The following is a 71,894-nucleotide window of genomic DNA, read 5'->3' as shown; positions in this document are numbered from 1 at the left end:
GCCATTTTTATAAACATTTATATTGGGGTAAATTCTGGCCAATGCAATAACAGAAGGAAACTGAAATGAGAGGTGTAACTCCTGTAAACAAGAACATTATCATTAATTGATGTGTGTACAATTACATCTCCCTGAATAAATGGAAAATTCATTATGGTTTAGGGGATTTCTGTAAGGTAGCTGAATGAAGGATAAATATACCCCAGTAAATAACTTCCCTATAAATATAAGGAGCCAGTTAAAAAAAACTGGGATAGGCACAGAGGTGTGTCACCGAGACCTTCCTCCATGGAAGGACTGGTGCTCCATCTGCTGGAAGTGCAGTCAGCAGACAGCTTCAGATGACAGCCCCTCAGGGATGGCATCAGAGGCAAAGAGCCATCCGATGAAGAACACACCCTTCCCAGGGCTAAACACATCCAATGACGGAGGAAGGCAGGGGTCATAGCCACAGAGACAGCGCTGATGGGCTTCCCATGGGGCCAGCATCACAGCCTGCTCTCTCTCCGCCCAGTCCTGCTTCTTTCCCCTCTCTTCTCTGGCACCGGTCCCAAGAGTCAGCTTCCTGGAGAATCCAACATGTAACAATGATGCCATGGGAAAATGTCCCATTCACAGTAGCAACAGAAAGCAGAAAATGGCAAAGGAGAAAACCTTCGATGGCTTTCATAGAGAAAGAGGCTAGACTGGCCTCTTCTGGTGCTATAGCCATACCAATAATGAAAACATTCAACAATTTAGAAGAGAAAGCACCTTTCCCCTTGCACACAAGCAGGGGGCCTTGGGGTAGACCTGAGACCACGAGAAATCTCCAAAACGGAGAGAACTGCCGAGTAAGAGATTTCTGCCGGAACAGAGGAATGCAAGCAGAGGTCGGCAGCCGTCTGAGGGATGTGGACGCCATCCTCAACCCTTACTTGAGGAAGGGCTAACACACTAGTCTTCAGGAATTTCTAAAAGCTATCATTAAACAAACACTATCAGCCATACCACTAGAGAAATAGGGACTACTACTGTATCTAGAAAACAAAGGCAGAGAGTTATAAAAAACAGAGATTATGGAAATCAAGTATAGAATATTTCATCTGAAAGGCTAATGGACTGAGCCCATTGCAAAACAATGCAACACAAAGGAATAAAATAGATGGAAAGTTTGAGGGACATGGAATCTAGAAGTCTGAATATCTATCTAGTAGGGACTTCTGCATGGAAGGCAAGGACTAGATAGGAAGCGATATTTTCAAGAAATGAGATGGAGAGCCTGTTGCATCAAAGAAATAAGTTAATCTTCAAATTGAAAACACACCAGTGTAGAGAAGAGCAGACCACCGTAAAACAAAGAAGTAAAATTTCGTTACACCACGGATACTAGCTCAGCCCTGATAGTTACCAGCAAAATACAGACGATCTACAAAGAATGAGTTTCACATGAAATCAGCAGAAGTGGAGGGAATGAGTTGAAGAACAATGTCTATTAAGGGCCGAAACACAGTTAACTCTGCACCTGACTTTCTATACCTAGCCACACCGCCAGCAAAGACTGACGATGAGGTGAATTTAAATATATTTTGAATATAAATGTATTCTAAGAAGCTTACTGCCTTCACAGATCTCACTGAAACAATGAATAAAGCAAGGACTTGAGTAATGAAAAAAATCCAGGAGGAAGTTGCGAAAGACAAGGAGCAACGGTGAGCAGAGACATACGTTAAAGGTATTTGGTTTATAGAAATATTGATTGAAAATAGTCTGGGATATGTGAGAAGAGCAGAGAGGGGTAAGGTGGTGCCAAAACATAGTCTCCGGTGAGGAGCAATGATGGTATTGATTCACTCAATTAAGGGCAGCAAGTGTGAATGGACTAAACACGTCTATTAAAAGATAAAGACTGACAGGTAAATATTATCACACACAAAGGAGGGTCTATAGGGCAAAATAAAATCCAAGGCAAAACCCATTTTAAAGGATCAAAGATCATGGATCAGTCATGTTCCGGAAAGAAACACTTGAAGGGTTAATGGAAGAGTGATCAGTAAAACAAAAGTTGATTTACAGAAGTATCGGCAGGCTAAAAGAACAAATAAGAGTTGGTGAGGTGCCCAAGGACTAGCCTAGGTCTCCAGAGGATGGAGAGAGGATGATGCTCCCAGGACCCAGGGAAGTTGCAGCTGCAGGAGAGGGGCAGTGGCTGTAGTCTTTGATAAGAAATGTGTCTGTGGCCAGCCCACAGCCCTGGACTGGATGGTGGGTGAAACTGGAACCTGAGCTCACTTCTCCTCCCACCCTCTAGTCTCCCGGAAGCCAGAGAGGTCAGGGTCTAAAATCTACAGTCCATGACAGCCTCTGGGCTACCACGAAGGGCAGAAAAGGGATCTTGTGGGGCAAATAGAAACGCATCACCAAGATGTACATTTCATACTAATGAAAGGAACAGAACAGAAGAAATATACGCAAGAACAAACTTGAAAATCTATAAAGCAGAACTATAGCACTATGAGGGGAAGTGGTATAATCCACACGGCTCTCTCACAAAGGATCACACTGAGATGGTGAGAACATCAGAAATCTTCATGATATGATTGAAAAGTATCAATTAAAACAATAAAGCAAGACATTACTAAGTGGAAGTTTCCAGTGATAACACTGGAGCCAGTGAGAAGGGATGGGGCAGGTGGCAGGACAGGAGTCACTCTGAATGAAAAGATTTTGAGAGACAAGTATATTTTGGGAGAAAGATGTTAGTTAACACTAGAATTTCAATAATATATGTGTATGTGTTAATTTAAAGATAATGACTGGAAAAACAGAAATAAAAGGTATAACTTTCAAGGAAGTAGAGAGGAAAAATGAAACAAAAGGAATTAAATGAGGAATGTCAGGTTGGGGAAAATAGCAAAAGTAATAAATAGAAAAAAACCAGGAGGAATAAATGCAAAGGGATTATATTAATCAATTAAAAGACAGAGACCCTCCAATTGGATTAAAATGCAAAATCCAGCTGCACTTTATTCACAAAAGATGTACCTAAAATGGAATAGAGAGAAATGGGAAAAATACAATAATACAAAAGATACAACAGACAGATGTAGACAAAAAAGTGGAACCAAATTATGTGGGAAAATATAATTGAGGGCAAAAATGTTAAAAAGTACAAAGAAGCATACTTACTTTTGATCAAAGGCACATTCCACTGAGAATAAATCGCCTCTATTGGCTTAAAAAAAAGAAGCCTCAACATATATAAATAAAGCCACGAATGTGGGGGATTTAACAACACACCCTTCTCAGAAAGTGACAGATCAAGCAGAAAAACAAGAGAGGAAGGACAAAAGCATTCATTTGCCAAGACTGAGTCTCCGCATCGGTCAGCATCAGCACACTCCCTATGGACCAGTGGTGTGCCCAGGGGGGTCTGAGCCAAAGGCTGTAGTCTCCTCTCTGAAATGGGGACAGTAACCCCAGAGTCAACTCAAGTCGACTTTGGGGCTAGGAAATGGGAAATGAACTCTGCCTCTGAGAGCCTCCTCGGTCTCCCCAACATGCAGGCTACCAGATGGACCTCTGGGGGTGAGGTTGGGGCAGGAAGTTACGGCCCCTGCCCTTTGTGCTTTTCAACTTCCTCACAGTGCAACCAGCTCTTAACTTTCCCTACTTTTGGGCCTTTGGGACATGAGAGAGCTCTGAAAATATATGTTTTAGGAATTAGCCTCGCAATAGTGGCAACCCACATGCGTCACAATGTTATTTCCTGGATCCCACTGCTTTGGTCATGGTGGGAGTGCTGGGGGGTGGTGTCACAGCAGCACCTACCTCCCAGGGGGAGTGGGCATGAGATGGGGTCATAGGTCAATAAAGCCCCTTTCCAGGCCCAGGGTGGGGGGAGGAGGTGTGGCTAGCCATTTTACATTTTTAAATTTGCATTATTTTTCGGGGAGCTGCCCCAAATTGTACAAACTTCAGGACTGGCAGATGCCCACTGAGCACATCATGACCTTATTAAAACTCTGCAGTGGTTGCTCCTTGCTGAGGTGGGATGTAGGACAGAGACGGGCCAGGGGGTCTGGGAGGTCAGCATCCTGCTGGCCCAGCTCCACACCTGCCCTTAATTTCCTGCTCCAGCCACACTGACCCACAGGGATCCTGGCTCCTGAAAGGGATATGCTTCTCCCCTGGATCCCTGGTAGATGGGCTTCTCTCTGCCCCAAAGGCCCCCGCTCCCCAACATCTTCCCCCTTCAGACCCAGCTCAAAGGCCTCTGGTTGGCGATCTTTCCCTGATCTGTGATAACTAGATCAGTTGCATACCCTGGACCCTCTCCGTGCCAGCATCCAACACAATCCTGTCTGTACCTGTTGCTGGGATAAAGAGATTACTGGATCAGTCCAATCGGGTTCTTGGTTATGATTAAGTTAGGGGAGGAGCACCATTTGAGAGTGGACTCTGAAACTATACTCTCCTTCAAGTCATACCTGGTCATAGCCCCTTCTTCTTGACCACCACCTGTCTCACTCCCCTTCATCCCTAGGTGACAGGAACAATGTAGGGCAGAGGCCATCATTGCTTGGAGCTCACAGTGCCCCAGTGGTGGCCATCTCCCTGTCTTGGAATGTTCGAGGCCAATCCCTCCAGGCACAGAGACAAAGAAGGATATCAAAGCGTGGGATAGTTGATGAGCAGATTTTGTCTGATGGGGTCAGGTATGAGATCCTGTTTGGATCAGGAGGCAAGGGGATAATCTACTCTGGACAGAGGGCCATCGGTTCTTCCCTCCCATGTCCCCGATCCCCCGCCTGATCCTCAGACATTCACGGTCATGCTCTCTCTTCTCTCTCTTTTTCACATTTTTACTATGGAAAAACTTAAAACACCAGAATAAGCAGAAAGAACATCCGGGCTTCATAGTCTGAATTCAGCAAGTATTCACATTTTGCCATATTTCCTCTCCTTTTCTCTCTCACTCTCTGTCCCTCTGTCCACATACACACTGCTAAACTACTGAAAAATACATTAGAAACAGGATGTACCAGGAGGAACCTCCAAAAAATCAGGATGTTCTCTCCATTCGCATATACCATCCTCCTACCTACGACAATGGTCAATCAGTTCCACTACAGCATCCCATACTTATTTTACTCCATATTCAAGTTTGCATAAATGTCCTCAGAATATATTTTGTAAATTAAAAAAAAAACACCCTAGGATCAATCAATAACGATGCATTGCAGTTGATTATTATAGCGATGCACATTTTTATTCTCTTTTAATTTAGATTAATCTAAATATATCCCCCTTTTTACTTTCTACTGCAAAATGGCATATATACAGTAAAGTGAATTAATGTGAAGTGTACAGCTCAATGAATATTTTTATTGAGATATAATTCATATTCCATATAATCCACCCTTTCAGACTATGCTATTCAGTGGTTTTTATTATATTCAAAGCTTGTGTTTGTGAATCACCACTATCTAATTGAATAACATTTTCATCACCTCAAAAAGAAACTCTATACTCATTAGCAGTTACTCTCTACTCTCACCTCCCCCCAGCCCCTGGAAACCACTAATTTAATTTCTGTCTCTATGGATTTGTCGGCTCTGGACATTTCATATAAATACATGGCTTCTTTTACTTAGGATAATATTTTCAAGGTTTGTCCTGTTGTAGCATGTATTAGATTTCATTCCTATTTGTGGTCGCACAATATCTTATTGTTCGGATACATTTTGTTTATCTACTCATGACTGGCAGACAGTTGGGTTGTTTGACTTTTTGACTACTTTGAATAACGCTGCTATGAACATTCGTGTACAAGCTCTTCTGTGGCCAGATGTCTTTGTTTCTCTTGGGGATAAACCTAGGAGAGGAACTGGTGGGTCATATGGCAACTCTATAAATAACTCATTGAAGAAGTGAGGAACGGTCTTCCACAGTAGCTGCACCATTTTCCATTCCCACCAGCAATGTGTGGGGGTCCCACTTCCTCTACCTCCTTAGCAGCACTGGTTAAGGTCTTTTTATTATAACCATCCTGAGTGGGTATGACATGCTTGTGGTTGATTTGCATTACCCTAAGGACCACTGATGTTGAGCAACTTTTTTATAAGGTAATTGGCCACTTTTATATCGTTATTTTTGGAGAAATGTCTATTCAAGTCCTTTGCCCGTTATTAAATTGTTTTTGCCTTTTACTGTTGAGCTGTATGAGTTTTTAACAAATCTATTCTAGATAAATGTCTCTCATTAGATATATGATTTATAAATATGTTTTCTCATTCTATGCATCTTTTCATGATGGTGCTCTTTGAAGCACACAAAAATATTAATTCTGATGAAGTCCAATGTATTCATTTTTCAGTGGTTGCTTGTGTGTTAGGTGTCATATCCCAGGAATCATTGCCTAATTCCAAAGTCATCCAGATTTATACTTATATGATCTTCTAATAGTTTTATAACCTTAGCTCCTACATACAGGTAAAAATTTTCTTCTGAGCACTTTCACTGCAACCCATAACTCTTGGTATGTTGTGTTTTTGCTTTCATTCATCTAATTTCCTTTGCAATTTCTTCTTTGACCCATTGGTTATTTAGAAGTGTGTTGCTTAATTTCCACATACTTGTGAATTTTCCAAATTCTGTTATTGATTTCCAATTTTAGTCTAATGTGGTTGAAGACCACGTTTTGTAAGATTTAAATCCTTTTACATTTATTGAGATTCGTTTTATGGTGTAACAACTGGTCAATCTTGGAGAATGTTTAATGTGCATTTGAGAAGAATGTGTTCTGCTATTGTTGTGTAGATTTCTGTTAAATCTAGTTGATTTATAGTTTTGTTCACATCTTCTGTTTTCTTATTGATATTCAGTCTCAGTTGTTCTATTATTAAAGTGAGGTATCAAAACCTCATATCATTGTTGAATTGTTTATTTCTCCCTTCAATTCTGTTAGTTTTAAAAAAAAATTTTTTTTTACATTTATTCAGTTTTGAAAGACAGGGAGACACAGAGTGTGAGCAGGGGAGGGACACAGAGAGAGGGAGACACAGAATCTGAAGCAGGCTCCAGGCTCTGAGCTGTCAGCACAGAGCCCAGTGCAGGACTCCAACTCAGGAGCCATGAGATCATGACCTGAGCCAAAGTTAGATGCTTAACCAACTGAGCCACCCAAGCGCCCATGTTTTAAAATTTTTTAAATCTATTCTGCTAACCTTTCCCTTTTAATTGAAATGATTAATCCATTTATATTTATTGTAATTAGTGTTAAGGTAGGATTTATGTCTGCTATTTTGCTCTATATCTTTTGTTTTGTTTGTTCCTCTAGTCATCCCTTACTGTAGTAAATATATGTTCTCCAGTGTACCATTTTAATTTCCTTGTGATTTCCTTTACTATTTTTTGGAGTTATTTTCTTAGTGATTATCCTGGGGATTAAAATGAACACCTTTAATTATAATAATCTAGTTTGACTAAATATGAACTTCATTTCAATAATACATAAAACTTTGCTCCTATAAAGCTCTATTCCCTCCCCCTCCTTTGTGCTATTATTGCCACATAAATTATATACTTATGTTGTGCTTCTCAACAGAGATAAGTATTGTTTTCTATAGTTGTTTTTTTTAAAGTTTATTTATTTATTTTGGAAGAGTGTGTGTGCACATGCCTGTGTGTGCTCGAGTGGGGGAGGAGCAGAGAGAGAGGGAGTGAGAACCCCAAGAAGGCTCCACGCTGTCAGTGCAGAGCCTGATTTGGGCCTCGATCTCATGAACCATGAGATCATGACCCGAGCCAAAGTTAAGAGTTGTATGCTTAACCGACTGAGCCACCCAGACACCCCTATAGTTATCTTTTAAATTGGATAGGAGAAAAAAAGAGCTATATACAAAACATACATTTGTAACATCTTTTGTATTTACCTATGTAGTTACATTTACTGGTGCTGTTTATTTCTTCATGTGTATTTGAGTTACTGTCTATTATCCTTTCATCCCAACCTGAAGAACTCTCCTTAGTATTTCTTATAGGGCAGGACACCGGGCAATGAAGTATTTGTTTTGTTTATTTGGGCATTTGTTAACTTATTATTAGTTTTTTGAAGGATATTTTTGCTGGACATAGAATTCTTGATTGATAGTCTCCCTCACCCCCAGAACTTTGATTATTTCATCTCATTTTTTTTTCATAATTTCTGTTAATCTAATCGAGGGTCCCTTATACATGATGAGCTACTTCTCTTTTGTCACTCAAGACTTTCTCTTTGATTTTGGCTTTCAATGTTTGATTATTATCTAAGTGTGGATCTCTGAATTTATTCTACTTGAGCTTCATTGAGCTTCTTGGATGTGAAGATTTTTTTTTCATCTGATGTGTTAAGTTTCAACTATTATTCAGATATTTTTTCTGCTCCTTTTTGCTCTCCTCTCTCTTGGGAACTCCCATTATGTCAATGAATTTTTATATATTTAGACATACATGCAACCAAAGCTCAGGTCAATATATAAATTATCCCCAACCCTCAGAAGGTTCCCATGAGCCCTTTCCTCTCAAATTACACATCCCCATCCCAAGAGTAACTTCTGTTCTAACTTCTATCACTATAAATTATTTTTTTGCCTGTTCTCAAATTTTTATAACTGAAATCATACAGAATGAACTCCTTTATGTCTGGCTTCTCTAGCTCAATATAATGTGTAAGATTCATCCCTTTTGTTACATGTAGCAATAATATATTTGTTTATAGATATATAAATACCTATATGTACAAACCTATATATAGATATATATAGACCTATATATAGATATGTAAATACCGTTCTGGCTTATTTGCTATAGCTTTATAGTATGTTTTAAAATCTGTGGTGTATGGGGGCACCTGGGTGGCTCAGTAAGTTAAGCGTCCAACTTTGGCTCAGGTCATAACCTCGAGGTTTGTGAGTTTGAGCCCCGCATCGGGCTCTGTGCTGACAGCTCAGAACCTGAGCTGCTTTGGATTCTGTGTCTCCCTCTCTCTCTTCCCCTCCCCTGCTCGCGCTCACCTCTTTCACTCTTAAAAATAAACATTACAAAAAATCTGGTAGTCTATGTCCTCCAACTTTATTCTTATGTTCATTTGTCATGGTCATTTCTGGCTTAATCTCTCTAGAAGTTATAGATTTTCTTTGGTTATATTGGTGTCTCATTAATCAACATAATGAATGTTAAAAATGTTTAAAACTGAAGAAAGAAATTAAACTTCAAATAGAACACACCACGTCTGTAGTGAAGCAAATCATCATGGAACAAAAATGAATCATAATTACATTCCATAGATGTGCCAAAATATGAAGAGATGGAGAAACAATAATATTAATTACCAGGGGGGAAATTCACTGTTTATTTATAAGGAAAGAGATTCTGATAAAAATCAGAGATGTCAGAAGTAAAAGTGGAGGTAAAGGGTTAATGAAACAATATTTTTGCATTGCTAAGACCAAGTAACCCTGGACCTAGAATTCTATACCCAGACAAACTATCAATAAAAACTGAGAATAAAATAAGTTGTCACATATAAAAACTTCCCAAATTTTATCATGTGTAGGTCTTTATAGAATGCATTACAGAATAGAAATCATAGAATTACATGAATTATAGAAATTATATTATAGATTAATTATATAATTGTATATATAATTATATAATTATATTAATTATATTACCTATAATTGTATTATAGAAATTACAGAATAAAAATGTAAAAGGAAATGAGTCCAGAAAGAAATTGTAAGTCAAAAAGCAGGAGTGAACAGAGTCACTATTGTTAAATGTAAATAAGTGTTGATTTAAAAAATTAAATATCAAGGTCAGAACTAAGGTTCCTAACATCAATACAGAATGTTAGGATACATAAGAGGATAATACAAAAATGGTACAAATAATCTAATGTCCTTGGAGGGAGAATACAGCTACTGATTTGCTAATTTAAGCAAATTAATTAAGCAAATTAATCATGAATGGATAAAAAGAGTTATTGAAAGATACGTACTGGCAGGTACCACTGGTGACTCAACAAAGGCATGTGTGGTAATGGAGGTATTGGACAAAATACCACTGGAGGTAAAAGCCATTCTGAAGAATCAAGGGAGGTGTATCACTCAAGGTTCTGCTGTGAAACACTCAAGTGGTTCATTAAGGAATATTTAATGTTTAATGAACAAACTATTTTCAGAGGCCTGGGAGGAGGTAAGGAAACCAAGAAGGGAGAGTAAGGCGCCCAGGGACTCTGGACAGTAGGGAGTCCTTGCCATTTCTGGGTCTGAAAGGGCAGGGAAGAGGCAATGACATGAGTACCCACGGGGAATCAGGGCTCTGAGAGATCACTGCCCGACATGAGCTGTGGCATTTTGTGCAGTCTGAATGTGACATGTCAAAGCTTCCCTTATATAAATGTTAGTATGCATGCTAGTCCTGTGATACTGAGACCAGAGGCATGGAAACCACAGCAATTCTGTCCCCTTCACGAGGGAAGCAGTTTCCTCCGCAAAGTGGGGAAGGCACTAGAGCCAGAACCCCAGTGTCAGCACCAGTCTTAAGGGAGGAAGTTCGGGCCCTGCCCTGCCCTCCTCCTCAGTCAGGGTTGTGGTGAGTATAAGAAGTGAGTACTCCTGGTCGCTTGGGATGATCAGTTGTGTCCTATATACATTTCGCCATTTTTACCTTGGGGCTTCTCGTGCCCTGGAATTTGTATTGGCCTCATAAAAAAACAAACAAACAAAAACACAGCCTCACATTTTAAATGACTGGATTTTCGGTGCGCCTGAGTGGCTCTGTCTGTTGAGCATCTGACTCTGGCTGAGGTCACGATCTCAGGGTTTGTGAGCTCGAGCCCTGCCTGGGGCTCTGTGCTGACAGCTCAGAGCCTGGAGCCTGCTTGGGATTCTGTGTCTCCCTCTCGCCCTCCCCCTCTCCGGCTTGTGCTCTCTGTCTCTGTCTCTCTCTTTCAAAAATAAATAAATAAACTAACATTACAAAAAATAGGGGCGCTTGGGTGGCTCGGTGAGTTGAGCGTCCTACTTCGGCTCAGGTCATGATCTCACAGTTCGTGACTTCGAGCCCCACGTCAGGCTCTGTGCTGAAGGCTCAGAGCCTGGAGCCTGCTTTGGATTCTGTGTGTGTCTCTCTCTGCTCGTACCCTGCTTGTGCTCTATCAAAAATAAATAAAAATATTTAAAAAAAAATTTTTTATATAAAAAATAAATGGTTGGATTTTCTGGGTCCTGATGGTTGTGCTATGGCGGGTCTTGAAGGGCGATGTGAACATTAAAAGAGTGTTTTAAAGCAACAAAATTCAACTGAGTAAATCTGAAAACCTAATTGGCTTTATTAGATGATTCATGATTTGGGCACCATCCCACTTCCCCAGTAGAGGAGAGCTCCAAGGAGTTACAGAAAAGGAAAGGTTTTTAAAGGTCGAACAAGGACATCGTAAACGTAAAAAGGATTCTTTCAGGGGAGGGCAACTTCAGTGTGGACAAAAGGGTTTTTACTAGCTGGGTTACCTCATCTTCCTTTGAGGGATGAAAGGGGGCCCGAGTGACAGATTCCCTTATTGGTCTTGACCAGAAAATTCCTGACTGACCGGTTAAAGGTTACATTCCCGGGAGGTTGAAACTGCAGTTGGGGTAGATTTTAAGTCTTAGTTTGCTGACTTGGCCTTGTGATGCCATTTTGGGCCCGTGGGTTTTTTTTGTTTTTGTTTTTGTTTTTTTTTTTAGAAATAGTTGATACCCTTAGAGCGTTTGGAACAAAGTCTGGTACAGAGTAAGCTTTCATTAAACTTTGGAAATTCTGGGGATTATTGTGCAAGTACCTAAATGATTGTACCCAACCAAGTATGTGCATTCAGAACATTTGAATTCAGATTGGTCCAAGGCAGGATTGGCCCCTGGTGAATACTGGTGGCTTCTTCTTCTTCTTTTTTTTTTTTTTTTTAAGTTTATGTATCTATTTTTGAGACAGAGAGAGAGAGGAGAGAGAGAGAGAGAGAGAGAGCGAGCATGCATTAGCAGGGGAGGGGTAAAGAGAGAGGGAGACAGAAAATCCCAAGCAGGCTCTGTGTTGTCAGCGCTGAGGCTGATTTGGGTCTTGAACCCTGGAACCGTGAGATCCTGACCTGAGCCGAAGTCGAGAGTCGAACATGTAACCGACTGAGCCACCCAGGCGCCCCCACACCACGGCTTCCGATGAAAAGTCTGCAATGGCTCCCACTGCTGCTGCATGGAGAGACCCACATCTCCGGCGGCATGCACAAGGCCCTGGAACCTGCTGTCTGGCTCCCTCTTCCCCTAAAAGGTTGGCTCCTGCCAGGCCCTCTGGACCGTTACATCAGCTGGTCCCTGTCCCTGCAGCTCCCCGTCCCCCAACATGGCTGGAGCTCCTCAGGCTCAGCTAAAGGCCAATCAATCAAGCGACGCTTGATTGGGTCCACACTCTTAGTATGTGACTCATGGGAGACCGTCCATTTGACTGGATCTCTTGAACCCAGTCCCACCCCCAAGAGTCGCCTATTTCTATAAAAGCGCATTCAGGAGCCAGAGTGCCCAGAAAGGGCTGCCTGCCCACAGTTGGGACAGGACACCCCTGCATCTGCGGGGCACAGGGAGCCTGACCTGGGGCTGCAGTGCTGCCTCGAGAACACAAAACCTCTTTAGAACCCATTTTAGCCGCTGTTGCCAAAGCCTCAAGGGTTCCCGGGACTTTGCTGGGAGGGAATATTCTAGGAAAATCAAGTGAGTATGTTGGTATAAAGAACAAATTTAGCCTGATGGGATGGGGGTCAGGGGGTCTTATTTGGTGTGGGGTACAGGAGGGCCGATCTTTGCTGGGGTCTGGGCTTCGGAGAGGGGGGTACGGTCCCAGATTGAGTGCTTCCCTGAAGATACTTCCGTGGAGACCTGAGTCCTAAGACTTTTGCCCCCACGCCCACCTGGAGGCCCAGATCAGGTCAATCTGAAATCCACTCCCAGGCGCTCCCAGTATGTCTGGGTCATAGAAGGAGAATTGGCGGGTCAGGGAATCAGATTGTAGGCTCTATTATCATCAGATTGAACCCCAGAGTAGTCTGTGCTCCTTTTAACAACAAAACAGCTTGAGTTTTTTCTCCATATCCTTTGAAATACCAATACAAGGCTTTATTCTTTATCAAATTGGTTGTAAAAGTCAAAGTTCCATTCTTTTCAAAATTTAATTTGTGTAACCATCTAAACATCCAGGGAAGCTGGACATTTTTACATGATAAATGACGAGCGTTAACTTATTCTGTGACTTGCCGGTAGCTGCCCTTTGCTCGTTTTTATCGATGGGTTCTTTATTTTCTGACTATTGACCAGTAGGCACTTTATTAGACAGAGTATTAGCTCTTGTCTGCTGTGTGTGTGTGGCAGTGTCTCCTCATTTTGTATTTTTATTTATTTATTTAAATTTTTTATTATTTTTTTATGTTTATTAATTTTGAGAGACAGAGACAAACAGAGAGAGACAGAGCTTAAGCAGGGGAGGGGCAGAGAGGGAGGGAGACACAGAATCCGAAGTCTGAAATTGATTGTCTGAAATTGATCTGGCTGTACTTTCTTTTGATGAGTGTATGGTATCTTTTTCTATTGTTTTACTTTTTCCTATCTAAATCTTTATACATTAAAAAAACTTTTTTTCATGTTTATTTTTGAGAGAGAGAGACAGAGACAGTGTGAGTGTGGGAGGGGCAGAGAGAGAGGGAGAGACAGAATCCGAAGCAGGCTCCAGGCTCCAGGCTCCGAGCCCCACGCAGGGCTCAGACTCATGAACCAAGATATCATGACCTGAGCCAAAGTCTAACGCTTAACTGACTGAGCCACATAGGCGTCCCTGTATTTTTATTTTTTTAACTAGATATTTAGTTTTTCAATAGCCAGTTTTATTTATATTTTCTGGTGCACAAATGGCCCCCTCCCTCATATTACTTAAGTTTTTGAGAAAACTCCTTGGAAATTTTGAGCATCAATTCTACAGAGGACGTTAGGAACCTGCATGGGGTACCAGTGTCACAGCCCACAAGTTCATACATGCAAACTGGTGTTTCCTGGAATCCAACTTGTTTTCCATCTAGAGCCCCTCCCCAAACCTTTGGGAAGTTGTGGAAAAGGGGTTCCTGCTGGGTGTTGGGTGGCCAGTCACTTCAGCCTTTCCCGCCACATTCCGGGCTCCCTCTGGCCCCTGTCCAAGAGGTACTCCTGCATCCTGGGCCCCCAGTGAGGGCGGCTTCACATCAAGGCCCTGGGAGCATGGGTCTGCTGGTCCCTATCCGGTGCATTGGCTGGGCCCCTCTCCCTGTGGTTCCTGCTGGCGTCAAGGACGTACCAACCTCCCCTCTCGTCTCTGGCTGTCACTCTGTGTCCTTTACATCCCTAAAGAAGACTCTCTGTGGGGTTGCTGCCCTCTGTCAGCCCCGGGCCCCCCACCCCACTCTTGGTCAGGAATGGATGAGTTGCTTCTTCAGCCACACGTCTTGGGGATGGTGAGATCAGCTCACCCTCTGCCCTCCCCAGCAATTCCAGCTCATAACATCGCAGCCGCACCTGCTCTCCAGGCCCCACCAGGAAGGAGCACCAGTCCACCCACTCTTCCCTCCAATCTGTACCTCAGCCTGGGCACCAGGATGGGGAGGAGGAAGCCAGCTCTCAGACCTCAGGCTTCCCCAGTGACTCCTCCTGCAGGGTGGAGGAGAGAAGGGGTAGCCATGATCACACAGTGCCCACCCAGACCGAACTCGGCCTCTCTCCCCAACCTTCCCAGTGAGCAGGGTCCACCCCTGTTCCTCAGCCTGGAATCCTCCCACTCGCCCCCCTTAGCCCCCATCCAGCCACCTGCTCTGTCACCTTGACCTCCCAAACAGGTCTTGGAGGGGTCCTCTGCCTTCTCTGCCCTGGCTCCAGGACCACCACCCCTCAATCCGTGTCCTAGCCTGTCTTCCTTCCCGGGGCCTGTAACTCCCATCTGGTTTAGAGAGGCTCCCGGAATGTGCAGCTGGTCATACCTCCTCCCTGGTTTCCGAGTCTCCAAGGTTTCCTGCTGTCCTGGGCATGTGAGGGTCCTGGCAGGCATTCACGGGGACCCTCATGATTTGGCTGCCCCAGCCACGTGCCTGAAGCCCTCTTTTCCAGAGTCCCCATCTGCTCTGGGCTCTGTTCAGCTGCTGGCTCCCACCCGGCTGCTCAGAGGACGCCGGGACACCTGCCTGGTTTCTTTCTCATGCGGGATCGTGTTCAGCCGGCTGGATTCTGGGGGCTGCTGCCAGTCAGCGGTGTTTCAACCCACCTTTTGCTGCTGTGGCCCCTGGGGACCCCAGGAGCCCCAACCACAGCAGCCTCTGCTCCTTGAGGTGCTGGGGCCTGGGGGGGTTTTCTCCCAGCCACCCGCCTCTCGACCATCTGTACATTTCACGCCACATCCTCAGCAGGTTATGTCACTCTGGACTCTGCCAAAGTGATTTGTGGCATGAGTTCTCATTTCAGAATGGAAATTTCCTTCAAATTGCAAGGAAATTCCCCCGGGGGACCCTTGTTATGTGGAGAAGGGCCCTCTCCTGGCCGCTGGGCCCCTCGGCCATCTCTTTATTTCCTTTCTACCACTTCCTCGTTGTGCTGGAGGTGGCTGCCAGTTATGCCATTCAGAACATTCCAGAACCTTCCAGGAGAAAACCGGGAGTGTGCTCTCATGTTCTGCACTGTTCAGAGGAAATTATTTGGGGAAGACCCTGCTTTGTGGAGAGGAGGTACAGGGACAGGGGACAAGGACAGAATTCTTTGGGAACTTTCTAGAGACCCCACTTGCTGCTGGTTTCCTGGGTATTTCAGACTTTGCTGTTCTGTTTATGAATCCATTTGGGGACTATGCTTAATCCTTTGATTCTCACGCCTTGCCAGGTATTCAATGAGCTTGGCCATTGGTATTCTTCGAGCTTTGTTCTGTGTGACCTGTACAGAAGGAGGTCATGAGACACTGAATTCAGAGCTTCTGATCTGATGTGACAAGTGATAGTCATGCAGAGGCCGCCCACAAGCCTCGTCCTGCACAGGGTCACTTAATGCTTTTAGAACATTCCGTTCCTCCTCATCCGTCCCCAAGAAGAACATGGCTCGGTGACCACGTCACCTGTAACTTTTCCTCTCCTCCGATCCCCTTCAAGCCCTTCTCCCTGCCCGGTGTCTAACCCTGTCTGTTCATCTCGCAGACACCAAGGAGCCGCCTGGAGGTGCTGTGTGGAATCAGCCCAGGAGGGGAACGCCTTACCCTGCAGGTCGTGTCTGGCTTTGGAGAGCAGTTCTCATCTAAGATGGGAGTGAGTGCATCTCCGGAACCAACCACGTGGAACACTCATCCTGCATTCCACATCCCTGAGGAAGCTCACGTGACTCTAGCTGTCCCCACCCTACGGGCACCTGTGCACCCTGCCTATGGCTTCTGTGCCTGTCTGGGAGACCAGCCTGTAACTGATCCAACTGTTTGGTTAGTCATGGGGGCCCCCTGTGCTGTCCACCCATGCATGGGGTACCCAGCCCCTTGGAGTTACATGTGGGCACCCTTTGGCGGTCCTCTCTGGATGGGACGTCCCCCTCCAGCTGCCCTAGTGCCTTCCGTCTGGCCTCGGAGCATCTCCAGCTTTGATCCCCCAGTGGGAAGTCAACGCCTGGCCACCGTGGCCTCCAGTGTATTTCCTTACCCCATGGGACCCCCCACCCCCATACTCCTCATTCCCTCCAGCTCTGAGCAGGGACTCCTGTGGCCACTATACCCAGGTGGGATGGCTGACTCCTACCAGCTCAGGCTTCCCGGCTGCAGTCCCGACGGCGTCAGGGGGACCGTCCAGAGAAGCTTCTCACTTGAAGAGATGCCAAGCCCCTCCATCAGAATGGGCCTCCACTCCACGGTCAGACTCTGGGCACCTGCACTGTCCCCCGGCCCAGAACTGTGCCCTCTGCCCCCTTCCCCCAGCGCAGACCCTCAGCCTGATCCCGGCTGTCCTCGCTCCCCTCGGCCACCCTGCAGAGCCTGCCACCATCTCTTCCAGCTCTGAGTGTGCTAGAAAAGATAAAGATAAAATTAAAAGATAGTGCGCTATCAATTTTATTTATTTTTCACGCATTAGTATATTTTAAGACCGAGGCTTACTTGCATATATGTGCAGGAGAGCTTATTTACTTTTTCCAGTTTATTAGCATAAAGTTTTCAATACTATTATTTGCTATCAATTTTATTATCTGCTGTATCCCACCTTTCTTTCCTAATATTACATCTTTTATTTTATTTTTTTATGTTTATTTTATTTTATTTTTTTTTTTTTGAGAGAGAGAGAGAGACAGAGTGGGAGCCGGGGAGGGACAGAAAGGGAGGGAGACACAGAATCTGAAGCAGGCTCCGGGCTCTGAGCTGACAGCACGGGGCCCGATGTGGGGCGTGAACCCATGAACCACGAGATCATGACCTGAGCTGAAGTCGAGCGCTCAACCGACTGAGCCACCCAAGCGCCTCCCTAATACTACATCTTTTAAAGGAAGGAAGGATGAAAAAAAAATCTTGCCATAGGTTCGTCTGTTTTCTTTGAATGTACTTTTGACACATCGATTCTCTTCTTGTGCCTTCTGGAGTGTGTCTCTTCACGTCTTTGTTTATTGTGAACGTACTGTTCACTTTGTAACTTCTTAAAGATGACACTCAGTCAATTCATTTTTCCCCTTTATTCCTTTGTGAATTTTTAATGCTATAAATTCCCCTTTACATATACCACTTTAAATGCATCCTGCGGTAGTGATATGTGATATGTTTATTTTCGTGCCTTTTTTAAGCAATCACCATTAAGTTGTCCTCTTGTTGTTCCAGGCAAACCAGAATCATCTCTGTGGTTTTAAATGCCTCTTGAAGATCTCCATAGTATCCCAGTCGCTATTCCGTTTGCTATTGCTGTTACGGCAGACTACTGATTAAAATGAGAGCAAAGTTTAAATTAAAAAAGATTTTTTTAATGTTTATTTATTTTTGACAGAGAGAGAGGCAGAGCATGAGCGAGGGAGGGGCAGAGAGAAAGAGGGAGACCTAGAATCCAAAGCAGGCTCCAGGCTCCGAGCTGTCAGCACAGAGCCCGACGTGGGGCCCGAACTCACAAACCGTGAGATCACGACCTGAGCCGAAGTTGGATGCTCAACCGACTGAGCCACCCAGGCGCCCCAGAGAGCAGTGTTTATATAATGTAGCCGGAACACTACCATAGAGGTGATCCACTCCTGATGTTCACCTACTCATAGCGTGCGTGCTACCTCGAAAACCACGGTTTCCTTGAGTAGCACTTTGAACAAAACTTAAATCTCTTAAGTAGCAGTGTTTTCTTATACGGATCCTGAAAGAGAGATCAGTAAAAATACAGTTTTGGAATTAGAGATAATTGATCTGGTAGAAGAAGGAACCCACTTTGAACTCACCTTGAACTAACCTTGTTCCAGGATCTGAAGGTGCCTGGAAAATGCAGGCTAAGGTGAGGTGTCTGCGCAGGCTTCTGGAGGAGGGAAAGTGGCACCGTCTGGAAAATGTCCCCCTGGAGTGCCTTCCTTCAGGGAGGATCCATGCGCACTGTTTCTTCCCTCTGTGCGGTCCTCCGCCTGGGAAACCATCCCTCCCTCAAAAATGGACAGCATTCCCTTCTCTTTATAACTTTGTGTTCTGGAAGATGGTTTCTCTAAAGAGGGTGTGCACATGCCTTGGACGCAGACTGAGGCTTCTCTTGGGCTATGAGGATGCCTTCCGCTTCCAAACAAACCGAAGAGGCTGCTGGTGACAGGTGCACATGTGACTAGACCCCTAGAAAGCCGTGGAGGGTGGGGTTGGCCTCAGGTGGCTGGGCTGCTTGGCCATCACTTCCCACAGTGTCCCAAGAACCAGCCCATACCAAGTCAGAGGGCCTGTGTCACAGCAGCCTACTACTGGCCAGGCTCTACTGCCTGCACAAAGCACAGGGGACGGCAAACGTCCCCTGCCAGGTGGGACAGGACCCTCAGTAGAACCGCTTGGCAGGGAGGTCGAGGGCCATATAAAACTTGTACCCCGTACCCGCCGTGGCCACGCGGTGCTCTGTTTGGGGGGTGGGTAGCCACCCTCTTGAGCCCCCCGCCCTGAAGAAGGGGCTGCTCTTCTGCGGGGAGCATTAGAACAGAAGAGGAGAGGAAAGCAGGGAGTGTGCAGGTGTGAACACCAAACCGAAGCAAGATGGGCGCCTAAGGGTGGAGCCCTGTCCGTCCTGTTCCATGGCCCTGCTTCCCCGCCTCACCCTGCCCCTCTCACCCTCTGAGCTCACAGGACTTAACTCGGTTGTAAAGCCTGGCTGTTCCTATGCCTACCGTACAGCGTTTCCACATTCCTGGACACTCGCTTTTGCTACTCCGCTTACCGGATTTTCACGGGATGCGTTACATATTCCATATAATCACTAAAGTCAATGGAAATTCAGGGTCACTCGCCATACAATACACAACTAGATACGATGACAGCAGAAGGTGACGAAGCAGCGGCCAGATGTCCTTTGCCATAGGTCTGTCTCTAGCCTGGTCTTGCTTTGACGAGGAGATCGGCAGGTGCAGGAGTTTGGACCAATGGCCCCACCCCTGGCTGTCTCTTCAATGACACAAGGGACGTGTGGTCCCCTGAGCCCCGACTATTCCTGGGATATCTGGACTCAGCTACATCTTTCCCTGCCTCTGCCAAGCTCCCCCACTTACAGTTCTGGTTCTTCCCAGAGTACAGGGCAGGGGTTGAAGTCTCTGTGCATTCCCAGGAGGAGGGATCCAGCCTTATAAGAAGAGCCATGAGGGGCACCTGGGGGGTTCAGTCGGTCAAACACCCAACTCTTGGTTTCGGCTCAGATCGCGACCTCACTGTTCATGGGTTTGAGCCCCACGTCAGGCTCCATGCTGATGCTGTAGTTCTCTCCCCTCCTCTCTCTGCCCCTCCCGTGCTCCCTTGCTCTCTCTCTCCCAAAATAAATAAAATTAAAAATTAAAAAAAAAAAGAGAGCCACGAACTCCTCACGCTATCTCCCTTCCTGTTAGGCTTCTGACTTGGTTTCCCTGCCCCGGCTCCATTCACCCTGCTTGCCCTTGAAGCCAGCCCCACAAACAAGATGTCCTTCCTCGTTGGCAGCTACTCCATCTTGGATGTGCTGGACCCCGGCCTCGGGGAAGCCTCCTTCCCCCACAGTCACTGCCAGCCTGGGCTGACTCCGCTATCATGCTCACACCTCCCAAGGGCTAAGTGAGGACGACTCATCGGGTCAGGGGCTCGAATGAGCAAGCCTCACGCTGGGCCTATGGACTGGTCCTTTTGCTCTGCTTTGCACCAAGGAACTAAGGCTCCTTGGTGGGCTCAGCCGATGGGAGGCCCTGGGGAGAGATTAGAGGGAGGGCAGAAGGGGCAAAGCCAGGCTTGTTTCCGCTCAGCTTGCCTCCCGGGCTCTGCCTCCCTGGGCAGCCCCTTCTAAGGCCCAGGTGCCCCTTTGCCAGGCTCCCAGACTGACGGTAGCAATGCCAGGACCTGTGCCAGCTAGCTTCATCCTTCATCCTCGCTGCAGCCCTCGTGGTGTGCATGGCACTGTTATTCCCATTTTCTAGATGAGGAACCTGAGGTACGAGGAGGTTAAGGCCTTAGCTAAGGGCATGCTCTAGAACGTAGCAGAGCAGGGCTTCTGTGACAGGCTGGCTGGCTCCAGATTCCAGTCCCGGACTCTCCTGTCCCTGTAGGACCCACAGTCCTTAGTTCTGTGCTTTTGTGTGCAGTGGCTCTGTGCTTGAGGTCCCCTCGGCCGAGCAGCCCGAAGCGCACTCACTCGCCATCACCCGGGGACGGCCTCGTGCCCACTCACTCACACCCATGATTCCTAGCGGTTTTGCTAGTGTTTCTGGGCCCATCTCCCCGGCTGCTCTGGGACAGTCTGGGGGAGGAAGACCCCACATGGGGTGTGAGCAGAGCACAGATGACAGGAGGTCAGGGGTGGGGCTCCTGTGAGTGGAGAAAGGGTCTGCCTGGCACCCAAGGCCACAGACTAGGCCTGGGTGAGAGCAGGAAGCTGAGGGCCGGTGCGGGGACAGGGGCTGTAACCTCACGGACTCTTGTGGCCGGTTTGAGCCTGGGCTGGGGGGTCAGTAGCAGGAAGTGGTGGCCCCCAACTCATAGCCTCATCCATGAGAGCGAGCTGAGGAGAGGGGAGGGCTGGGTGACTGCAGTTGAGGGTCTGACACGGTGTCCCGGATTCAGAGGCACCTGTTGGCCTTTTGAAGACTTCAGATCTGGCACGCAGCCACCATTTTGTAAGACAAGCCGCTCTGAAAAATGGTTGCACTCACACCGCATCGATTGGCTTGGCCAGTTGGCTTCCTGGGGGTTAGCAGGGAGGTCAGCGGTGGAATCGGTGGCCTGTTACTCTGCATAGCAGATGCCGAGAGCAGGCTCTCCTCCACCCTGGGGAAGCCATCTGGGGGTCAAGGTCTGTGGATTGCCCCAAATACCAGGCACCTTTCTCCCCCTCTCCACCCTTAAGCGACCCTCTGTCCAGCCCTCACTGGCTGCTGGCTGCCTGATGTTGGCCACGAAGGTGCTAGCATATCATCATCTGCTAAGCCAGTCTTTACGTGAGGGGAAGGTCACAGCATCACAGGGACTTTAGCCCATGGATGGGCATGTGGACTGTCTTGCTCAAGAAGAATTGCAGGGGCGCCCGGGTGGCTCGGTCGGTTGAGCGTCCGACTTCGGTTCAGGTCATGATCTTGCGGTCTGTGAGTTCGAGCCCCGCATCCAGCTCTGGGCTGCAGATTGGAGCCTGGAATCTGCTTCGGATTCTGTGTCTCCCGCTCTCTTTGCCCCCTCCCCCACTCGTGCTCTGTCTTTGTCTCTGAAAAATGAGTAAATGTTAAAAAAAAAAAAAAAGAGAGAGAAGATTTGTGTGCTAAGCTTCAGGGTGCAAGGCGTCTGGGATAGGATAGCTCAGGGTACCCAGGTGAGGAGACTGGACGCCAGCCAGCACTTGAATGAACCTTGGCAGTTTGGTCGCCGGAAAGAATCCAGTCGCTGGCAGGACCACGCTGGCTTTGCAGGGTAGGAGGTCACAGAGTGCACCAGACTGAGGAGGGACACACTCATGCCGGCCACCGTAAGGGCAGCCAGGGCCTGCTCAAGAGCAGGAGTCAATGTGAGAGTTGACAAGTTAGTGTCCCCTGCTGGGACTCAGCCAGCCAGAGCTCAGCCCGTCCATCAGCCTGTCCACACGGCTGGAGCACTGGACCATATCCCCGTGAGGCTCTCCTCCCGCTAACTGGTGGGGAGGTCTGCTCAGAGCCCCTTAGCCTGGACAGGTGTGAGGTGGTTGCCCCCAGAGGTGCTGAGCAGAGCCCTGCCAGGAGCTGCCAAGTGGCCGTGCCCACCTCTCCCCCAGGCAGCACAGCGGGTGGCCTGGTAATGACTGCATGAAGGGCCTGTCGATTGGGGGATGGGCAGATGGAGAACCGGACCGCCCACGGGGCTTGAACCCAAAGAAGACTCATTAGTGAAAGGCTTCGGGCCGGGGTGGGGGCTGGTGAGTGAGGATTTGGGGAGCTCTGCTTCCAGACACAAACTTCCCTGCGTCTCAACACTTGCGGATGGGAGTCGTCCAAGCTTGCTGTCACCCGGTGGGAGGGAGGCCAGAGCTAAGAGCCTGGGCCTAAGTCATCCTGCTGGCCGCCATGCTCAGCCAGGGCAGTGGGAGGGAGCTGCGCCTCCCTGGGCTGCCCGTGACCGTCTGGATGCACTGAGTGGGCTGTCCACCAGCCCCTGGTCCACTGCCTCTGCCAAACGCTCAGGCCCCTGCAGGCCTTGTGCAGAGCCCTCTGCATGTGAAAAGACATGACCCTGGGCCAGAATGTGAGAAGGCACACGGCACACCCACCCAGCTCTCTGTCTTGTGAGGTCCAGTCTTCGCTTGTGCCTCACCTGTCCCGCCCGCCCAAAGAGCAGGGAGGTCACCCACGGGGAGTCTGGGCGGAGTCTGCGGGGAAAGGTGAGAGCCTGGGGGCAGGTTTGCCGGGTCCGACTCCAGGCTCTGCGTCACCGCGTGACTTCGGGCAAGTCACTTACCCCCTTGGTGCTGTCTCCTCATCTGGAAGCAGGGTCACTCCAGGATCCACACGACAGGGCTCTGGTGGGCGATTAAGTGGGTCGACGCAGGCTCAGAGCTAAGCAGACAGCGACGCTGTCTGGGGGCTGCGAACTCTTCATGTGGTGACAGTTGTGGTGTCGGGTGACCCGGCAGCAGAGGACACTAACAGAGCGTGGGATGGCTCGAGAGCTGTGCTACTAAGGGGTGTAGATGCTCTCAACGGGTGTGACTTGTCCCTGAGGTCACTTGGTTGTGGCCATGTTGGAGCAGCAGTTGTTGGGAAAGGGGCAGGGACTGGGAAAACGAAACGCACAGATGACTTTGATCAGGCTGTACAGTGTGAGAGCTTTGCGTGGGTCATTTCAACCCTGTAAGTGGGTGTTAATGAAATCGACGCCAGCCTCCCCATTCCACAGACGAGGAAACCGAGGCCAAGAAACGGTACATAACCTGCTGAAGTCACACGGCCAGCAAGTCCCAGAACCAGGCTCCACACCCACCTGCCATCATCCCAGCCCGGGGCCCTGGTTCGTCTCAAAGGGGACATTTTCATGGCTGAGGTCAGGACCGATCTCTGGCCAGGGGCAGGAGGCTAGGGCACGAGGCATCTTCGTGGTGTGCAGACAGGTATTAACAGTCACCCGTCGTAGACTTTCCCTTGTCTGCCCGGCCCTCTGTTGGAGGGGCGGGCTCAGTGAGGGACGGGCTTCTTTAACCTGCCCAGTCTGTGTTAAGCTCCCAGAGAGAGCTTTTATGGGGGTTCAACGACAGTTTTAGAGTACATTCACATTACAACGACCTTCTATTTAGGATGAGTGATGCTAAATGACACAGGCTATCTGTGTCCCCAAATGACAGAAGCCATTTCTTGGAAAAAACAAAAAACAAAAAACAAAAAACCTTAAGCAAAAAAAAAAAAAAAAAAAAAAAAAATGTGAGTATAAAGAAGCAGGATACAAGTGATACATGGCTATGCCAGGTAATCACCATGAAGTGTCCCTGAGCCCTTGGAGAATGAGGAGAGGCAGGGGGAGGCTGCGGGGAGCAGTAGAGTTGGAAAGGACATTCTGAGCACCAGGCCCACCTCCATCACTCCCAGGGCTGCCCTGTGACTTCCAGTTAGGTTTTGAATGACTGTTGAGTCAAGGGTGGGGTGGGTCTGGAGGGTGCCACCTTCTCCAAGGCGTCCCACACGCGGCCAGGTGGGAACTGTGCATGTAGCACAGAGCTGACATCTCAGACCAGATAGTCTTGAACACGCCTCCAAAGTTGCCGTCAGTCCCACTGACTTACTCTCTCATTGATTCCTCTTAATGATCTCACTTCCTGCTAAGGATGCCTCCTGGGGGCTTCTCAGCCCCAGGCAAAGCCTTGGCCATTCATCATCACAAAACTCCAGGAGCAACAGTCAAACAGCAGAGCTGGTCTCCTCCCAAAAGGTCAGAGCCCTGCTGAGGAGGGACGGAGACAGCTCCAGTACAGAGTGGTTTTTTCCTCCCAGATCCATCCACCCCCAAAGATGGGGATCAGAGCCAGGGGAGTACACTAAGGGGCAGGATGACACGCTGGGACTGGGGATCCCCAAGACCCGAGTTGGAGGAGGTGGCCTAGAAAAGGCACAAACTGGTACCTGGGCCACCATGAAGGTGACCACTGTCCCCAGGGGTAAGGAACTCAAGGGAAAGAGTTGACGCCACGAAAGAAAAGTAACGCAGGAACCCAAAGTAGATAGGGCAGGATTTGGGCAACCGTGACATCGGGAATGGAAGACATCATGACAAATATCCGCCAGGGGGCCAAGAGAGTGTTGACGCCGTGAAGCAGGAACAAACAGTTAAAGGAAGGCCTTAAGAAAATGCGAGAATGGAAATATAATAAATGGAAACACTGAAGGCCTTAATAGATCGGAAAAACAGACTTAATGAGCCAGAAGATGAGGTTGAGGAGTGCACTCAGAAAGCGTGAGGAACCGAGGCGAGAAACGTAAGAGACAAGTCTGGAGATGGAGAGGTTAGAGGCCCTAACACCCACGTGCTAGGACCTCCGCCGAAGAAACAGAATTAATGGAGTAGAAAAAACGTTTGAAGACACAAGGACCAACATTTTCCAGAATTAAAGATTGAAAACCGGAAGAATGGAAAATGAAGTAGAAAAGAAAACTCCCAGAGGCTCCCGGGAGAAACGCTTTCCTGCCCGCAAGAAGCAGGGCTGGGGGGCCCTGCCGGGCTTCCCGGTGGCCGTGGTGAGAAGACGAAAGAACACAGCTATAGGAGGGCCAACCCCCCATGCCGGCAAAAACCCCCATGTCATTTTTGACACCTTGGCCAAACTTCATTGCTAATAACCCAGCTTTTAAGCAGAAGCCTCACCAATAACACAGACAGCCCATTAATACGTATTTTGTACGTTGTATGCATCATGCAGTAAAGCCTTGGTTTGTGAGCGTAATTCTTTCCGGAAACATGCTTGTAACCCAAAGCACTTGTATATCAAAGTGAATTTCAAGAACTGTTGGCTCAGTAGTGACTGTGGGATGCATTGTAGTGCCAGCCATTGCTCGTTTATCAAGGTAACGTGTGTTAGAAAGGTTTGCTCGTCTTGCAGAACAAGGTCCTTGCCATCCAAGGTCTTACTGCACTGTATTCTCACAATCAAGTAAGCCAGTGGGAAGAAGATGCTAGTACAACAGTCGTGTGAAAGGGAAACCACGTTTCAAGCACCGTCCTGTACCGAACCGCCATATATGCAGACCCGTGCATTTCAAACCCGTGTGGCTCAAGGGTCTGTTGATTCTCAAATCACTGAGAGAAGACAAGCTCACAGCTGGGTTTTCAGCTAAGCGGTCATTTACCATGAGGGCAGTCCAAGGCTGCGGAAGGCCCGTCCCACAAGGGCCAGCTCTGAACACACGTGGGGGAGATATAGCAAGATAAAAAATAAAGCAACAGGATGCTAAGATGGGGGGCAGGGTAGGAGTGAGTCGGTAACTTAGTAAAACTTACTTTTATCTGAAAGAGTAAAAGGAGGGGTGCCTGGGTGGCTCAGTTGATTAAGTGTCTGATTTCGGCTCAGGTCATGATCTTGTGGTTCATGGGTTCGAGCCCCACGTCGGGCTCTGTGCTGACAGCTCAGAGCCTGGAGCCTGCTTCAGATTCTGTCTCTCTCTCTCTGCCCCTCCCCCATTCACATTCTGCCTCTCTCTCTCTCAAAAATAAACAAACATTTTAAAGAAAGGGAAGTCTCAGCAAAGAAATGGAAGATATAAAAAAGAACCAAGTAGGAATTTTAGAACTCAAAAATATAATAATTGAAATTAAAAAAAAAAAAAACAAGCAAACTCAGTGGATGGGCTCAAAGAAGAATGGAGAGAACAGAGGAAAGAATTCATAAACCCACAGATAGAATGATAAAAATGACCTGTTCTGAATAGGGAGAAAAAAAAGTGCATAGAATCTTAGGGACATCTGGGTCTATAACTTAAGATTAACATTTGGGTCGCTGGAGACCCAGGAGAGTAGAGAGAGGGTAGAACTGAAAAAGTAGTCAAACCGATAACAGCAAGAAATGCCCCAAATTGGGCAGAAGACAGAAACCTAGAGATTCAAGAAAACAAACTGAGCAATCCCAAATGAGGTTAAGTCCAAAAAAATCCCCAGCACGATACGTCATAGTCCAAATACTGGAAACTAAAGGCTAAAAAAATCTTGAAAGCAGTGAGAGAGAAAGGCTATCCAACCTGTAAGAGGAAAACAATTTGAATGTTGTGTATTTCATTAAAAATCCATATAAAGAGATACTCTGCGAGGTAACTCTACAGATACGCTGTACGGATGAATCAAAGTGGAATTTTAAAAAATGTTCAAGCAACCCTTGGGAAGGCAGGTGAAGGAAAACAGAGAAGTGAAACACAGAGGGAACAAGTTGAAAACTAAAGAGGAAACAGCAGACTTCAGCCCTAACCTAGCAGTAATTACATTAAATGCGAATGGGCTCATCGTGTATAATTCGGTAGATACAATGTTCTCGAAACTGTGGAACTACAGACAGCACATAACCACTGTCAGGAGTTAGTGCAGGGGGAGGGGATATTACAAGAGACCTCTGTCATGATAGCACAGCTCTGTATCCCGATGGAGGTGACAGTTACAGAAAGCTGAACACGTGACAAGATCATACAGAACGGTATCCACACTGCCCCAAACTCAGTTGCCTGGTTTGACATCGTTCTGGTGTAAGGCAAGGTGCACCCCTGGGGGAAATGGGTGAAGTCTGCATTGGACCTCTCTATGCTACCTTTGCAACTTCCTGGAAACCTAGAATGTCACAATTAAAAAAAAAAATCACAGGGGCGCCTGGGTGGCTCAGTCGGTTGAGCGTCCGACTCAGGTCATGATCTCGCAGCTCGTGGGTTGGAGCCCCGCGTCGGGCTCTGTGCTGACCGCTCAGCTCCTGGAACCTGCTTCATATTCTGGGTCTCTCTCTCTCTCTCTCTCTCTGTCCCTTCCCTGCTCATGCTGTCTCTCTCTGTCCCTCAAAAATAAATAAACATTAAAAAAATTTTTTTTTAAATGTAAACACACAGGAAAATGAAAGAGGGGAGGTCACTTTCGCTAGTATGGCGTGTACTTTAAAACAGTACCAACATAGTTTGTGCTTCTGTGCAAAATGAATCAGCTTCTCAGCTTCACTAACTATGAGCTGTGTTTCACCTCTGTGAGCCCCCAGTGGGACGAGGGAAGGACAGGTAAATCCAGGGCAGTTCTCCAGTGGGAGGGACACCTGCACGACAGAAGTCACTCAGCTTCCACGGTCCCATTACAAGTCAGTAACACTCTTCAAACATCATGTCAATCAGAAAAGCCCCAGATGGCTTTTGAGCTGTCCCCCAGGGAGGAATGTCAACTCTCTGCAGCATCCCCACTGGCAAGGACACCTGGTTCCCCTGGGGACACTGCTTCCCTGAAGCCCTCTCCAGCCATGGCCATTTTCTTTCATGTGTCCCCAGGTACACCTTGCTCCTTACTGCTAGTTCCACGCCACAGTCCTTTGAAGGTCACATCAGACCATGCCGTGGCTACTCGCTCTGGCCATGGTCGTCTCTCCTCGTGTCTTAGGATTCTGCAGCAGACCTAGTGGCTTTCTTCACTTCTGCCCTATTTCTTGATCATTCCCGCGTCTACACGGATGGATCGTCTAGCCAGCTGTCCTTTCACCTTCTCGACACACTCATCCTGCTCCCTCACTTACCCCAACCACCCACTCCCATGGCCAAACCTGGATCTTGTCCTTTCCGTTAGTGTACTCATTCCTAGATAAATGGAGAGTGTTTCTTTTTCCAACCAGTAACTCCCATCTTCCTGGGGGGGGTGGGGGGGGGTGGGCCATTCTCTGACCTTCAGCAGAGCCGTTTTGTGCCACGAACTAAATGTACATGCATTACGTGGGTGGGTGGATCCTAAACATTGCGTCGACTGATAAAGAGCAAACTTGAGTTATGATGTCATTTATGTAATTTCAAAACATAAGCAAGCAAAATGCATTTTACGAGGCTGCATGCATGCATATTTGAGGACCTGTATCAAATATACAGCAGGGCAGGCCCATGACAAAGGCCGGGGAGAGGATCGGGCTCAGGTAGCAGGGTTGAGGGGCAAAGGGGGAAAAAGTGAAAAGAAATAACGAATAGAGGAGACTTTCCAGGGCCAACAAGAGCGTGCTGGGAACTGAAAAACAGTGAACAAGTTACATTATCTGAACTCCTTTAAAAATTAGAAGTCAAATTTCAGAGTCTGGGCAGACGCACAGCTCACTAGGCATCGTGCAATACGTCTCCCATGGTTGGGGCAGGTGACAGGGCTATTGATTAGCACTGGAACAGATGGTGGCAGGCTCTGCAGGGTGGCTGAGGGGAGTGAGGACAGCCGGGATCAGGCTGAGGGTCTGCGCTGGGGGAAGGGGGCAGAGGGCACAGTTCTGGGCCGGGGGACAGTGCAGGTGCCCAGAGGCTGACCATGGAGTGGAGGCCCATTCTGATGGAGGGGTTTGGCATCTCTTCAAGTGAGAAGCTTCTCTGGATGGTCCCCCTGACGCCGTCGGGACTGCAGCCGGGAAGCCTGAGCTGGTAGGAGTCAGCCATCCCACCTGGGTATAGTGGCCACAGGAGTCCCTGCTCAGAGCTGGAGGGACTGAGGAGTACGGGGGTGGGAGTCCCATGGGGTAAGGAAATACACTGGAGGCCATGGTGGCCAAGCGCTGGCTTCCCACTGGGGGATCAAAGCTGGAGACGCTCCGAGGCCAGACGGAAGGCACTAGGGCAGCTGGAGGGGGACGTCCCATCCAGAGAGGACCGCCAAAGGGTGCCCACATGTAACTCCAAGGGGCTGGGTACCCCATGCATGGGTGGACAGCACAGGGGGGTTGTGTGTCAGGCCAGCAGGCTGGACAAGGTAGAGGGGTCCGTTGCCCACACAGGCACAGAAGCTACAGGCAGATCTCATGTCGGCCCCAGAGGCAGCTGGAGGTACTTGGCTTTCCTTTCAGGGCTGGGATGCTGGAGGCATGTGTTTGTGGACAGGACACTTCCTGCCCTTCCCCAGGCCTGGTGACATGTTTGGGTCTTGGGGCATATGAGTGCTTCTTTGAGTTAAGTTGTCCTTTCCTATCTTCATGAACCCTCAGTCCCCACCCCAGTGTGGAAAAAGAGACCCGAGAGGATCAATGGCCAGGCTCCAGAGAGACAAATTCAAAAAAAGAGTTGATCTCCACTCTTGCCACGGTCAGAAACACAATGGAAATGGGCAGAATGAGGGGCTTTCCTTGGAGAGGGAGAGGGAAACCCTCCACCTTCTCAATATACCCCTTAGATGAGGTGCCCCCCTCCCCGAGCTTTCTGCAGAAGGTCAGGAAGTGACAAGCAGAAGTGTACTAAGGTCAAGGCTGTATTTCAGAAATATGCTCCAGCCAAGGGGGTAGAGACCAGGCTGGAAGAGCTTTGCCTCAGAGGGAGGAAGCCAAAGCAGGAGTGGTAGCAGCAGTTTAAGGGAGAGGCAATCGCCCTTAAAACTAAGGGGGATGCAGCAGACAGGGAGACCAGGGGGTGGGCTTCAACTATGTTTAGGAGACCACACTGGAGTCCTTCACAACCAGGTGTTGAAGGAAGAGTCCAGAACAGAGATGGACCCACAGATACACTAAGAACAGGAGGAGAGAATGGACTGGGGAAGGACGACAAGTATTCGTCCCTCTTCCAGGAGCCACATCCCTGGGGTGGGGGGGAGGGGCACTCGGGCTCTGAGCTGAGGGCGCATGCGCACGTGTGATGTGAACAGAGGTTTCAGAGGGCCTCTTTCAGTCCGGCCAGAGCCTCTGCAATTGTCGTGAGACAATTGCTCAAGGAGCGTAAGAAAACGGGTACAGAGCAGAGGTATCCCACTGGTTCTGGGCCAGCCCGGAGCCAGGTGACCTGCAGATGGGCGTGAGCCCCCAGAGAGGTGGCTTCAGTCCCGCGGAATCTTGGGGGGAGGAGGGTGCAGCCTGGGATCTGGGGGAGATGAGCACACCCTCCAGGTAATTGTCATGCCCCCTAGACACTGGGAAGTGTCTTGGCTGAAATGCAGGGCCTGCCGGACCCCAGCTGGGAGCAGAGCTGAGTGAAGCAGACCCCCGCAGGTTTGTAAGCCAGGAGAGGATTGCTGGGTGCTAGGGGAGTCGGCGTTGTCCTTGCTACACAGCGTTATTTTGCAATAGGTGACTGATACCCTTTCCCCCACTCCTACCTTCCTCGGAGTATAGACATTCCAAGGGCTACGGCAGGAAAAAGTCAGAGAGGGTAAAGAAACTAGGAGGTCCATCCTATTCCCTGTCCTCCAGGACGTGTTCTAAGGAACGTGCCAGAAGAACAGACTGGAGGGAAAAGGAGAGCTGAGCCCATCCTTGTCCCCCAACTGGGTCGACCTGTACCTACATGAAGAGAGTCACAAGAGGGGCACCGGGGCTTGGCGGAGGGAGCTGTCGGTGGCCCTGTAGGCAGCAGAGATGTACTCTGACTCCACATGTACACCTGAAGGCCTGAGGTTGGGGTGTAGAGCGGGGTTTAGACGATGAACAGGATCCAGGTGAGCATGCAGATGTTTAAATAGATGCTTCCATGGCTGCCAGAGGCAATAGAGGCTGGTGGCAGAACAGCAGGGCAAAGTGGGTCCCAAGGGCAAATGGACCGGATGAGCCCACACCATGCTTTGCACGTGAGAGCCCCACTGCCCACCTTGACCTGGATTCAGCCTTCTGTGCAGGCTTCACTGCACAGAAGATGGGGAACCTCTGAAGACGCTGGGATCACCTAAGAAAAAAATTTTCCCTGACAAGTAAAATGGGGCAGATAGAAATGATATCCAGTGATGGGGGAAAATACAAGTTCTTAGTATTGAATAACGAGATTCAACTCCATTGAGAAATGGGAAACACCTACAAGAAAAACCACTTGTGGATTAGGGGGAAAAAAGTGCTCATGGATTGGAAAACTGGTGTTGTTAAAATGTCCATACTACCTAAAACAATCTGCAGATTCAATGCAGTCCCTAGCAAAATTCCAATGGCATTTTTCACAGAATAAGCAATCCTAAATTTGTGTGGAAACACAAAAAACCCAAATAGTCAAAGCAAACTAGAGAAAGAACAAAGCTGGAGGCATCACATCACTAATTTCAAACTATCGTAATCAAAATAGTATAGTATTGGGATAAAAACAGACACAGAGATCAGTGAAATAGAGAGCCCAGAAATAAACCCATGCATTGGTGGTCAATTACTTTACAACAAAGGAGCCAGGGATATGCAGTGGGGAGAAAAAAACAGCCTCTTCAATAAATAGTGTTGGGAAAACTGGACAGTCACATGCAAAAGAATGAGACTAAACTACTATTTCATATTGCACACAAAAATTAACTCCAAATGAATTACAGACTTGAACTACTGTACAACCCAGCAATTCCACCTCTGGGTATTTATCCGAAGGAAACAAAAACATTTATTTTTACTTTTATTTTTTGCTTATTGATTTTCTTTTTTTTAACGTTTTATTTATTTTTGAGACAGAGAGAGACAGAGCATGAACGGGGGAGGGACAGAGAGAGAGGGAGACACAGAATCGGAAGCAGGCTCCAGGCTCTGAGCCATCAGCCCAGAGCCCGACGAGGGGCTCGAACTCACGGACCGCGACATCGTGACCTGAGCCGAAGTCGGACGCCCAACCGACTGAGCCACCCAGGCGCCCCAATTGCTTATTGATTTTTAAGAACAAGAGAGACAGAGCATGAGCAGGGGAGGGGCAGAGAAAGAGGGAGACACAGAATCCGAAGCAGGCTCCAAGCTCTGAGCTGTCGGCACAGAGCCTGACGCGGGGCTCGAACTCACGGAATGTGAGATCATGACCTGGGCCGAAGTCGGACGCCCAACCGACTGAGCCACCCAGGCGTCCCTGAGGGAAACAAAAACATTAACTCAAAAAGACATACGCACCCCCATGTTCACTGCAGCATTGTTTACGGTAGTTAAGAAAAGGAAGCAACCAATGGTGGATGAATGGATAAAGAAGATGTGACACACACACACACACACACACACACACACACACACTGGAGGCGGTGTGGAAATAGGAGAAGGTCGGGACTAAAAGCAGAAGTTTGACTCCCTGGGACACCTGGGAGGCTCAGTCGATGAAGCGTCCAGATGCTTGATTTCCGCTCAGGTCATGAGATTGAGCCCTGCGCTGGGCTCCGTGATGACATTGTGAAGCCTGCTTAAGATTCTCTCTCCCTCTGCCCCTCTCTTGTGTGTGCACATGCTCTCTCACTCTCTCTCTCTCTCTCAAAGAAAAAAAAAAAAAAAGGAAAAAAGACTCTCTGACAAGTAGTTGGAATGGAGACACCTCCCCCACCCCCAGCAGAGACTAGACTTTTCTGGGAGTAAACAGATCATTTTGCCCCGAAACCAGCTTTCACCCTTCTCAGCTCCCAGCATGCCGCCCTTTCCCCTCGGGGGCAGGAAAACGAAACAGCCTTCTCGGGAAAGCCAGGCTGGGCCAAAAGGAAAAATCCGAAGTTAATAACATTGGTGGCACCTCAAAGACAAGGCCCAGCCGTCACTGAAGCCACACTCCCAAGCTCAGGACTTCTGATCTGTTCTTTGGTGCCCACTCTTTACTATGAGCCAGCAGCCGAGCGTCACCAGACTTCCAAGGAAAGCCTGCAGCACGCAAGACTTAATTCTATTACATATTATATTATAATGTCAGATATGTCTGCTACCTCCAAGATCAAGAACTAGGACACAGGACTCAGGGGACAAAGACAGGTGAGAGAGGGGGAAAAACTCAGAAAAGTAATATCCTCAGAGAAAGAAGACCGTATCCTTAAAATATAAGCAAGATACTATTTAAAAAAAAAAAAAAGGCCCTCAGAATGAGAAGTTTGCAAATGAACTAAAATAGCTAAATGGGAGCCACAAGGCCACAGAAGATGAAGTGGGAGACGTCCCCTCAGAAAATGAACCAAAAATTATAAAGGTGCAGAATGGGAGAGAAAATAAGAAAATTAAAGGAGCACTAGAGGCCTAGCATCTACATGACAGGGGTTCTAGAAACAGAATAGAAATTGGAGGAGAGACCATCAAAGACATGAACCAAGAAAATTTCCCAGGGGCGCCTGAGGGGCTCAGTTGGTTGAGGGTCCGACTTCGGCTCAGGTCGTGATGCCATGGTTTGTGAGCTCGAGCCCCACATGGTACTCACTGCTGTCAGCAGAAAATTCTAACAGAAAGTTGTTTCCTAACTTAGAGTTCTAAACTTGGGCAAAATATAGATGGTGAGGATTCAGTGAAGATACTCTAAGGGGCCCCTTGGGTGGCTCAGTCGGTTAAGTGTCTGGCTCCTATTTTGGCTCAGGTCATGATCTCACAGTTCTTGAGATTGAGCTGTGAGATTGACCACGGGGAGGTCCCCAGAGGGCAGCTGTGATCTAGGCCAGTCTAGAAGATTCCTAGAAATCTCTTGGTTTGTGAGATTGAGCCGTGAGATTGACCATAGGAAGGCCCCCGGAGGACAGCTGCGAGCTAGGCCAGTCTAGAAGATTCAGCTGACAGGAAGATGCTTCAGGAAAGTGAGGCCAGGAGAACCCCGAAGGGTGTGAACATACAGAGTTGCTGAGGTGGGAGGGCAGGGCTGTGAAAACAGTTACCTCTGACATGCCTAGAACTGAAAATCCAAGTACTAGCTTGTTGCGTGGAAATACAGAGAATAGGTACCAAAATAATTAGCTAACAGAGGTGCAAGTCGTCCCTGGAAGACATGGAACAGTGAGGAAGTTTCCTTTTCATGTCAACTCTGTTAGACTGTTTGCTTCTAAGTTAAATGTATGAAATTGATATCAGTAAGAGCCAAACAACGGAGAAGGCTCTCGGTTTTCATCCTCAGACTGGCCAAGATTTAAAAGATGGATTTAAAAGTACTATCTTTAAAAGATAGTGTGTGGGGTGCTGAGTGGCTCCATTGATTAAGCGTCCAACTCTTGAATTTGGCTCAGGTCCTGATCTCATGGTCGTGGGTTCGAGCCCCACCTTGGGCTTTGTGCTGACAGTGTGGAGCCTGCTTGGGATTCTCTCTCCCTCTCTCTGCCCCTCCCTCACTTGTTCAACCGTGTGCACTCTCTCTCTTATTTTGAGAGAGAGAGAGAGAGAGAGAGAGTGGGGAAGCGGCAGAGAGAGAGGGAGACACAGAATCCCAAGCAGGCTCCAGGTTCCGAGCCGTCAGCACAGAGCCTGATGCAGGGCTCGAACTCACGAGCCTTGCGATCATGACCTGAGCCGAAGTCGGCCGCTCGACTGACTGAGCCACCCAGGTGTCCCTCAAAATAAACATTTTTAAAAACAGATAGTACTGAGTGTTGGGGGGGGGGGGCAGCGGCGGGGAGATGGGAAACCTGGTCTAATTTCTTTTCTGGTGGGAACAAAATGGACATGATCCGTTTACAGGACAATTCACCAGGCAGTGTTCAAAACTTCACATGTGACAGCCCAGCCCCAACCCGGGCAGGTTGCCTGTCTCCTAATTGTGCATCATGAACTGGGAAGAGGACTCTGTGTGGCAGAGGTCCCCTGAAAGGCACTCCTGGGGCGCAGGGGGGACGAAGATTTGGGGGCTGGTGTCCGCAGGCCGACAGACAGAAAGGCAGTAGTGTTCAGAGACAGGAGAGCCTCAGGCTCCAGATCCATCTTCTCTGTGATGGAGAACGCACTGTGGGTTCTCACTGGGAGCGATTCACAAACGTGGAGGTGGCAGGGGGCGTGGGAGGGGGGTAGGCATCCTGGCAGCTGAGGAGCATGAGGAAGAGTTTTGCTTAAGGAGTTCGGGGCTGGGGGCTTGCTGTTTACATGACAGATAAAGAGCCAGTTGGAGAGGAGAGAGCAGGACGGTGTTGGAATAGGATGGACAGGTTAGAGTACCCGGATGTTGAGGAAGGGGGTAGGGTGCACACGATTAGCTGTGGCCCGGGCACCAGACAAAGGGGAAAAGGACCCACTTTCTATTGTTATTTTTATTTAATTAATTTTTTTTTTAATTTGCATCCAAGTTAGTTAGCATATAGTGCCACAATGATTTCGGGAGTAGATTCCTTAATGGCCCTTACCCATTGAGCCCATCCCCCCTCCCACAACCCCCTCCAGCAACCCTGTTTGTTCTCCATATTTAAGAGTCTCTTATATTTTGTCCCCCTCCCTGTTTTTGTATTACTTTTGCTTCACTTTGTTTTGTATCTGAAAGTCCTCATGAGTGAAGTCATAGGATATCTTTCTCTAATTTCGCTTAGCATCATACCCTCCAGTTCCGTCCACGTAGTTGCAAATGGCAAGATTTCCTTCTTTTTGATTGCCAAGTAATACTCCCTTGTGTATATACACCACATTTTCTTTATCCATTCCAAGGACCCACTCTCACCAGACAAAAACAGCTCTCCCTCTCCTGCATAAGTCCCAGAACCCACACACACCTGGTTTATTCAGTGCTGACATGCTTTCCGAGGAGAAGGGAGTCTCCAGGCAGTGTCGTAGAGCCAGGCCAGGCAATGCACCAACCTTCTCACAGACCAGGAAGGAGCAGGGGGCCACACCAGCCTGCAGCTTGTGGCTTCCCAGGGGCCTGTGAGTTGGTCCTACACCTGGTGCCCTCATAAAAGGCAGGTGGGCTAGGGGCGCCCGGGTGGCTCAGCCGGTTAAGCATCCGACTTCGGCTCAGGTCATGATCTCACGGTTTGTGGGTTTGAGCCCAGTGTCAGGCTCTGTGCTGACAGCTCAGAGCCTGGAGCCTGCTTCGGATTCTGTGTCTCCCTCTCTCTGTCCCTCCCCGACTTGTATTCTGTATCTTTCTCTCTCAAAAATAAATAAACATTAAAAAAAAAAAAAAAAAAAAAGGCAGGTGGGCCAAGGCCTGTCCCGTGAGGAGGGTGGGGTCAGGCCACCTGGTTTGGCTCAAGATGATAGGATCATCAGTCACTGTCAAATGGTTCATCTGCAACGTGGCTCAGTGATAGGCAAGAGGATGGTCGGATTGATCCAGTAAACTGCCAGCAACAGGTACAGACAGGATTGTGTTGGATGCTAGCAAGGAGAGGGTCCAGGGGATGTAACTGATCTAGTTATCACAGGTCAGGGAAAGATCACCAACCAGGGGGCTTTGAGTTGGGTCTGAAGGGGGAGTGGGAGTCAGCCCCACCGGGAGAAGGGGTCAGGGAGTAGGGGCCTTGGGGGCAGTGGGGAGCCCACCTTTCAAGACCCCAGGGTGGGGAGCAGACCCCTTCCAGGAGCCCAAGGCAAGGGAGCTGGAGGAGGTCAGACAGGCAGGTGGTCCCACCTTCCAGGGACCTGCGTACCAGGATAAGGGAGCCGTGGCAGAGCTGGGGTTAGAAGCGGAAATGAATTTGAGAGCAGCATACCTGGCTGCAGCCTGGGGGGCCAGGCAGATGTTGGCATGGCTGGAAGGAAGCTGTGCAGCGTCCCTCGGATTCAGGCGGGACAGGGCCGTGTAGGAGAAATGCCCCGTGAAAGTGGCCTGTGTGAGATCACAGCTTTGCGGAGGCAGTGGAGGCGTTCGGAGATGATTCCAAGCCTCCCCTTTCTCAGTTTTGCATGTACTTGTAGTTTTCCAACAAGTGTTAACAATCTTCCCCTTTGATTGTGGATTTGCCAGTTTCTCCTGTGTTTTTGTTGCTCTTTGATTAACACATTTTGAGGCCAATTATTCATACAGCATTTACCAGGTGCCAGGTACTGTCCAAGGATGAACTCATGTAATCATTTCTAACAATAGGAGACAGGTTCAGAAAATTATACAGTAAGGGCTCTGAGAAAACTAATAACAGTTTATCGATTAACAAGGGAAATTGTTCATGATATATTATGAAATGGAAAAGGCAAGTTATGATGCAGTTTATACGAGCTGGTCCCTTTTTTGGTGGGCGAATGAAATGTATCTGTGCATAAGAAGATGGTCTGGAGGTGTGCACACCGGAATAATGGCCTGGATTCCATGTGGGAGACAGAATTATGGGCAACCATCGTGTCGTATTGCCGCGTGCATGCGTCTTTCGTTTTAGGTCATGAGGATCTATTGGTTTGGTAACTGAAAAATAGATTCGCCCACGCCTGCTATTCAGATGATGGACTTGAGAAATTACAAACACATGGACGGAAGACTCGCTTTGATTAAGACAAAGGTGCTGAATCTAAAGATACAAAGAACGGATGCACAGCTTTATGAAGAGGAATTAGAACCCGTCACCCCTGGGTTAGGAGAGATGAGAAATCCAGAGCCCTGGAGTAGAGATGTTCCCTTAGCCCCAGGCCTCCTCAGCCTTCATTTAGCCGGAGAGGCTTGTTACAACACAAAGGGCTGGGTCTCACCCCCAGAATTGTTGATTCTGCTGGTGTTGGGTGGGGTGGAGAGTGTGCATTTCTAGTGAGTTCCCTGGGGCTGCCAGTCTGCTTGTTTGAGAACCAGTCACACTCTGGGAGCCCCAGCTACCCCTGGAAATTACTACAGAATAATCTGTTCACATGGTACGGCCAGCCTCCACTTATTGTTTGGACAGTTGGAAAAGAGCCGGGCTCATAAAACCATTGAGGCCCAGAGCTTTTTGAGGAACGTTATTTAGACTTGATTTCACTTTTCTCATGCTACGGTTTACACAAAGCCTTTCGATTTCTGAGCCCGGTTTTGCTAATTGCATTTTTCTTTAGTCTCCCGTTACTCAGAGTCCTGGAAATCTCTTAGCGCTGAATTGTGCATAATGTGCTCCTACATATTTACATTCCTTACTTAGTCTGGGGTCACAGTTCCCCTGTGCCTCAGCACTAGCTGCCTGTCCCACCCCAGGACAGCTGTAATCAATAGCCCCTCCAGGCCAGGTGACTTTGAAGGACAGTGGCCATGCCCTGAGGGACACTCAGTCAACCGGGTTGGGAGCCTGGCTTGCATGTCATGTGACCTGATGCAGAGGAACCTTCAGCCTCTGATCAGTGTGGACATTTATCCTAGGAAGTCCCTCTCTGGAAGACTCAGGATAGAGGATACTAGTCTGGGTTTTTTGTTCGTTTGTTTGTTTTAATTAAAAGGTTTATTTGCTGGAGTTTAACAAGTGTGTATGTTTTTAGATTTACATGCATAGGACAAAGCACTCAACATAAACCTAGTGGGTTACAAGCAAAGAATCACAGAATGGTTTGGGGAAACATCTACTAGATTGTTCTTGATTTTTTCCAGCAGCCGTCACCGCCATCCGTCTCCAGAACTTTATCTTCCCAAATGGAAACTCTGTCCCCATTAAACAGTAACTCCCCATCCCCTCCCCCAGCCCCTGGCACCCACCCTCCTACTTTCTGTCTCTGTGAATTTGACTCTGTTAAGTAGCTCACGAGTGGAATCCTGTAGCATTTGTCCTTTTGTGACTGGCTTGTTTCACTGAATGCCATGTCCTCAGGGTTCATTCATGTTGTAGCCTGTGCCAGAATTGCCTTCCTTTTGAAGGCCGAGTAATATTCCATTGTTTGCATAGAACACATTTTGCTTGTATGTTCACCTGTTGAAGGACATTTGAGTTCCTTCCCCATGTTAGCTATTATGAATAATGCTGTTTTGAACAGGCAAACATTTCTTTGAGACCCTGCTTCCAGTTTGTTTTGGTATCTATCCACAAATGGTATCGGTGGATCATATGGGCAATTCTATTTTTGGTTTTTCGAAGAACCTCCATACTGTTTCCTGCAGTGGCTGCACCATTTTGCTTTCCCACCAACATGGACGAGGGTCCCAATTTCTCTATGTCATTGTCAATGCTTGTCATTTTCTGTTGTTTCGTTTTCTTCTACTGTAGCCATCCTAATGGGTACGAAATAGTATTTCATTGTAGTTTTGATTTGCATTTCCCTAATGATTGGTGATGTTTGAGCATCTTTTCATGTGCTTTTCGGCCATTTGTAGATCTTCTTTGGCGAAATGTCCCTATTCAAGTACTTTTCCCCTCTTTTAAAAAAATTTTTTTAATGTTTATTTATTTTTGAGAGACAGGAAGAGACAGAGCGTGAGCAGGGGAGGGGCAGAGAGAGAGGGAGACACAGAATCTGAAGCAGGCTCCAGGCTCTGAGCTGTCAGCACAGAGCCTGACTCGAGGCTCGAACCCACGAACCGTGAGATCATGACCTGAGCCGAAGTCGGCCGCTTAACCGGCTGAGCCACCCGCGTGCCCCTAGTCCTTTGCCCCTCTTAAAAATCATTTTTCTTGCTGTTGAATTATAGGAATTTTTAATACATCTGGATATTAACCCTTTGGTAGATATGTGGTTTGCAAATATTCTCCCCATTCTACAGGTTGCCTTTTCATTTGCTTGTGTCCTTTGATATGCACAGAAGTTTGAAGTTCTGATAGAGTCCACTCCATCTGATTTTACTTTCGTTGTCCTTTATAAGTCACTGCCAAACCCAATGTGATGAAGTTTTTCTGTATGCCTTCTTTTAAGAGTTTTGTAATTTTAGGTCTTTGACCCATTTTGAGTCCATGTTTGTATACGGTGTTAGGTAAGGGTCCAAGTTCACACTTTTGCATGTGGATATCCAGTTTCCCCAACACCATTTGCTTTAGAAAACCGTAAGGAAGCAAAAAGACAAATCCAGGAAGCGGCACCATGTACAGAACAACCGAATTGGTTTCTGCAATATGTCATGGGCATGAAAACAAAACAAAACAAAGCACACGAGGAGGGGGGACATACTCAGACGAAGAGACATAGCAACTCCATGCCAGGTGGGTCTTGTTTAGATCCAGATTCCAACAACTAATTGGGACAAAAGCAGTTTTGAGACAATAGGGAACTTTAGTTACAGACCAACCATTTCTACTAAGGAAGGGTTGTAACTTTTATCTGCTGGGATAACAGTATCACAAACATGTGGATACAGATTAGGAGGCTCTTTATTTTATTTATTTATTTTTTGAGGTATAATAATTGACATGTAATGTTATATTAGTTTCATGTATACAACATAATATTCGGTATTTGCATCTATTGTAGGAGTCTCTTCATCCAGGTAAGGGGAAGATGGGATGGGGGCAGTGTATTCAGAGAGAAGGGGATGGGTGGGGGGGGGGTAAAGGGCGAGCAGTGGTGATGTCAAGGGTCATCCCCAACTTCTGCCCTGCACAAACTGGGGATAATGGGGCGCTTCTCTCACGCCAAAACATTGGAGCAGAACCAGGTATGAGAGAACCATCTTAGTGTTAGCTTCGGGCATGTTTGAAGTGCCTGGCAAATTCTGAGAGCTGGTGAATGCTCCATTGCATGAGGGGTCTGGAGTCCTGCGGAGAGGGCTGGCCAGCTGGTTGTGCCCCAGAATCCCAAGGACGCCTGGTGTGGAGGCCGGTCCTGTGACCGGGAACCCAGCTCCTTCCCCTACCTGTCCTGCCCTCCTCATATCCTAGGACAACTCTGCCTTCAGCAGAATGCACTTAATCTTGACATTTTTAATGTGACAGTTACTTTTTGAACTTCCTCTCTTTTGGGTGAATGTTCTAGCAAATGCTTCTCCTTTCTCTTTCTCCTCTTGCGTCAAGGGAGGTGTGGGTTGCCTTGAGATACCTGTAGACTCTTCGCAGGGGTGCTTATACTGCCTGGTGCTGGGCACTGCAAGCTGGCACCTGCTGATGGGGGGCTGGGCCTTGGTATTTTTGGCACTGGGGAGCTGGTGTCCACTGCTTGTGTCCTTGTCATTCTGTGGCTTCTCAGCCCAATTCTAGCCACTGCCCATCTATGGGGCCATCGGCTCTTTCACTTTCCTTCTGGAGCTTGGAGGATCTTGGCTGTGTCCCCAAAGGTATGTGGGGCTCTGTGAGCCTCCCTTAGGCCTTTTACCCTCATACCGCACAGATCCAGAGACACGGAGTGGTGGTCCTGGGTGGAACGCTGGAACTCTCTAAGAGGCCTTCTTAACCTACACAGGTTCCCGCCGTCTTGCCCAGTCCCTGGACTGGTGATGTTGGAAGGAGAGGGATAGTGGTCCCCTTTCTGGGACCCACTCTTTCCCCCTTTCCGGTTGGCACTCTGGCCAACCTTGTCCACCTTCTTTACCCACTGGGGTTGGATTGGGCCGAAACTCACTCATAAATCTCATCCTTCTTCCTCCAATGCACTGGCTTGTTAGAAAGATCTCTCCATTTAGCACTCCAAGCTTAGCTGTTTGTTTGGTTTTTTTAACTTTTCCTCTTGAGATGATTATAGCTCACAGGACATGTAAAGATAGTATAGAGAGGCCCCTATGTGCCCTTCTCTTGTTGTCCCCCGGTGGTGACATCGTATGTAACTGTAGCATCATATGGAAACCGGGACCCTGACATCGATACAATGTGTGTATCTAGTTTTGTGTCTTTTATCACCTGTGAGGAGGCAAGACACAGAGCTGTCTGTCCCTCATGCTGCAGCTCCCAGCCACATCCTCCCCTCTCCCCCCATCAGCCCCAACCCTCCCAGGAACCACTAATTTATTCTCCATCTCTACACTTTTTTGACCCCTGCTTATTAAAACTCTGCTTTGAAAGAGCCAAGGAAGGCATTTCTTCCCTTAAGTGCCTGGATCTTCCCTGTGTTCTCAGGACCGTGTCTGTGCGCATTCTTTGGGACCCCAGATGACTCCTTCTTTACGCTACTGGGTTCTTCTCTTCCCCGGGGGCTGGGGAGGCCTGAGCGTCAGTGGATGGAGGGCTACAGGACCCCAGAACCCCCAGCAAGGAAAATCCTTTGCACGGTATTTCAAAGTACCCTCCCTGGGCCCGCCATCCCAGCACTGTCCTTCTGCCTTGGGGTTTGTGGCTCTCAACTGAAAACACACTTTCTTTAGTGGTGGTGAGGGAAACACACCTCTCCCCCTCTGCGACCCCTCACAAGCTTGGCAGGGCTGGGGCTGGGGCTGCCCAGAAGGAAGACAGCTTTTCTTACCCAGGCGCCCCTCTGGCTAGGCAAAGTGAATGCTGTCTTAAGGCAGAGAATGACACATCTTTCCCATTTGAAGAAAACTCTTGGACCTCTTTTCACACAATGCAACATCACAAGCAAAACTTCATTTTCTTTCCATCAATCTCGCTTGAAGTTTCCCACAACCACAGGAAATAGACACCATTAGCCCAGTCCGTGGTTTAGGACCATGGAAAACACAGAGAGGGTATGAGAGCCGGTGGTCTCTGGTGACAGAGCAAATCAGCAGTCACCTGTGGGGGAGGGGGGGTGGTGTGGAGGTGGGGGTCTGCTGCAAGGGGGCGCGAAGAGGCTTTTTGAGGTGATGGAAATATTCTATACCACAATTACGGTGGTGATCGTGTGACTGGATGTATTTATGAAAACCCAAACTTTACACTTGAAGTAGGCGCATTCATTTTATTGTATATAAATTGCATCTCGAAGCTGATTTTTCTTGTTTTTAAAAGATGGTTGGAAGGGACGAGGGAGGGCGTCCCGGGAGTGGCCAACTGGATAGGACAAAGGAACAGTTTAGAAACAAGGTACATGGTGTGTATGTCAAGCCATCAGCCGTACTGAGACGCTGCCTTTGCCGATTCTCAGAGGGGACCCTTGCAGAGCTTTCTCGGCCCCTGGTGAGGCAAGCAGGCCAGATCTGAGGACCCCAGAGTGGGGTCCCACAGGACCAGCCAAGAGAGTCCTTGGTTTCGGGCAAGGCAGAAATCAGACGTGAACAGGTAGAGAATAGCAGACGGAGTTTCTGGGAGACTCAGAAAGGAAAGGAAAATGTGTCACCTCGTCGCCTGGGGTGAGGGGTTTATACTGGAAAGGGGCCCAGTTCTAAAACATGTGTTTTAGAACACATGTTTCTCCAGGGATCCAGGGTACGATCTGATCGAAGGTAAGTGTCAGGTGAAAAATAGTTGTTATTTCATAAATCACCGAAGGTGGGGTACTGATGCCAGCGTCAGCCGAGGGTTGTTCAAAGCCATCGTGCTGGAACGAGTTTGGGACCCAGCTCTTCACATGTGACAAGGTGTTTGGGGTCTCGGACAAAACTCAGAGCGCAATGAACTTCTTTCCTTCTCCTTTGGAGGGGGAACATTGCTTCTCTGGCTTAGTCAGAGGCAAATTATGGAAAATGAGTAAAATGGGGCTTAGCACAGAAAGACAGCAGAGATGGAGTTTCTTCGGTGCCGCTATCTCGCATGTGAACCCTGGCCTTCGTCAGCCCCCAGCCAGTCTTCTTTCAAAGCTCCAGCAGGATTCAAACCTCTTAGGAGAGACAGGGAGGGGAGGAGGGAGAGAGGACAGAGATGTGGCAGGAGTGCGGTCGGTGTGGTCAGTGTTGGCTGTGGGGCAGGGCTCAGGCTTGGGGTTTAGGTGGAGGGTATGTAGCAAAAAGCAGCGCCCTGGGCTGGAGGAGGGAGGAGGGAGCCCAGGGAGGGAACTTGCAGCAGTCCAGTTAGAAGGGACAGAATGGAGTTCTGCCCGGAGGTGAAATGAGCTGGCGGTGTCCCTCAGTGCAGCCTCTGGCCTGCCTTGGGTAGAGGTCGGATTCTCACCCAGGATAGAAGCGGGAGATTGCACTGGTCTCTGTGTAAGAGGCTAAGCTCGCTAAATGTGGAAGTCCGATGCAGGATGAGAAGCAGAAGGCAGCCTGCTAAGATATTACCTTGGCCTGGAGGCACATGGAAACTCCTCTGGGCCTGGGTAGTGGGAGACCCCATCCCTCCGGACTGACCTCCATCCTCTATCACAGTGGGGCATAACCCCACAGTGTGGGGACTGGAGAGCCAGAAAGCCTGATAGAGCCCCAGAGAGAAGACGGGGGTGGGGTGGTGGGGGTGGGCAGCAAGCAAGCCTGTCTGTCCTCTGCTGGGGGGAGGACCTGAAGGTTTACGGTGGCAGACAGACCCCTGGTGGAGGAGGCCAGGCCACTGGTGACTGAGGACTTGATTCCACCCCTCTCCATCCTCACAGAATAGGAAAGGGAGCCGTGGACAGTTGCCTGTAAAGTTACACGTGCCCTCAATCAGGCATCCTGCTCCTCGGTATTTGCCCGAGAGAAAAAGACATGCCCGTCCACACAGATGTATGTGCCAACTTGTGTGCAGCTTTCTTTAGCCATCATCATCCCCAGCTGGAGAGAACCCGAGGCATCAACTGCTGAGGGCCGACTCAGCATCAGCCCTGGTACAAGGTGCCAGGCACTGCTGTGGGCAAACAGGGGTGGCCCTCGATTCAGTGGCCCCGGGATTCCACACGGGAGAGAACCCCCTGAGCGGGCCATGGCGGGAGAGGGTAGCGTGCCCTCTGATGGGAAAGCAGAGGCCCCGAGGCCCCTGATCGGGACCTGGAAGTTGGGGCAGGTGGCTGGGAAGGAGACCTCTGGGCAGGGAGACAGAGGCAGGTGGAGCCTTTCATGGGAGCCAGTGTTTGGGGAACAGAGCAGCTCACTGTGGCTGGTGACATGGTGAGAGGGTCAGGGATGAGTTGGAATTAGCTGGGGGTCGGGAGTTTTACTTTATCCTGACAGCAGCAGGGAGGGATTGCATTGGTTTAAGCCAGAAGTGACACAATCAGATTTGTGTTTTAGAAGCAATACTCTGGCTGAAGGGTGGATAATAGGTTTTAAGAGGTCAGGCATGGCCCCAGACAGCGCCCGTGGGAGAGGAGGCCATAATCTAGAAGACAGGCGGTGTGGGTGGTGGGATGGAGAAGAGCAGAGAGACTTCTGAGCTATTTCGGAGGTGGAGAGGGGACGACCGACAGAGCCTTGGGGTGCTTGGGGCTCTGCGGGGCTGGTCGCCAAGGGGCCAAGGACCCCACGTGGCCTGGAGTTTCCATTATCAAAGTGTCTCCGATCTAGACTTCGGTTATCTGCAGTAAGATTTCACCTACAGACGAAGTATTAGAATGTGTGTGTAAAACGTTAATTTGCTAAGTTCAGTTAAGGACATCCAACTTTGGTATCCCTGTTTTGACAGGTGTTCCTTTTGGGGGGCACTTGAAACTTCCTTGTGGAAGCGGCCAGGCCCTCAGCCTGTGGGAGGTCCTGGTTCCCCCTGAGCCCAGGCCTGAGCCCCGGGTGGAGACTGAGGACTTCCTGGAGGCAGGGCGGCTAGGAGGCGTGTGCAGGAGGCTTGTCCCCCAAGAAGTGCTGAACGTTAGTGTGCACAACACAGCTTTGTGGAGGGGGCCAAGGCAGGCGTTTTCCAACTTGAATGTGCACATAAATCCTGGAGGGATCTTGCTTCACATGCAGATTCTGACTCTGCAGAATCAGACCTATAAATACAGAAAACAAACTGATGGTTGCTAGAGGGGAGGGGATGGGGGGATGGGCCAAATGGGTGAAGGGGAGTGGGCAGCACAGGCTTCCAGGTATGGCATGAGTAAGTCACAGGAATAAAAGGCACAGTCTAGGGAATATAGTCAGTGATACTGTCACAGTGTTGTATGGTGACAGGTGGAGGCCACACTCGTGGTGAGCACGGCGTATAACATACAGAGTTGTTGAATCACGATGTCGTATGCCTGAAACCAATGTAACCTTGCGGGTCGGCGGTACTCGAATGAAAATAAAAAAAAAAATTTTAAGGTGCTCAGCCTTGCTAGTAATTGTGAAAATGCAAACTAAAATCACAATGAGGGGCGCCTGGGTGGCTCAGTCGGTTAAGCCGCCGACTTCGGCTCAGGTCATGATCTCGCGGTCCGTGAGTTCGAGCCCCGCGTCGGGCTCTGTGCTGACAGCTCAGAGCCCAGAGCCTGTTTCAGATTCTGTGTCTCCCTCTCTCTGACCCTCCCCCGTTCATGCTCTGTCTCTCTCTGTCTCAAAAATAAATAAATGTTTAAAAAAAAAAAAAAAATCACAATGAAACACCCCTGCCTACCCACTAGCACGGCTAAAAGTACAGAGCTGTGACAATACCAAAAGGTGAGGAACCAGAATTCTCGAACACGGCTACGCGTGTGGCTGGAGACACTCGTTTTGGGGGATTGTTTGGCATTAACAATAACGGAGAGGCCGTGGTACCTCGCGATCCAGCAATTCTACTCCTACTTATCTACCGTGCAGTTATCTGCCATAAAGCCACCGGGACTGGTGGGGAGTGGCAAATAGGAAAGCAGATGTGATCTAATCCTGTTAGTTGCCCCGAGGGAGTAGGCAGCTGCACTAATAATTTTTAAAACAGTGGGATATTATTTTTCAATTATCTGATTTTTCAACTATGGCACTATGGATAATCGACTCTAGGGCAAGAGCGGCCATCCTATGTTAGTGTCATCACAAGTTGGTACATCTTTTTGGGGGGACCTTAGACACCGTGGAGTAGGATCTGTCATGGGATCCACGAGCACCAAAATCCTTGTGCGATAGGGATTGGAATTGCCTTGAACTCCTGACTTACTTCGGAGGGCGATGACATTTCAGGTCCTGTGTCCACTTGTTCCAGGCTTCTGTGTTATTGTCCCCTCCTGGAATTTCATCATCTGCTGCCTAAGTCGCATCTTTGGTTAGGTTTATTTCTGGGTGTATCATAGGTTTGATTGCTATTGTAAATGAAATTAAAAAAAAAAAGATGTTTTGTTTCAATTTCTAACTGGTTATTACTGGTCTTTGCGAATGTTGATCTTGTGCCTTATTAGTTCCTCACATACACGAACTTAACAGTCTTAGTGACCTATGAGATCCGTACCAATAGTGTCTCTAATTTAGAGCTATGACGAAGAGGTCAGAGAATGGTTGGTTCTTTGTAGAATCTCTTAGATTTTTGGATAGATGACTCTGTTGCCTATAAACATTTAATGACAGTTATCTCCTTTCCTTTCCAAAACGTAGGCTTGTTCTTTTTTCTTGTTTACTTGCATTGGCTGGAACTGGCATTGAGTGCTCCCCAGGACAGCACGCATCCTCCCCTACCTTCTCACTTTTATGGAAATTCTCCCCCTACTTCTCCTGGTAAGATATTTGCTGCAGGTCTCTGTAAAAAGTTCTATTCAATTAAAGAAGATAGCATCTACACCTGGTTCGCTAAGAATGTTTACTATGAATTAGTTTTGAATTTCATCAAATGCTTTTTTAGCATCTATTGAGATGAACAGATGGTTTTTCTCCTTTAGTCTGCTAATGAAGTGAATAACATTGATGACTTTTCTAATGTTAAATTATCCTTAAATTCCTGGACTAAACCCTACTTGGCATTTTCTTTTAATGCACTGCTGGCTTTGACTTGCTAATATTTTATTTGGGATTATTTCCATCTGTTTATGTATGAGATTGGCTGCAACTTAACTTTCTTATGGTGTCCTTGACAGGGTTGAAATCAGGTTTGCGCTTATTTCAGAAATGACTCAGCTGTAAGTAACGAATAAACAAGCATAACCTTTTCAACGGTGTCCGGGACAAGAAGGGGAGAGGGTAGGTGGCCACTGACCTTCTTTCACTCACTCAACCAGATCTGGGCCTTCATTCCGAGGTCTCTTGGCTTTTCAGCCATGGTGGCGAGATGGCCATCTCAGCTCCAGGATTCACATCCATGGCAGGAAGCAGGGGGAAGGTGGTACCGGATGGCCTTCTCCTTTCGTCAGGAAAATAAGAACTTTCCCTGAGGCTACCATGAAATGTCTGCTTGTGTTTCATTGGCCAGAACTGTCTAACTGCAAGGAAGGCCGGGAAGGTGAGTACTTCATGTGTTGGGCCCCTCTTGGTAGAGTTCGGTGAGAGTGGAGGGATTGCGGACAAGTGTTCGATTAGTCACTCGCCAACAGAATTGGTCACAGCCTACTACGAGTGGTGGCCCGTGTTTCTCTGTTCCTAAAGAAGTTGCATGAGATGGCTTGGTTGGATTCATGCACAAAGTCATCTGATTCTGTAACATTTTTCACGTAAGATATTGGCTCCGCTTTGAGTTTATTTTAAGCTTATTGGGCTCTCCAAGTTGTCCATTTTTCGGGGGCTGCTTTTGATTACATGGATTTCCCTAGAGAGTTGTCCCTTTTGTTAAGCATTTAAAATGTAATGATAGTAATTGTTCACGACACATTCTTATGATTTTTTTTAAACCTCCTCTTTACCTGAAGTTAAACTCCATTTTTCTCCTGATGAGAATTTGCGTCCCCCTCCGCATGCTCTCCGTTTTACAAAGATTGGCCACTGGCCAGTTTTGTGAGTCTGTTGAAAGAAAACACTTTGGGTTTATAGATAAACACTAATGCGGTAAAAAATAGAAAAGTAATCTCTGCTTTTTATTAATTTTTTTCTTCCTTTTTTGGCTATTTGTTGTTGTTGTTCCTAGTCTAGAGTTTGGGGTTCATGCCTCCGTGCATCTATTTTCCTTTTTATTATGAAAGATCTCAAAACACTGAAAAGTGATGAGAACAAGATAATGAATATTCATGTACTTACCACTATAATTTGGCAATTTAACAAACTTAATATTATGCCACAGTTTGAGGGTTCTTTTTTTTTTAAGATAAATTACTCTTGGACTCTTTTTTTTCTCCTCTGGAATCCCTTTTCTCTCTGCCCACCCTCACTGTTCTGCCACTCCATTCTTTCTTTTTGTATTGTGTTAAAATACACATACTATAAAATTTACTGTCTTAACCATTTTTTAAGAGTGAGGTTCAGGGGTACGAAGCACATTCACATTGTCATGCAAACATCCCCACCAGCCATCTCCAGAACTTCTTCATCTTCCCAGACTGAAACTGTCCCATGAAACGCTAACTCCCTCTTCTCGTCCCCCAAGCTCTGACACCCACCGTCCTACTTTCCATCTCTGTGAATTTGGCTATGTTAAGTATCTCACATAAGCGGAATCTGACAGTATTTGTCCTTTCGTGACTGGCTTATTTCACTGAGCCCCACGTCCTCAGGGTTCATGCCCGTTGTAACCTGTGTCAGAATTGCCTTCCTTTTCAAGGCTGAATAATATCCCATTGTATGGATAGGCCACATTTGGCCGATCCGTTCATCCACCACGGACAGGTTTCAGCTGTCACGATTAATGCTGCTATGAACACGGGTTGCACAAATATCTTCTCAACACCCTGCTTTCAATTCTTTTGGGCATATATCCAGAAGTGGAATTGCTGGATGATACAATTCTATCTTTAATGTTGGAGGGAACCTCGGTACAGTTACTCACAGTGGCTGTACCATTTGCTATTCCCACCAGTGGTGCCCAAGGGTTCCAATTTCTCCACATTCTTGCCGACACTTGCTTCTCCTTTTTGGAGAGTAGCCATCCTAACAGGTGTGAGATGCAATCTCCTCGTAGTTTCAATTTACGTGTCCTTAATCATGAATGATGCTGAGTATCTTTTCATCTGCTTACTGACCATTCATATCTCTTCTTGGGAGAAAAGGCTATGCAAGCCCTTTACCTACTTTTGAATGGAGTGTTGTTGTTGTTGTATTTCAGGAGTGCTCTATGTACTCCGGGTGTTGACCCCTTATCATATACATGATTCCCACATGTTTTCTTTCATTCTGTGGGCCACTGAGTTTTATACTTCTGCTAACTATGTTTGTGTCCATAACAATATGTAGAATTGTTGCTCGTGCATTAGAACTCTACGTCACCCTGTAAATCTTGTTTGGTAACTTGCTGCTTTCCACCAGCATGAGGTTTTCGAGATATGTTGCCGTCGATATAGTTCATTTTCACTGCTCCATGAAAACGCCACAGTTTGTGATTTTTGTAATGCCTTTCCTGTTGATGGACATTTAGGTTTCTTCCATTTCCTACCATTCTGAGTAGCGAACATCCTTGCATATTTCTCCTCCTATACATGTGAGAGGTTCTCCAGGCTGGTCCCTAGGAAGGGGGTTTCCGGGTGAGTGCGGTGTGCACCTCCCACGTACTAGGTAATGCCAAATTGTTCCCCAAGGTGGCTATGCCAGTTTGTGTCCCCCACCCCAATGCCAGCAGGGTACAGGGGTTCCCATCACCCATATTCCCACCAACAGTTATTTTTCGCCACCCTTTATATATTTTGCTAAAGCGAGGGATATGGTATAGCATCTTACGGTAGTTTCAATTTACTTTAATTCCCTGATTTGTGATGAGCTTTATTATATTTTCGTGTGTGTCATTTAGATTTATTCTCCTCCGAATTGCCTGTGCATACTCTTTGCTCTTTGCTCATGTTTCCAATTCAGATTTTTGTCCTTGTCTCCTGATCTGTAGGAGTTCTTTTTTGTAAGCTGGGTTTGGATTCTCCGTGAGTCCCATGCAGTGCACACATCTCCCTTCTCCCTTCTGTCTGTTTGCTTTGTTGATGGTGTCTTTTATCGTCAAAAAGCTTTAATTTCAATGCAGTAAAATTCATCTTATTCTTTACGCCTTGTTCAAGAAGTCCTTCCCTATCCCGACATCATTCAAGATATTTTCTCACATTTTTCTCTAATGTTAAATACATTGCTTTTCAAATTTAGGGACATAATCCACTTGGAATTTATTCTTGCCTGTGCAGTGACATAAATAGAGGATTAATTTTAAAGTTTCCGTGTAGATGACCGCTTTTCCAGCACTGTTTATGTGACAGTCCTGCTTCACTTGCAATTCGTTACAGCATCTCAGTTTTACACCAGTTTTCCCATGTGAGTTCAAGGCTATTTTGCACTATCTATGCTATTTCATTGATTTTTTAAAAAAAATACCCTGGTACCAAACTGTCTTTTTTAAAAAAAATTTTTAATGTCTATTTTTTAATTTTTTGAGAGAGAGAGACAGAGACAGAGCGTGACAGGGGAGGGGCAGAGAGAGAAGGAGACACAGAATCTGAAGCAGGCTCCAGGCTCTGAGCTGTCAGCACAGAGCCTGAAGTGAGGCTCAAACTCACGAGCCTTTGACCTATGAGATCATGACCTGAGCCAAAGTCGGCCGCTCAACTGACTGAGCCACCCAGGAGCCCCTAATTTACCATAACTTTCTAATAAGTCTACATATTTGGTAGAGAGGATCTTGTCCCCACCTTTTAAGGACTTTTATAGTTCCATATGAATCTTGAGGTTTGTTTTTGTTATATTCTATCTGGAAGTTTTTGCTTTTGTGGTTGGAGGCTTGCTATTATTATCTCTCCTTTCTGGTCACTACTTATATTTAGAAAAGCTTTGGACTTTTGCCTATGGACTCCGGAACCAGTCGCCTTATTAAACCTATTTTTTGAGTCTTTCAATCTATTCTCATGCGGGCTTGGGTAGGAGACAATACTGTCTCCTAATATACTATTATAATTCAAATAGTAGCTAATAATTAGTGAGTGCTGAGGACATACCGGGAATCTTTCATTTTGTCCTCACAAGAACTCCAACTGTCCCCATTTTACAGGTGAGGGAATTGAGGCAGAACACAGCTAAGTGACTTTCCAAGGTCCCCAGTTAGTAAAATGGTGACATTGGCAGTCAGCCTTCAGGCTTACCATCCCACTGTCTCCCCAAAATTAGAGCTTTGTTTCTCACTTTTAATATTCCTATTTTTTGCTCATAGCACTGAATCATGTTTTTTCTCAGTAAATGCCTTTATCTCTTGCTTTGCAGAGAAAACAGAAGCTCTTATAAGCCCTTGAAGGGTTTTTTTTTTTCCCCCGGCCACCAACTCTGATTCTCTGCTACCAACTGGTGTCCAACAATTCAATTCTGACACCAGCCACCTGAATTCGGCACCAGACTCCACAGGTCCAAGGGTCAGTCCCACTAGACCCCCTCCAGGCTTCAAACGCTGGCCACAAATGGGGTGCCCCAGCCCCCTGCACTTTTGCCTGGCTGACTTCAAATTTAGGGGTTTCCATGACCCGCCCCCTGAGGTTTGATAGTTCCCTAGAATGACTCACAGGACTCAGGAAAGTGCTTTACTCACTAGATTGCCAGTTTACTTTAAAGAATGTGATTCAAGAACGGTCAAATGGGAGAGACGACATTACAGCAAGGTAGGTGGGAGGTGCATGGAGCCTCCGTGACCAATCTGGGCACCCCACCCTCACAGCACCCCCATGTGCTCACTGCTCACCAGTGCAATGCTCTCCAGATCCCTTCACTTAGGGTTTTTACAGATGTCCCACTACATAGGCATGACTGACTAAATCCTTGGCCATGGGTGGTTAGCTCAATCTCTATCCTTTCTCCTCTCCCCAGAATTCAAGGGATGGGGCTGAAAGTCCCAACTCTCTAATAAAGACTTGGTTTTTCTGGAGAGCAGTCTCCAGCCTGAAGCGCTCTAGGACATTCTGCAAGAAGTCAGCTCATTCACATACAAAAGACACTCTTCTCACTCGGGAGATCCCAAGACATTTAGGAGCTCAATGTGAGGATCTGGGGACAAAAGACCAAATATTTACTTGTTATTTTGCCACAGTCCTTTGATGTCCTACTGACAAATACACAAACTTAGCCATGGTCACCTATTCAGTCCCCCTTCCTCCTGTTACAACAGGCAAAGTGTTCTTTCACTGGCCTCAGACTAATTTTTCTACTTGTGTTTTAGACACTGTGGTGATTACTTTTATGTGTTAACTTGACTGGACCATGGAGTGTCCAGATATTTGGTCATTCATCCCTCTGGGTGTTTTAGATGAGATTGATATTTAAATTGGTCGACCAAGTAAAGCAGATTGCTCTCCCTACAGTGGGTGGGCCTTGTACAATCAGTCGAAGGCCTGAATAGCGCCAAGGGCTGACCTTCCCCGACGTAAGAGGGAATCTATCTTGACTGTTGGCCGTTGAACTGGGACATCAGCTTTTTCCTATCTTTGGACTTGAACTGAGATGTTGCCTCTTCCTGGGCCTTGAGCCTGCTCGCCATCAGATGGGACTACCCCACCAGCTCTCCTCATTCTCAGACTCTCAGACTTGGACTGGAACTCAACTTTATTCTATTTATTATCCTTTCCACTCTGTTGTTTTGGCCCTGAGCCTGCCACCTACCCTGATAGAAAAGAAAAGAAAGTGGTAGGGAAAAGATGTCAAATTATGATACCATTAGCTGGTCTCTAGTTATAATAAGATTGGCCTAAAACAGCTGAATGATTCAATCAAGGAGTTTTGGCTATTTGAAATATATAGAGATCTATACTCCTATATATATATATATATATATATATATATATACACTCCATATATATATACATATACATACATATGTATATACATATATATACATATACTCCATATATATATGTATATATTCCAATGTGTATATATATATATATATACATTGTCTTTGAACACATATGAAACACTTAGAAAGAGTGACCATTGCTAGGTTATAAAGAAGTCCTCAGCTTGTTCTACTGAAACTACCATTGTAGGGATTTTGTTGGATAACAATTAGTAGTAGTAATATTTTATAATAATATTTGACATAATAATACTTGCTATAATATTTAACAATTTCAATAATGAAAAGATACCTTCAGAAATACCCATGTGGCCTGAAAGTGAATTATACATAGCCCTTGGTTTAAAAATAGAAATCTGAAAATCTGGTCATTCATCTGGGCCCCTGGCCCCTGAAAAATATTAATATTAAATCTTTATGAATCAACCATATGAAAGTTTGGTGGTCAAGCAGAATTTAACAGGAAATTTATGGTTTTACATAAAATGACTAGGAACCAAAAAGGTAGAGAAAGTGTACTAAACATTCAAATCAAGACATTAGAAAAGAGTAACAAAGCAAATGCAAAGCAACAAGGAAGAAAATAATAAACACCAGAAATCAGTGAGACACAGAACAAAGCTGGCAATACCAAAAGCACAGCAAGATATAAAAGAAGATATGAAAATATATACTCATAGAATAAAAAGGAGGAACTTTGGGCACAACAGACTTTTTACAGTAATATAAAAGTATAGTCATTAACTGTTGATAAATTGGAAAGCCTAGACAATGTAGAACATCGATGTAGAACATTTCTAGGAACATAGAAAATGCAAAACCTGACTCAAAGAGAAATAGAAAATGTGAATTAGCCATTGCGTATTAAAGAATTTAAAATCTAATGTTTCTCTTCCCGATGAGCCCCCCAGTCAGCCCATTTTAGGAGGGATTTCCACCAAATTCTCAAGGGATGGTTAGTTCTGATCTTCTCCGAGTTGTTTCAGAATGTCAAAAAAAGTAAAAATGGCCCAGCTCACTCTAGGAGGCTGATGTAATCTTGATTCCTAACCTGAATTTTGAAAAAAAGAACTGAGATATTACATATTATTTACAAGTGTAAATTAAAATGCCAAAATAGAATATTAGCTGATAGAATGTGAAAGTATTTTTTAAAAATCTACATTATAACCAAGTAAGGTTTGCCTCAGGAATGCAAGGATGGTTCAGCATTGGAAAATATAGTAATGATATTTATGACTTATGAAAGGAGAAAATTCATATCATTATCGCCATAGCTGCAGAGAAACCATTGATAAAATTCAACACTGATTTATAAGAACACTAATCACAGCAACAATAATAAGTCTTCTGGACAAACTCGGACTAGAAGGGAACTTCTTAACCCTGATAAAGGGTATACCACAAAACACTCTACTTAATGCAGGAACTTGAGACACATTCTCTTAGTGACATATTGTGTATATGTATCATATGGCATTTCTACATATGACATTGTATACATATGCCACATAAAAATAGCATCAAAATGCAAACCTTGAAATCTAATAATTCATTCAGGTTGCTGGAAATGAGATCCACTTAGAAAATCCACACCAGTGAGGGGCCCCTGGGTGGCTCAGTTGGTTAAGTGTCCGACTTCGGCTCAGGTCATGATTCTGTGGTTTGTGAGTTCGAGCCCTACGGCGGGCTTATAGCATGGAGCCTGCTTCGGATCCTCTTTCTCCCTTTCTCTGCCCTTCCCCCACCTCTTTTTTTTTAATTTTTTTTTAATGTTTATTTATTTTTGAGACAGAGCATGAGTGGGGGAGGGGCAGAGAGAGAGGGAGACACAGAATCGGAAGCAGGCTCCAGGCTCTGAGCCATCAGCCCAGAGCCTGACGCGGGGCTCGAACTCACAAACCGTGAGATCGTGACCTGAGCCGAAGTCGGACGCTCAACCGACTGAGCCACCCAGGTGCCCCTGCCATTCCCCCACCTCTTAAACATAAACATAAAAAAAAATCCACCCCAGTGAGAAAATATAATAAAGATAATGGATTAGACATTATTCGTAATGGCAACAGAATGTATAGCATGTAGGAACTGCCTTACTAAGGAATACATAAAATCTATGGGGAAAAGAATTAAAAGCAGGGTCTCGAAGAGACATTTGTATACACTGTTCACGGCAGCGTTATTCGCAAGAGCCAGAAGATGGGAACAACCCAAGTGTCCACTGACAGATGAATGGATGAACAAAATGTGATCTATGCAGACAATGGAGTATTATTCTGCCTTAAAAAGGAAGGAACTTCTGACACATGCTACAACACGGCTGAATCTTGAGGACACTGTGATCAGTGAAAGAAGCCAGTTCACAAAAAGCCAAGCACTGGATGATTCCACGTATACGAGCTACTGAGAGTGGTCACATTCAGAGAGACGGAAGGTAGGACGGTGGGCGCCGGGAGCTGGGGGGTTACTGTCGAACAGGTGCACACTTTCACAAGAGGAAGAGTGCTCTGGTGAGGTTGGTGGGGATGATCACACAACATTACGAATGCACTTGGCATCACTGAGCCGGGCACTGGGAGATGGTTAAGAGGGTCAGCTTTAGGTTGTGTGTATTTTACTGCAATAAAAAAATTTAAAGGAAAAAAAAAAGCCTCCATGGGAAAATTTTTAAATGAGTTTATTTTAAAAAGACCTGAAAAAAAAGTGGAAAGATATCTAGTGTTCCTGCATAGGGGTGACTTAATATTATAAACATGTCAAGTATCCCCAAATTAAGGTACAAATAAAATGCCATCCACTTTCATGGTGGTGGTCGGACATCCAGTCTTATTTTTCTCTGTATTCACCATATACAAGGGTAGCTTCTGGAAGGACTAAGAACCTAAAAGTGAAAAAATAAAACCATAGGTGAAGAGAGGAATGAGGGGGAGCTATGGCAGGGGAGGGTAGGCAGGGCTCCTTGAAGGCAACCCCCAAAGTAACAATCACAAGTGCAGAATGGATGAATTTGTGCACATCAAAATCATGGTTTTCTGCTCAACAAAGGACACCTGGGACAAAGTTAACAGAGGGGTGACAGCCTGGAACGAGGCATTTGCATGTCTAGAATTGAGAAGAGACTACTATTTAGTGTAATACACGCTGATGGAGATCTATCCCTGTAAATCAACACGTAAAGCTACTACAACTCTATTAAGAAAGCAGGCAAAAAGATTAAAATAGGCAAATAGGAAAAGAAATTTCAAAGGCTGACAAACCTTCAGCAGAATACCTTCTTCGTTAGAAAAAATGCAAAACAAAACCACAGTGGCGCAATCACATCCAAAGGCGGTGGCGGTGCCTCTTGGCTGGGATGACGCAGCCGTTGCTGAAGGAGGGGGGGCTTCTGCGAGTTAAGCGCACGCCCCCCCCCCGCCCCGAAGACCCGGGGTCCCCGGATGAGATCTTTGACCGCCCTGTGGTGTGAGGGGCTGAAAGCAACCAGCGGGGCCACCTGGAAATGACTGGATAAGAAAACGGGCAGGTGCACACCACGGAATGATAGATCATTCCTGAGTGAGGCCCCACCGTGGTGAGAAGCATCCTAAAAGCATGCTTGTCAGCACGAAGCATAACAACTGTCAACCCAAATGAGCTCTGGAGCTCGGTGTGGACCTTCGACCAGGACCCAAAGCCTGTTAGAAATTCAGAATCTCAAACCCCACTCAGACTCGCTGAATCAGAGCCTGCCTTTAAGCAAGACCCCCAGAGTGAAGTGACAACGTGAGGGCCCCGTGTCTGACCGGACGTCACCCCAGGACCAGAGTGCTCTGGTATCAGTGCGGGAGGAAACACCCGAGTGGGTTGGAGCTAGGAGGGTCCCTGAAGCCCGAAAGGGACCTGTATTTGCTTCCAGATGCTTGGAAACTGGTTAACTATCCAGAATACCAGTCTGGTACCTCCTCAGGACCTGCTGGACGGATTCCAAGACGGCTGTTCTTGTCCCAGACTTTCGAGTCTGTTCCCGCCGGGTTTGCAGGGTCAACGGTGATGAGAAAACAAGCAGCGATGCCCCCTGTGCCCGGACGTGTGTGGTCAGCGTGGTGGGGCAGGGAGTGGGGCCGAGAGATGGCTCTTTTTCTTTATGTTTCCTCGTCCTTCTCTTGCACTGCTGGGAGCGGACGCATTCCTAGTGTTGAGTAATTCCATGCGTGATTTGCCCCTGTGTTTAGGACCTGGGCTCAGATCTAACAGTGCCCACAGGGCGCCTCCTCCTGTAGGGATGCCCTGTCTCTCCCTCCCTTGCCCCAAGGGCAATCCTTCCAATATGTCTAAAGAATATCCTTTCTGTGTGCATCTCAGTGTTCAGCGGGCATGTGTTTTTAGTCTACGTAAACTTTAAAACCATTTTGTTCAGACCCCAAAGCAAACCATGGCGGGTTTCCAAGCGGGGAATGGTATTAGGAGCATCTATTAATTTAGGGAGGGGTCATTTTATGATGCGTCAGCTTCCCAGCCTCTCCCTGTCCTGCTGTTTGTTGCTGTGCCCTTTCCCTGGGCGGGTGAAGTCCTCTCCCAGTTCTCGCCATCGTGCCCCCACCCTTTCATTGCTTCCCAAGACCTCACCCCTACCCAGATCAGAGCCTCATCTGCTGCAAACCCATCCCAATTCCTGTAGATGGACTCCCTCTGAGAGCCCCAGAGCCTCATAGTCCTGCCCAGCCCCCTCTCCTGTAGCCCAGGGGATGTTTCTGAAATGCAAAATCAGTCACCCCTGGGCAGAAAAACCTTCAAAGGTTTCCTACTGCTCTCAGAATCCAGTTTTGTGACTTACTCCCTAGGCTTTTCCCCAGGCCAGCCTCGGCTCAGGATCAAGGTCTCAGCTCCAAGCTCCCTTCTACCTCCTGACCTCAGCACAGGCCTCCAGACCGACTCCCCTGCAGCCACGGACCCCTCCCTCACCCCAGCCTCAGGCCCCGGCTGGGCATGCCACACACCCTTCCCTGCTCCTCCGTGGAGGCCTCTGCAGCCCCCAAGGAAATCTGCTTTGCTCTTCTACCGGAAGGAGGTGTCACCCCCCTCAACCCCCCCAGCCCCCTCCCCGGCTGGGAGAAGCAACCACCCCTGATTACCAAAGGTCTGCAGGGGTGTATGGGCTGTAGGGGTGTATGGGGGCAGAGGTCTGGGAAAGCGCGCACTGTGAGGAGAGAAGCTTCCAGAACAAGCTTCCTACGGCGGGGGCCCATCAGCAATGACGCCCATGGTGGGCTGGGGGTGGGGGGGTTGTGTATCAAAGGAAGCCCAGCCTCCCCAGCTCCTCCTGTCCTCTGATCCCTCTGGTTATAGTGGCCTTCTCTCCACCTCATTCCCCACAAGCCTTCAGCCCCCACACGGCCAACACTTCTTGCCCCGCAGACTTAAGGCAAGGTTGGTTCCTGGGAAACGCCCGACCCCTCTCAACCAAGTCAAAGCTGGCCATGCCACCAATCATGGTGTGTATGCTTACTGTGTGAGCCCTGGCTTCTGTTTTTGCCTGTATTTTATTTCTTTTTTTTATTTGTAATAATTTCTTTACCTTTCTTTATCGGTTTTGAGAGAGACAGAACACAAGGTGAGGAGGGGCAGAGAGAGAGAGAGAGAGAGAGAGAGAGAATCCCAAGCAGGTTCCACACTGTCCTTGCAGAGCCCGATGTGGGGCTCAAATTCACCAGCTGTGAGATCATGACCTGGGCCGAAATCAAGAGTTGGATGCGTAACTGACTGAGCCACCCAGGCGCCCCTGGTTTTGCTTTTCAGGACAAAACTTCATTCAGGGTTTTCATTGTAAAACTATACGAGTGGTTATATATGAGGTAAGACTCGGGAAGTCACTCCCGTCCCCCAGTGCCTGCCTCCAGAGGTGACCGCACTCAGCACTTGGATGTGTGTCCTTCCAGGCTTTTCTAAACAGCCTCATCGGGATAGGATGTACAGACCACTGAGGTGCCCCTATGCAGGTGAGTGCTGCAGCCATCTGCGTGTTCGCACAGTTGTGCAAACGTCACAGGCCCTGTTTTCAATGGGGAGCTAGCTCGCCTCATCCTCCTGCCAGGAAGCCAAAGAATGGTCAAGGCCAAGCAGTGAGATCAGGGTTCTCGCCATGGAGAACAAGTGGCTTCCCCTCGAGCCATAGAGCACCACCCACGCAGCGAAGGCAGGGCCCACCCAGGAGGCAGCAGCCACCTGCCCTCGCCAGGGAGAGGGAGCCTGGGCTAGTCTTACCTCCCAGAACCTGCTAGAGGTGTGGACAGCCTCTGCAGATCCCAGGCTGGGCCCTCTGGGAGAAGGCCTGCTGCCCTCACCGAGGCTGGCTGGCTTCTGAGAGCTGCAGAGACACAGGCAGACAGAGTTTCTGCGGTCAGGGGTGTAGGGAAGGACGGGATGCAGGGCCACACTAACCTATGTCACCTCCAACTGGGTTCTGCTTCTTCCAGCCTGGTTCCTCCTCCGCACCCCCTCCCATGGCCCCTGGGGCAGGGCTGGACTTCCTCTGGAGAAGTCAGCCCAGCGGCTGTTCCTGGATCCAGAAGGAGCTCGCACCTCCCCTGCCCACACCATCCCCTCTGCTCCTCACCCCTACCCCAAGGTTAGCTCTCTTCACCTGGGATTCAGGCATCCCATCTGCCACCCCCTGCGGTGGCCTCCTCCCAAATTTCTCCTCTCAGCCAAGTCCCCAGAAGCAGAGTCAAAGCTGGGCCTGATGCTGCCCCCCCCTCCCCAAGGGGTGGGGAGCCGGGACCTCCCCCCACCCAGGCTGGTTTGCAACCCACCCACTGGCTCTGTTCTCCCCCCCGTTGATCTCCCCCGACAAACCTCCATCAAAAAGACACCTCCCACTGGATTTAAAATTGCCTTTTTCAGTTAACAATTTACCTTGAACATGGAAGCAGAACAGCTGGGCCAGAGGGAATAGACATCTTAAATTTGAGAGCAATTTCCAAATTGCACTCCCTAAAGGTTATACCCATTTAGTGCCCCCAACCAGGCCTATGAATGCGTTCTTCTCCATGGCTTCGGAACCCTACCCGTTCAACCCTTTCATCTGCCAATCAGACAGATGCAAAATAATATCACATTTTTTACCCTTTTTTTTTTTTTTTAGTTTCTCCAATTACCCTTGAAGTTAACAGGATCCCCATATGTCTGCTGGCCTTTGATAGTCTTCCTGGGTGACTTGGCTGAACGTAATCTTTTTTTTTTTTTTTCTCTTTTCTGTTTCTGGTTTTTGTTTGTTTTTGTTTTTGTTTTGGGGGGCATAGAGATGTTTTTCCATTCTGTTTGTCATCACATCAGTTTACCTTTAGCGGTTTCCGGTTTGAGTGACCTTGCCAGGAAAGCCTTCCCACCGTGCACAGGACTTTTCTTTTTCAGATCGTTTCTGGATGGGTTTGCAGAAAGCTTCACCCCCCTGAGGTCTGAACCTGCAGTGGGTTCATTCTTCATGGGCACTCAGATGTGAAAGGATACTTCTCTTTCTTGGCCCCTGTGCTGGCAGGTGTGAAGGGCCTGGGGGGGCTTGGCGTTTCAAGGTTTTCACAACCCAGAAGCATCCTTCCCAAGCTCATCCTTCAGGCTCTGGACCTTGTCCCTTCTCCTGCAGGGCCCCTCCCTTCCCAGAGCCACCCTCCCATGGTCAGGGCCTAGAACCTGTCTTAAACCCACCCGTCCTTCAAGTTCCACCCCTGCCTCCATTGCCTCCCTTCTCTGTCTCCCAGTTCAATTCCTCTGGTCCCCGTTCCAATACTCCTGCCCTCCAGCCAGGATCCTCGCACTTACTGGATGAGTCCCCGCTCTCCTCCAGCCACGCCCCAGTGGCTTGGTCTCACTGTGACCTCGTGGCCGCTGAGCTGGAAGCCCTGAGTGTGTACTCCCCTATCGCTTACTAGGAGAAGCTGCCCACCGACCCCCATCTGCGCCCATGCTGAGGTTAGCGGGAATGCATCCCTCATGATGGGGTATAGCACCCCCTCCCTCTGCCCAGCCCCCAGCCTCCCGCTTCTTCTGCCTTTGCCTCCCCTGTCCCCTCTAGAGTCTCCTGCTGGGGGGACCATCCCCAGGAGTAGACCTCTGGTATAATATCCCCATCTTAAAAGCAACCCTTCTTAGATCCCAAATGCCTGCCCTCTGCTGTCCTGCCCCTTGCTCCCAAACCCTCCTGTCCCCCATCCTCTTATAGCCCCTCACTGAACTTCAGCCTTGGCTACATGGGAGCTGCTGAGGTCACTTCAGTGACTGCTGGGTGCTAAGCTAGCAGTAAAGCCTTTCCTCTGCCCTTTCTGGACCTGTCCACAATGTCAGGCAGGGTCGCCTGCCATTGGCCACTCATTCTCAGCCTTGCTGGGTCCTCCCCAACATCCTAGCATGGATTATTGGCGTGCCCCGGGAGCAGACTTCTCTCCTCCCATCCAAATTCACACCCCAGGGATCGCACTCGTCCGTAGTTTAGTCGTCACCCTGCTGACATCTCCCTTTGCTGTCATCAGCTCAGGCCTCGTCCCCAACACAGGATGAATGACGTCAAATGTCCACTTGACATCTCAAACCGGATGTCTAATGCGAACCCTGTGTCTGACCCGAACTCTTGACTCTCCCCTTCTCCAACCCTAAACCTGCTCCTGTCTCCAGAAATGACAACTGAGGGTGTCCCCGGTCCTCATGATGACCGCTATGGGGTCAGGGGCACACTTGGCTCCTGCTTTTTCCCCACCTCACGCCAGGTGAGTCAGTCCTATCAGTCCAGTAGCTTCCACCTCCTGACATCGCCTGGACAGGGCCAGCATGATCCCCTGGGAACACCTCTCCCCATACACCCCTACCTCATCTCCTTCCCCTTCCCCAACTCCCCTCTTCCACTCCTTCTGTTTCCTCTCCCCGTCCCTCACGCCCCTCCCCACTCTGCTCAGCCTCAGCTGAGGAGTGCATCCAGGCTCAAGGCTTTGCTCTTCCCCTGTCTGGAGCCCCTTCCCTCCGAACTCCAGCTCTTACAGACCTCTCTAAGCACAAGTGCGCCCCTCAATCCTCCCAAATGGCTCCGTGGCTCCTGCCCACCACATAGCTCCTGCCCTCACTCAGGAGCCCCTGCCACATTTGGCTTTTGTTTCAGCTCAGCGTCCGTGTGAGTTTCTTGGGGGCTGAAGCTGTGTTTCTTCTGCCCACCGCTCCATTCTGAGTCCCTGGGACAGTGAGCGACACAAGCTGGGTGTGATCGATCAGCGCGTCGTTTGTTAAGTGACGGATCGTGCCTCCCCCTGCGAGCCCTCATGCGACGTGCAGACCTCCGGTGGCCCCACTGTGCTCAGCCAGCCCCACTTTGCAGCCCTGTCCCTCGACATCACTGCCTTCCCAGTCCCAGTGACCCGCTTCCGGTGCCTGTACAGCATACTGCTTGCCTCAGGGACTTTGCACAGGAAGCTCTGGCTCCCTGGACCATTCCTTGCCCTCCCTCTGCCATCAAGACCTCATCTTAGATGCCATCTGCCACAGAGAGGCTTCTCTGACCTCTCACATCCAGCCCCTTTGCTGTCTCCGAGTAGACATTTGATGCACGTTGGCCTGGTAAACCTTGGTTTCCTTACCTGTCTCTGGGCTCGGCAGCACCAACACACTTAGAGAAGTGAGACAACTTCCAGAAGCCAAGGCACTCCCAGAACGCTGACCTCCTCCTCTCTCTGCTGACTGCAGGGTCTGGTAGAAGGTTCTGGAACCTCTCTCAGAATGCCCAGGGATCTCCTGGCCCCCTGAGCACCCGCCCCCAAACACACTCTTGTCCTTCATCTTCTTGCCTCCCACTCCTCCATGGGAATCTCGGTGGGTGTGGTCTCTGGAGTGGGAATGCTATTTGGAGGTGGGCCACTGTGTGAAACCCTGTTTTAGCATGCCACCAGTCGGCTTGCAGAGCCAGCCCTCCACATGGTTCCTGACTTCTGGGGAAGCCAGGCACCATGAGGACACAGGCCTCTGGTTTGCTCCAGTCACCCAGCCCCCATCCTTGGGCTAATTTGGGGGGCTGCCCTGACCGGAGGCCCCGAGTGGGGACCAGCCTCCAGGCTCCTTGCTTTTTGGGGCCAAACAAGGAATGCGTCTGCTTGTTTCCATGTGGAGCTTCCGCGTCCTGGTGCCTCCACCTGCTGGCACATCGTAGGCAACCATCTCAGCCACTGTCCCTGGATGGGCATCCAGCCTCCAACCAGTCCAACCAGTCCAACCGGTTCGGGCCCTGGGATTCCAAAGAGGCCAGCATCTGGGTAATTTATCCTAACATGGGACTTCTCTTTCCTTTGCCCACCCGGTTCCTGAGCCTGGTAATCTGGCACCAGATGACTCCCTCCGGCCCAGAACTCTTACCTGTACCCCATCCACCAGACAACCCCAACACCTGCCCTCCCTGCAAGGCTTGCCGTCGCCTCTGTGTGGTTGGCGAAGCCCCCAGATGTGCCCCTTCCATTATTCAAGGATGGGAGTTCTGGGGAAGAGTCAGGGACAGTCCCCCCAGAGCTCTGAAAGGGAAAGGCCCTGGGGCCACAAACTCCTGTGCTCCCTGCCCCTAGGAGGAGGGAAGAAAGACGAAAAATTTGCTTTGTTGCTTCCATGTCTTTGCACAATGCTTTTCCCACTACTTGGAATGCCTTTCCCGTCTCTGCCACATCTGGCCTATCTAGCCTTCTAGAACCCATTTAGGAACTTCCCCTAAGAAGCCTCCCTTCATCTCTCCTGGTCTGGCCGAGGGACCTCATGTCCACTTGTTGGCCAAATGGAACCTCAATATTTTGTTCTGAATAATGGCACCCACCTCATGAGCCACCCCCAGGACTGAGTGAGAGAGACCCAAAAAAGAGAAAGTTTATAGTGTGCATGAAATGGTCTATTACCTTATACAAAAATGGCTTGATAGGTTTTCACCAAATCCAGAAGGCATAGTTAGGGTTGGCTGAGTGAAAATTAAGGTTACCAGGCTCTTGCATGGCTCATTCAACTGGGGTTTGTTGGGGGCTGATCTCTGGAGCCCCATCTCCCCGGGGAGGGGCAGGGAGGGAGAGGCCATGGTCGGCACCTGGGGAGGGGGGAGGGTGCCCCCTTCCTCAGACTCAAGTCGACCTGATGCACCCGCACATCCCGTCCAACAGCTAGTCTCCTTGCACCTCTTTGGAAAGCATATCTGCCATTTCCAGCCAGCTAGCAGGAGCCGAACGCAAACGAATGTCATGACAGATGGGGGTAGGGAGAAGAGGGGTGGTGGGAGGGTTTGGGGGGGAGTTCAGAGGGCCCTGTGGCCAGCCGGGCTTGGAGGAGGTGATGTTAAGCCTCATCGTCTTTTTCCTTGTTAGCCAGTGTAGGAGGTACCCTTCTCCACAGTGCAGGGATAAAATCATCATCATTTGTCAGCGATACCATGGCAGAGCCAGCTAACTGTCCCCCGGTATCCCTTGTCTCCTACTTTCATGGTCATCAAATCTGGCATTTTTAGCCCGGGCACGTGGCCACCTGGAGGAAAGAAAGACTACACTGTCCTCCCGCCTTGCAGCAGGCGTGGCTATGTGGGTCTGGCCAGCGGCAGCTGCTAAGAATCTTCCTTGAAGATATGCCTGTCTGCTTCCTCCTCTGCCCTCCTTGTCCTGCAGTCTGGAATGCGCTTCGTGGCTGGAGTTGCCCACTCGGACAGGACCTTGAGGGCCACGCCCCGGTGAGGGTGAAGGGCGAGCTGGAAGGGACGGGTGAGGTGTGGAGAGCAGTGCCATATGCTAGCCCTGGTCCACTCCTTGAAGCTTTTATGTCAGGGGCTCTCATTCTGTGTCTGTTCAGCCCCTGCCTGATCTGATCCAGATACAATCAGGTGAAAAGCGACTCATAATTAATCGAGGGTCCTCGGGTAAGTTGTTGAGCACAACCGAAAACATCAAAGTCATCTTCCTATAGAAGTTAGATCTTCAGGGGCACGTGGGTGGCTCAGTCAGTTAAGCGTCTGACTTCGGCTCAGGTCATGATCTTGCAGTGTGTGGGTTTGAGCCCCGCATCAGGCTCTGTGCTGACAGCTCAGAGCCTGGTGCCAGCTTCTGATTCTGTGTCTCCCTCTCTCCCTCTCTCTCTCTCTCTCTCTCTCTTTCTGCACCTCCACCATGCACGCTCTGCCTCTCTCTCAAAAATAAATAAATATTTCGAAAAAAAAAAGGAAAGGCAGTTAGATCTTCAGTTCAATGGCATCTTTGATGGTGACCACATTTACATTTTGCTGTAGAAAATATGACATAAGATTAGGACAGATCATCACAAGTGACACTAGTGGCCGTGGAACCACTTCTGGTTCTGGGGATGGGCTGAGAGCATGTTGCCCCTCTCTCTCCCACAGTAAGCCCACAAAGTGATTTAAAGCAGGTATGGATATGATCTAACAAACACACGTTCCAAAACAAGAAAGCTGGGTGAGCCAGAAAACGTGCTGGTTCCTCGCAGCAAGAGAAAACACTGGATCAGGCATAGGTAGGCAAGACCTAGAACTTTCCACAGTAAATGCACTCTCACTCAGGGGAGCTGAGTCACAGAAGGTAACAGCTGGTGAAACTAACGTGAAAACTTGCCCCGAAGAGCCCAATGTGACAGATCAATCAGAACAGGAATTATTTTATGATATTGGAAAATTAGTATCTTTACAGATGAAGAGGAAAAGCACTGTGAAAATAAGAATTAGCCGTTACAAAAAAGAACGAATTAGGGATTCTGGAGGTGAAAATGTCTGATCATTGAATAAAGTGGGGGCCCGCCCGGGGACCACACAGCAGGGTAGAAGGCACCGGAGAGCAAATCCATCTACGGCAGGCGGCTGGATGCCAGGGTTTGGGCAACAGCCCCAGTGGCAGGCCCATCCATGACATCCACCTTCTGCCTTTGGTCTTGAGCTCTGGGTCAGCCAGGGGACTTGCTGGTGTGCAACCGAGGCCAACTCCAGCAGAGTGAAGCAGTGAAGGAACATAGCGATGTTCCTGGAGTTCCCAGTAGTCAGGAAGCGGGCAGACCCCACTCTTCTTCTCTGTGAGATCCAGCCAGGTCCCCATCCCACCTCTCAAAGGAAGGTGGTTTCCCCCTAAACTAAACTCTCTTCTCTCTTTCTCTCTCTCTCTCTTAGGACATGGGATGAATAAATCACTCCCTGCTGTCTTTACCTGCTACTGTTGACCTGTTCCCGGCAGTAGAAACACACCCAAGTCCCCTTCCTTGGAAAAACCATTCTGCCTCCACCCACTTCTTAACTTCCAGGAAGTTCTCTCTCCTCCCCACCGTTCATGAGCTTGAAAGCATCACCAGAGCCGGCGTGGAGGGTCCACCTGCCTGTTTCTCTAGAGGTGGCCTCCTTGGCTAGACTGGAGCCAAGGACTGAAGGGTGCCCTGAGCCCAGACTCACGTGCTTTGTCACTCCTGCAGAGGCACACAGAGGGAAACAATGCCCCTTCCCAGGTATGCATGCACCTGCTCCTTTTATGGAATTCAATATTCCATTGAACACAGAAGAGGGAATGCTGGGGCAAAGAGTTTGCAAGGTTTATCCTGATGAACTTGGCTTCCCAAGAGGCTGTATCAGTTGATGTCCAATGGGTGTGTGTGTATACATATAGAGATACATACACCCGTTTTGGAACTTGACGCATCTAATCGGTACAAATGTTAGACCAACGCTCTTTCCATTTAAATGTTAAAATTATTAGTGAGGTGAAACATGTTGTCGTATGTATTCTGGTTATATTTTTTATGCGTTATTCAGTGCATATCCGTTAAGGATCTTGATATCTGTTCAGTGAATCGTTCCTTCTCTTATCATGCACTGACCCTTGTTAACCCTAATAAGGCTTTGTTAGCTTGGTCTATTTTGATTGTTGTAAAAATAGTTATTCGCTGGCTCAGGTTCTAGGGGTGGAACTCAGACCTTGCAGTTCTTAAAGCTCCCAGCTGATTTCAGCGTGCAGCCAGGGAGCCTGTGACCCTCCCGCCCCACTCTAGCGGGGTGGCTAATGAAGCCACCTCTGTGTCCTGCCTACACTAACATGAGGTTGCTGGGTAGACCTCCCCATGCCTCCTGGTGCACATCAGGCTCTGCTGAGCCCCAGCCTTGTCTGAGTCTTTTGATGAATGCACATTAATCACTGGAAGGATCCTTCCCTGTTCACCCGCTGTCACCTTCTCCCCACATCACTCCCAGCCCCCGAACCACGGTATCCTTCCTTCTCCCTCCCCTTCTCTGTTACAAATTCTGTTTCCACACTAAGATGAACTTCCTCATGTTCATGCATGTAGCCCCCTCCTGTCTACACATCACTTCTCTCATCTTTGCTTTTCTACCCTTCCCATTGCGACCAGGACCTTCACATTATTGATAAGTGACAGTGTTCACCGGGCACGTGCTCCAGGCTGAGCATTTGTCAAACATCGCTCACTAGATTCTGACCCTCGGAAGTAAGTACAGTCCCTCTTTTATAGATAAGGAAATTGAGCCCCCCCCCGCCCCCCCGCTGCCGAGGTAAGATGTTTAAGGCACACACATACCCCTCCCACAGCCCACCACAGCTTGTAGAGGGAGTATCACCTCTGAGTCAGGCTCTGGCCCCTCCAGATCTGATGTGGTCCCTCTATCTCATTCACTGTGGCATCTACTAAAGGGGGGACCCAGGCAAGGGACATAGGAAAGAACTTCAGTTGTGTGTGAATTAGTCTGCTCGGGCTGCCACAATAAGAAAGTAGAGATGGGGCGCCTGGGTGGTTCAATCCATTGAACGTCCAACTTCGGCTCAGGTCATGATCTCACGGTTCGTGGGTTTGAACCCCACGTCAGGCTCTGTGCTGACAGCTCGCAGCCCGGAGCCTGCTTCGGATTCTGTGTCTGCCTCTCTTTCTGCCCCTTCCCCACTCATGCTCTCTCTCTCTCTCTCAAAAATAAAAATAAACATAAAAAAAAAAAAAAAGATAGCAGAGACATTTATTCTCTTACAGGTCTGGAGGCTGGAAGTCCCAAAGCAAGATGCCAACAAGGTTGGGTTCTGGTGAGATCTCTCCCCCTGGGTTGAAGATGGCCAGGCACCTTCTTGCTATGCCCTCACATGACCTCTTCTTCTTGCTTAGGTCGGGAGGGAGCCGAGCTCTCTGGTGTCTCTTCTTAGGGACCTACCCGTATGTCCCCATTTAATGTAATTACCTCCTTAGACGCCCCGTCTCCAAATATAGGGGTTAGGGCTTCTGCATATGAATTGAGGGGATGGAGATATTCGGTTCCTGGCAGTGTGTGTGCATGCCCACGTGGACTAGAACAGAAGGCCTATTTGGCATACCTGGCGGGTATACCTGCTCTCCCAGGTGCTGACAAAGTTCTGGGTCCTATGACAGGCGGTAAGTTCCAGGGCCTATGGCACTCGCCAAGCATAATGGGAGTGTTCAGGCAGTGATCTCAGTCCTGCCCGTTCCGGCCAAACACCCATTTGGCCTTTTGGGGCTTTGGCTGCCCACCTGTGCTAGGCTTCTGCCTAGGGGTGCCTGTCCAGCCCTCTGGGTCAGCGACAACCTGCTTCTGGCCATGACCCTGTCTCTCACCCCACCCAGGTGCAAAGACTCCAAAGCCCTGATCCCCTGAGGCCTAGTCAGCCCCCAGGAGGCAACGCCTTTCCAGCCAAGGACACCTGGCCCGGAGCCCTCTGCCCCATCCAGAGGGTGCCAGCCTGGCCCAGTTCCAACAGCCAGGCTCCCAGACACATCTCCGTACCACCAGCTGGCTGTGTGTCTGCAGGGGGCTTTGCCTTTCTGAGCCCCAGTCTCTCCACCAGGAAAACGGGGGGTGGCTGTGTCAGCCTCACAGAACCCTTGCCAGGGTTTCTCAGCTGGGGCCTGGGGAGTGCTCGGGGCTGAAGCTCTTCCCCTCATTATCCAGGCTGGCTCTGATCTCCTGCCTTCCCTCTCCTCGGGGTGAAGGATCCCCAGGGGCCTGCGGGTTTCTGTTGCACAGAAGCAGCCCAGACCCGCCAAGGAAGCCTGGAACGGGGCTCTGCCAGGGGAAGCTACTGACCGTGGCCAGGCAATTATTTTTAATGAGTCCGACTCTCCCGCAGGCCGTGAGGCTTGGGTAAGTGTCCTGCAGCCACAGGAAAGGGGGCCCACCGGGGATTCCCGAGAATGGGCCACCACCCACCGGACTGCACCCACTCCTGCCTCTCCTGGCATTTCAAAAGAAAACTTTCTATGCCTGTTGGTAATCATATCAATAATAATATCAATAATATCCACAGCCACGGGGTAACAAGGAACTAAAAACAGTATGAATATTATGACAACTAAGGCCAGCTCTGGGCAAGCTGCCATCTGAGCCCGGCAGCCGCTGAGCCCTGCCCCCAGATGCCACTTTCTGTCGCCGTGAGGGTCACCATCACTCGTCGCAGAAGCTGCGATCCTCCTGCCAACTTCGCCTGGTGTCTCCCCAAGGGCTTGAACCCTACAGGGATGAGACAAGGACGTGTGCACTGAGGGGCCCAGGAAGTCATCATGCCAGTGGGGAACTTGGATTAGAAGGTGTCACGGGCGAGCTTTAGAGAATGAAGACGATTTCCAAGCTGGGAGTCAGAAAAGCATCTCATGGGGGAGAACATAAGTGAAGATGTAAGGCAGAGAAAGGGGGACAGCCTCCTTGGAGCTGAGCGGGGGTCTTGGGGCCTTGAAGAGGCTGCATTTGGTGCTATGCTCTCCAGGAAGTACAGCCACATCCAGAAGGGTGCCTTGATGGGGCCTGCACAGAGTGAGCCGTCCCTGGAGATGTCATGATGGCTGCTGTGAGTGGGGATTACAGGGGCCAAGAGGTGGGGAGGCAAGATGGGGCTGCCCTAGAAACGCCTTTTCTTTCTCTTTGCTGACAGCTTCTGCCTGGTCCAGCTCCAAATCCTCCTTGGGGCTTCCTGGTTGGCCCCACTGCAAGCCAGCTCCCCCTGCAGACTCACTCCTATGCCACTGGTCTCTCTTTCCCTTCCTCCTGCCCCTTCCAGGACCTTCCTTCACAGCTGGGGTCACTGGGGAGGTGGGGAGGGTGTGATGGGGGCAGGGAGAGGGTTTGGTCCCTTCCGGGAGTGGTTCAGCTTCTTGAGGGGAGCTGGCCACCCACTGCCTCCTGACCCAAGCCCCACACGGATCCTTGACCCAGACACATAGTGACTCCTGAACACAGACCCCTAACCCTAGTTACACCCTGATTTTGACACCAGTCACGCACTGGTCTTTGGCTGTCATGCTCCAACCCTTGACCTCAGCCATGTTTACCCTTTACTGGCCACACCGACCCTCGATGTTAGGCAGGCCCTGATGGCCAAGCCTGGCCCCAGACTAAACCACACCCTGCCTGATCTTGGTCTTGCTGACCCTGACTAGGAATGCTGCAGCCATCAAACCTCCTACCCAGAGACCTGAAGCCGTGGGGGGCCCTGGTAGAGGAACAGTCAGCCGAGAGAGGAGGCTGAGGCCACACTTCCCTGTGCACCGGACTCTGGATGCAGGCGTCCAGGGACCCCTGCTCACCACCGAGTTGCTAGGTGACCTTGGGCAGGCAGTGTTCCCACCTCTGAAGCTCGATTTACTCAAGTGCAAAAACCAGAGTGCCATGAATTCTAAAGACTCTTACAGGAAAACAAGTACTAAGGGAGCTTCCCAGTGCAGATCAATTGAGATAATGTGTTTAAAATGCTCAGCACAGTGCCAAGTACATCGTAAGCATTCAATAAATGCTAGTTATTAATGTTACTATTAATATTCCCCGCCTGCCCACTTCACGGAGCTGGTAGAGGATCAGACGGGTGGCAGAGTGCAGGAAGGCACTGCCCGTGGGGCAGGAGGACATTTGCATGAGAAGAAGCGGGAGAGGCGGGTGGGGTGGGGAAGAGGTCATTTCCAAGCCTGGGAGTCCAGACTGTGCAGCAGGAAGGCAGGAGTGGGGCCCTGGGTAGGGAAGGGGAGCGTCCACTTACCTCCAGAGTGCCAGGGTCAGGTCCTTTCAAAATGGAGGTAATGTA

General features: G+C 48.5%; 1 long non-coding RNA gene across 1 annotated transcript in view; it reads left to right on the top strand.

Moving 5' to 3' along the window:
• Positions 1 to 1,684, top strand: part of LOC122236412 — a 7,930-nt gene extending 6,246 nt beyond the window's left edge. The window contains exon 3 of the long non-coding RNA XR_006214468.1: positions 1,610 to 1,684. This is a non-coding gene — a long non-coding RNA (uncharacterized LOC122236412). The remainder of the gene's footprint in view (positions 1 to 1,609) is intronic.
• The last annotated feature ends 70,210 nt before the right edge of the window (positions 1,685 to 71,894 follow it).

The sequence above is a fragment of the Panthera tigris genome, chromosome A2 (genome assembly GCF_018350195.1).
Source record: "Panthera tigris isolate Pti1 chromosome A2, P.tigris_Pti1_mat1.1, whole genome shotgun sequence".
In the NCBI taxonomy this organism is placed as follows: domain Eukaryota; kingdom Metazoa; phylum Chordata; class Mammalia; order Carnivora; family Felidae; genus Panthera; species Panthera tigris.
The sequence above is the reverse complement of the archived record's forward strand: the minus strand, read 5'-3'. Positions and strand labels throughout refer to the sequence as shown.